This window comes from Grus americana, chromosome 1 (assembly GCF_028858705.1).
Source record: "Grus americana isolate bGruAme1 chromosome 1, bGruAme1.mat, whole genome shotgun sequence".
NCBI lineage: Eukaryota > Metazoa > Chordata > Aves > Gruiformes > Gruidae > Grus > Grus americana.
In genome coordinates, this window is record NC_072852.1 from 189,039,444 (window position 1) to 189,111,532 (window position 72,089).

At 38.7% G+C, this 72,089-nt stretch overlaps 2 long non-coding RNA genes across 2 annotated transcripts; one reads left to right on the forward strand and one right to left on the reverse strand.

The window, feature by feature from the left end:
- Positions 1-516: 516 nt before the first annotated feature.
- LOC129196762 (uncharacterized) lies at positions 517-17,738 on the reverse strand. The gene is made up of 3 exons (XR_008574224.1): positions 17,435-17,738; positions 10,516-10,609; positions 517-3,795 (listed from the first exon to the last, which is right to left on the reverse strand). It is a non-coding gene; the product is annotated as an uncharacterized LOC129196762 (long non-coding RNA).
- A 167-nt stretch (positions 17,739-17,905) lies between these two features.
- LOC129196751 (uncharacterized) lies at positions 17,906-34,883 on the forward strand. Its single transcript, XR_008574220.1, has 6 exons — positions 17,906-18,033; positions 19,346-19,467; positions 22,717-22,791; positions 25,413-25,484; positions 28,262-28,488; positions 28,603-34,883. It is a non-coding gene; the product is annotated as an uncharacterized LOC129196751 (long non-coding RNA).
- The last annotated feature ends 37,206 nt before the right edge of the window (positions 34,884-72,089 follow it).

Here is a 72,089-nt window from a genome sequence, read left to right on the forward strand (position 1 = left end):
AACTAGACTGCTATATGAAATACTTCACAGTGAACTTGTAAAGTATAACAAGCTCTGGGTTCTAACTGAGTTTGTTAAAAATCCATCTTCCCTGCACCTTTGGCATGGACACAGGAAGAAAATTGTGTGAACACTTTCAATCTGTACCAACATTCTTTCTGCTTGAAAGGACACATACAAAATAAAAAATAGCTTCTTCATTTTTTTTAAAGTTCTACGAAGTAGGTTTTATATTTCATTATAGTGGTCATTAAAATGTCCCTTTTCCCCCAATTTTATCATCAAAAATATTAATACTAGTAGATCTACCAAAAAGAAAGCCAGATCTGTCTTAAAATACAACATCAGTTTCTATATTAGTATTTAAAAAAAAAAAGATATAATCTTTTTTCAAGTTCTCCAATAAACATATCCTTAGATTATTACACTCTTACATTCAAAAAAAGATAATCCTATGATTACAGTTCAAGTTTATAAAACCTGAAGTATATAGAATCATTGCTGGTGAAAGAAAAAGGAAGAACCCTCTTCCAAATAACAATACTCATACAATACCAACCAGCTATATAATGGGAAGTTACTACGATAGGCAAACAGGTTCTCCTCTTAAATATATTATTTTTTTTTTTAATCTGAACATATCAGCTATTAGTTTTCTGTCGTTTTAATTATTTTCCTGCTTTCTTAAAGAATTTAGCTTTATTAAATTCTCAGAAGACTTGCTCATTTAGCCCAGGAAGAAGTCACAGGCCTAGTATAAAATTTTGTGCTCTCCTCAGCTGGCACTCAGTCTTTTATGAAAGCAAGCCATGCAGGTATTGCTGTTTAAATTTTCTAACTCTATAACGTACAGCAAAGCATTTCTTGTCCTCAGCAGAATACTTAATACTCAAGTAGCATTTTGCAAGAACCCTGGTGGTCTGTGCACAGGATCAGTTTCCAAAGTACTGCTGGGAAAGTAGAAAATACATTAGTCAGTGTGAACTAGACTGACTTCCTAGTTGCTATCTTATCTGAAATTGGTAAGTAATAATAAATCATAGGACATTAATATAGCAATATATATAAAAAACTGGCCTGATATGTAAATACTACTACTTGCACTACAAAACCCCACAAATCTTAAATTTTGATTTTGTTACATTTCGGCATTGTATGGAACTATAATGCCTAAAGACAAAAACCAGGCCCATAGTTCAGAATGCAACCCTACTTGTAAAGGGCTAAATTTGCTGTGTGTCTGCTTCAAAAGATTTAGGGTCAGAGTGACAATGCTATAAAATAAGGGTCAAAGCACAAAAAGACCAAGGCCACAGAACAAAGAGCTTTTCGTGTCCTGAAAGAAGTTGCTTTTTGTGAGCCTGCCTTCTGGCTCAGACAGTAAATTTGTCTTTTTCTTGACATCATCTCTACATGACTTCTATAAAATGCCAGACAATTATATGACTTATGAAAGGTGAGACTGAACTGTTAGAAGAAATCAACTCAACTGTTAAGGGAATTGACTAGTTAACAGCAGAGGAACACTGCCTAGAAATTGCTGTAACTTTTCCAATCCTCAGCTGTATTTCTACAACTTCATTATTTAATTAGTCACTTCAGCAGAAGTTTCAAGTGTCCTTAACACCTTTGGGGTGCAGATTCCTAGTCATATTATCTACTTAGATTATTGTTTATTTAATGGTAGCTGAGGAAATCTGCAGGAGCAGCAACTCAGAAGGCTGCTTCATTCTTCCCCCCCACCTCTCCGTGAAATATTCATAGAAGAGATACCATCTAACACACAGATGTGTATACTCCCTTTCAAAACCACTTATGGGTTGGCTCCCCACATCCCCGCTGGTGAGACTCACTACTCATAGAACTAAGCTAATGCAAAATAAAATGGTGCTTTCTAAGGTTGACACAAATTGCTAAGCAGTGAAATTTATTTTTCCAGCAAGAAGATGAACTTCATTTAGGATATGCTTTTTCAAGACAACAACAGTTTTGCCAAATGAAAGTAACTTTATCCATTGAAAAAAGAAAAAGAGATAAGGATGCTCATTGCCTTTTATGGCTTTATATTAAGCTAGATTTTCAATATTTCACTAACAAGCTTTAAGTAAAACCATGCTGAATTAACTAGAAGTTAATATATTAAGAAAAAGATTTATAATCCAATACCTAAAGCACACTAGCAGTCAAAATAAAAATCAAAATTGTACTCTCAGCCCTATCAAACCGTCTAGTAAATATCTACAAACCAAAAAACCGACATTAATCTCTGAACAATTAGGAATTGACTTTTGTTTAAATAAAAGGTTAGTTGACAGTATGTTCTTTGAACAAATATCAGTACTGCAAGAAGTCTCTCTCCATCATAACCCAAACCTATGTGAAAGAATCAGAATTATCACTATGTTGTACATTATCTTTTTTAGCAGGTCTAAAGCATGACATTTTGAAAATCAGATCTTCCTTACTTCAAGTCATTATTTTCCCCTTCAAAACAGATGGCTTCTGCCCTCTAAGTTACTATATTTAATTTTTTTTCAGTCCTACTAACTTACTTAAAAGCTGGAACTGGAGATTCAGATATGTGGAATGAGGTTAAAAAAAATAAGTAAAACCTTACCTTTTAACTGTGGAGATCTACAATGGTTTTTGAATTTCAGTGCCAGCAAAACAGAAGTTTTATATTTTCAAGAGGAAGCAGATTCCTTTGCTTTTACTCTGCATTAAGCTATAATATGCTTGATTCCTATTTTAAACATTAAAGGTAGCATTTAAGAACATTATTTGGTTTTTTTCTTCCTAAAAATTTAATACATTTGAAAAATATCTTATTATAGGATAAGCCTAGTGTAATATATGAAAGGCCTACTCCAATCATCCTACACTTTCTGAAGGAAATGATTACTCCTCATCTCTCAAGAAGCACTGGTGCGAGTATACTGATTTTCCTTGTGGTGAATAGCAGCCCACAAGTTAAGGAACTGATGCAAACTGGCAGATTTCCCCTTCTAATTCTGAGTCATATGCGTCATCTTTTTGTCAAAAGCTGGGAAGAAAAAGAGTCTCTCTTCCAGCCTGCCACATGAAACCACCTGCTTAAAGATAGAACAGACCAATATTGCAATATTGGTCTGCACATTGCTGGTACTTACACATTTGTTCTTGCTCTGTTCAAATAAACAAAATTCTGAATACAGCCTTAACAGTAACTTAACAACAGAACCTATCTCTTTGATTTAGGCCCAAAAATCAAGCTGGTAAAAGGAAGAAAAAAAAAAAAAGAGACGAGAGTCATGTTGGCATGAAAATGCTTATGCTTAAATTGGTAGTGTCTTACCTATAAAAGACTAAGAATTCAGTTCCTTAAAAGCTTACACGTATGCTTGGTTTGAGCACTTGAGTATTCAGCTATATTTGGTATAAATATTCATTCTGAAAATCAAGAGTTCATGTGTGTGATTAAGATCTCTTTATCACTGTACATGATTATTAACTAACTGTTCAACACACCCCCCCAACAAAATAAAAAACCTCCCTTACACCCCCGAGAATCTAACAACATCAGTGGGTTAAATTCCATGTTCCCCCGCCTCCTTTTTTCTTTTGTGCATTTTGCAAATTAAGAAGTGAGAAAACTATTTTCTTCTTTCACAGATTCATCAAGGTCAGTCATTGTTGGACTATATACTGTATGATGACACAATCTCTCTTCCAAAGGCTCCAGCACCGATTAAGGTTGGGCACATCACTGCCTGCAGATTACATATTTTCAAATTGCACTGGAGTTGCTGATCAGACCTGCAGAAGACAGGTGTAAATGTTTACTGTAACAATGCATTGTAGTATTTCTATGGATTTGTGACACTGACAGAATGATTGTAAGTAAGTATTCTTTATTAAAAAAACAACTTAAAGCAAGAGTAAGTTTTAGACATTTATAATAAGTTGTGCAAAAGAATGCAAAGATAATACTACTTGAAAAATTGTTACAGAGTGTAGGAATGATCATGCCATTTTAATCTTACATTAGCTTTTTTATATATAAGTATACATAAAATATAGACTATTATATGATAGATATGTATATAAAATTAGATAGAGAGATAGTTATAAACACATATACACTTATAAAATGCCCTTGTGTTGAAATTTGTACTGTGGCACAAGCATTTATATGGCTGGGTGCATACATTTCAATATAATGAGAGAATTTGCATTGCTAAAATAAGAATTCTTGAGTGCTTTTCAAGAACCATGACATCACCATTTGCATTACAGGTTATTATTTACAAGCATTCAGAATATTCTGTAAATCTATAACGAACACTGCAACCATGAAAACTGTAATTTATTACGTAATGCACTGTTATATAAATTGTTTAAATTGCGCACAATTATACAGATGATCTCTCCTTCTCAGTTAAATATTAAATATAGCACCTGATTGCTCATCTTTCTTCAATTTTTTTTTTTTTTACATTAGTTATATTATATTTTCCTTGATAGAGTTATGGACACAAAGTACCAGTCTGATGCCTTATCCTGTTTGTGGTACGGTTGGGTTTTTTTGTTACAACATGAATTATTTAAACTGTCTTATTAATTTGCATAATTTTGCAGTATTTTGCAAGAATATTTTTTTTACTCACCATATATTCCATATTCCTTGACACTTAACAAAAGGCATTTAAGTTTCAATGTAATGTTACCTTACCTCCCAACCCCCAGTATCTACCAGACAAAGAGTTCAATGTGGCACATGAGAGCAAATTAAAACCAACCAAACAGAACTCACCGCTGAGTTAAGTCATGCCTTTTTGACAAGACTGAGTGAGGTAAGACACGGTGGAAGATGTTCCTTAACTTTTATTTCAGCAAAATGTAAGAACTAGCTTAATTTCTTCCTCATTCAGTGGAGCACTGAAGGATACATTTACTGGATGTGAAAAATGAATTAAATAAATGATTTAGGAGGGTAATCACAAAGACCAGCTTTTGCCGGGGGAGACCCTGGGAAAGTCTCCATAGGCTCCCTCTTTTTTAACACAGGGCCACAGGCACCAGTAACTGTTAGTGGGGTAAGCTGCTGCTTTGAATTGCCCTCTAGTGTTAGCCTTTGTGAATTCCTGCCTCAATGACAAATTCTGTTCAGGTTTTTACATAATGGAAAGTGGGTCAGCAACATAAGTTATATTAATCTAAAAATAAAACAAACAAAAAAATTTGAACAGCATTTCAAATGATCATTTTCAGGTCAGAAGACTGAGGTTGACAAATTAAGTATTATACACCCAAAATGCAAGAAGAAATCTGTACATCTAAAATAGCAAAAAAAAAAGACAATCAAGTGCAATAAATCTGATAACTTATGAACATTCTTGTATTTTACGTTTCTATTAGTTTTTTTAAATGAAGTTTCACAAAAATATCAGTTTCTGAAACAAACACTCAGTATTCATAGCCAAATTCACTGTAATTACAGTAACATAGCTGGGATCAGAGCATTAATGAAAATTGAAGAGTTGCTGGTGTAAAAACAGAACACAGTCTAGCAGTACTAATACCCTGGAAGGAATTATTCTCTCACTGCTAATTCAAGAGTCTCCTAGTTACACTCTAAACCTGGATGCGAAACAGGCACCATGCAAATGAAGATCCAGATTTTAAACCTGGCAATTCCAGAAAGAAAAGTGCAAGCCTTTCCCTGTGAATTTATTTCAAACCATATTTTATCTACTCTTGAACTGATCGGAGAGGCCATGAATTTAGGACTTAAAGAAGTATGGAGAACATATTAGTAACACTTGTATATCATACAGGCTATGGATTTCCACATACATAGCATTAAAGATGAGCATATGTCCCCTTATTTTAAAAAAATACTGTGGTAATACAGAATGACAATCCCTAATATTCACTCTGCCTGAGAACTGAAACATATTATTAGAGTTCGGTGATAAAAGAGATTTAAGAAAAATACACATTTGACTGCTGCTTGTCTTAACTCCTGTGCTTGACATTAAAAGCATCATTCTCCTTTCTGAGAATGTGGAAAAAATCTTTTGGTTTTGGGGAGCATGGGGACAGGATAAGCAGTATATAACCACTCTTTTTGATAAGGAGGTTTTTCTCCCTGCAAGATACTGACATAAGTGTGACAGTATCAACAGAGAACTCTGTTTTGCAATAGACTTTTGAATATATATTTTGATTTAGAGATAGACTTTCTTATAAGAGCCATTACAATGTTTCACAACAGATGGAGCATCCTCCTTTTCTTGATCTTTACTAAAATATGGACTAGCTTGTAACAGGAAGAAGCAGTGTTTTCAGAATTACTGAAGTGATAACACAATTAAGACCACAGTATCTACCCATTCTACCAAGACAAAATTTTGCTCCAAAAGAATACAGAAATTCTAAAGCAAATGTTTTGATTTATCAGATCCACCAGAAGTCCTGTCTAAATCTAAAAGTGACTTATATTATGCTATATCTATTTTGAAATAGGAAATTATCAGTTAAAGTTGGAAAGATCATAATCATGTTCATAATTACAATACTATCAAAATGTTTATGTTAACTTTCACATTAATACTTAGATCCATTTCCTTCTGTGGTGAGAGGGAGAATTAAAAAAAAAATTTAAAAAAAATCACTCCTCATATCAACTAAGACGTGGATGGATAAAATAATGAAAATCTTTGGCTTGAAGGCTTAAAAAAACCTCAACAAAACCTACAAAAAAAACCAACCCAGAGGACACTCACGGGAAGTAAAAAGCAAGCTCTTAAAATTTATGGGTTAATGGAAAGGTGTAAATATTTTAGAGATACTTGCACATAACTAAGATTTTTAAGTACTGCACAAATTAAAAAAAATGTATTGCTGATTTCTTGCTTTGAACAGATTATCTTAGCAGTATATTTTGTTAAAAAGCACTAATTATCTCAAAATATTGCTGTAAAAATTGAGAATAGTGTAACAGAAAAACACTTCTCTGAAAAAAAAATCCTGCCCCCAATAAACTTAGAAAAATATTTTACCGTGACTATCCATGTATTTAAAATAAATTCAAAATTAACAAACCTATAAAAAGTGATTTATTCAAACACACTACTCAGCAGTTACATCTTCATACATGACCTTTTTCATGTTAGTGTACAAACAGCAGTCTAAACCAAGGTGGATTAACAAGCCATCAATACAGTAGATAAACATTTAAGAACTCCGATTGCATTTTTCATTCCCCCAACCACAACTTAACTGTATGGGTTTACATAAATTTCTACTTAGCTTTTTGTTGAAATAATTAAATAAATAAAATTAAAAATAATAAAAAGGGGGCAATACCTTACTTTCATATATTTGCATTTGAGTTAGAAGAATAAGCATTTAAATATCCCAATTAGCATGTTTTAACTATTTTTCGTAAAGAATTTGTATGTCATTTGTTTTGCTTTTCCTATTGCCTTGCAAGACCATTTTATCAACAGACAAGGAAAAATGAGGTGTAAGTAGTCCAGCCTTAAATCCTTCCTATATACATGTTTCATTAAATGCCTAATGTAATAATAAAAGTTAATGTCTATTTAAATCTAATAATATACAAGACTCCATTTAAAAATAATGTTAGGGCTGTGTCTAGTTTAAACTAGCAAAATCCAGAAAATTCAGTTGTTTCAGATTTCAAAACTTAAACCAGCCATGCCTAAGATCTCATAGGGTTTTCAAACAATGGCTAATTTTACATCTGTTGTAATAACTAGGCAGGGGTTGCATTTATAGCTACATATCTCTTTCAGGAAAATTATTTAAGTTGCCTTTAATAGCAAGGGAAGCCCTTAAAGAAAGCATAGATGAGCTGGCAAAGTAATCTGCAACAGTTCTTTTAGATGAGCAATAAGCATGCATTGTCAGCTTTCAAATTATGATTCAGTCAACAAGGTCTGCAGAGCCTCAAGTGTGTACCTATAGTACGAATAGTAAAAGTGGCCATGAAAAGTTACATGACAAGCACTTCAGCAAAGAAGTCTGTACGTTTTTAATCTTTTCAGCCTCATTACAATTAGATATTGCAAAACAGTTTACGAAGTCAAGCATACAATTTGCAATAGCCACACCAACAATTTAAGGGGCCAGCACTGCAGCCCTTATTTCAGGCTCAACTTCCGACAAAATAAATGGTAGTTTTGCTAAATAAGAACTGCAATAGCAGAGGCTAAGAGTACGAAAATAAAACAAACACACCCCACATCTCTCTTGAAAGTTTGACCTACTGTTTGGGTCATGAAACAGCCATGCTGACTACCAAATACAAAGCAGTTATTAAAAAAAAAAAAAGGGGCAAATTTCAGCATAAAAATGTTCTAGAGCCGATCAACACTTTGAAAATGGGTTCTAATGATAACTAACAACTGCAGCACTCTTGAAACCTATTTGATCTTGCAAATGAGTAAGACTCAATTACTGCAGTACTGCAAAACTGTTCTCTTTGCACTTTATAAAAATTATTTAGACTTGTCTCAAAGATCAAAATACTTTAATATATTTTACTCATTAAAGGAAATAAAGTTTGCATCTAATGAGAACACGATTCTACAAAACCTTATTCATGGTAGTGAGTCATTAGGACTACTTGTGTATTTAAAAGTTTGCAGGATTAGGCCCTAAATTTAAAGTCCCCTTGATTTACAGTTGTGAACCAGAAACCATATTTTTTTTGCTGAATAAGAATCTATGAGAAATACTCTGAACTTGTGTCAGACCAAGGAACACTCCATCAAACTTTCACCTTTTAAATATGTCACAAGGGAGCCTTAGATACCTTTGCCTTGCAATATAATCCTGATTTTCATTAACAAGAATGTAATTGCTTTTGTACAGGAAAAAAAAAAAAAGAAAAAGAATGAACAAATTCTTAGAAGTGTTCTGTGAAATCCTTATATTCCTAAGAGAACTAGAAGAAAAAAGAAAAAAAAAAATCCCCCAAAACACCAGAAATGCAGTATATTCAGAGCAGAGTTTCTGGACAGACTGTGAAATATTTATTTATTTGGGAACATTTTAGCCATGTTACCCAAACACTATAATAGCCTTAATAAAAATCCTTTCACTGTGATTTTTAATCACAGGAAGAAAGAAAAGATTAAAAATTGAAGAATTACCTACTCACTAATCATAAACTGCAAAGCTTATATAAAGTTATGTTTCACTTCCTTAACCTTCTGTATTCAAAGTTTTCTTAACTGATAACTTTCCGTAGGAGGTCTTAACTACCCTAAAATCATAACAGTATATGAAAAATACATTCAGAACATGTCTGCCTCAAATACTTCTACAACAGGAGGTATATTACTGGTAAAAGCCAGCAATTCTTCAGTTACACTAGCCACTAGTTACAATAATGGGGAAATATGAAATTTACACCTCACTGGATTTGCTTGGTATAAACTAGCAATTACTGGGATAATCTAAAGTTTTGGTTTATAAAACTTCTCTTATTTTATGGTACAATTACTTCCTACAAAAAAATGTGCTCTTGAAGACAGATAGATTTGATTAAGGATAAAAACTGGATTCCAGCTTTCAGCTGGAATTGCTAAAGTCATGACATGTTCATAAAATTTGTTGTACTGCAATATATTTTGCTGAAGATAAAGTCTTACGGTTTTTACTACTCCATTTAATATTTAAACAAATTTACTCAATCCAAGAGTGGTTACTATTTTAATTTCAATTGTTTATGTAAATGGTTAGTTAAGATTATTCATATACAAGTAGATAGGTTATGATTACTCGAATGGATTTCTCAGTTTCAGCCAAATTAGTACTTCTAGTGCAAAGCAAGACTTGCAATATGAGTGTAGCATAGTCCATATTAATTATTCTTAAATGTTCAGTGTTTTACTATATACTACATATTTACTGACAAATAGATAAAATAAGTAAAATTTCTGATTATTCTGGTACAGGTGGAGGGCTCTGAAGAACATTTTTTCCCCATTTTCTGCTTCTTTGCTTCGCAGGTAGCTAGTTTATTAATGCTTTTAAAAACAAATTTTGCACTGTACATAGAAATGCATTTAGCTAGCTCTCTATTCTATTCTTTAACACACCCTCCCAACAAAAAAATAAGTTATTTAAAAATAAACACTATATCATCCATACTTTGTTTTTGGATTAGCAACATTTCAGTTGGAGTAATTCCCAAGACAAGAACATGAGAACAATACTATGTGGAGAATTTATATAACTCCAATGATCAAGGCTGTTGCAAACTCAGCTTTTTATACATATTTTTGGCCTCTTCATTTCCTTCTGAGCACAGCTTGTGCAAATACTTTTACTTAGTCTTTTATAATTTTACAGAAGGAGTGTAAAGAAGAATTATTTTAACAAATAAAAAAATCCAGCAGAACTGGCCTATTTTGAATAATCTGAATAAGTTATACTACTGTATACATTTTTTTAAATAAAGAACATATGTAATAAGAGAAATGTTAATATAATATATACCATGCTCATGCTCTATTCACCTTCCAGAGAGAGTTTTTCAATCACAGGAGTTAAGCTGTTCTCCAAAATCAGCTCTCTATTGAAAGGTCGAAACCTGCAATAAAAATGTCATGTATTATAACATATTTCCAACACCCACAGTTTCATGGTTGATCCCCAAACATAGATGTAGGTCATCGGCTTGACCCTCGCATTGTCTATGTTACAGGAAATCCTAATTTTAAAAATACTTTTTTTTTTTTTAAACCAAACTGACTTGATTAGGAACACCTGTGATATGCCTCTTTATTATCAGAAGCCTCCTGAAACAAATCAGATTAGCATGTTTCTGCTTTCATTCTTCCCGCAGCATTTTAAGATGAAAGCAAGAGGAAGGAAAAAAAAAAAGGGGGGAGGGGGGGAGAAGGGTGTTATTCCCCCCCAACTCCCAATCTCTCCCTCCACCCTCAAACAAGCAAACAGGTAAGCATAAACTAAATGGATGTGTGATTACTACTGTCATATATCCTAAAATATGCTATTGACTGTTAAGTATTTAACTTCTGCTGTTTTTCTTTAAGCAACTTTAATTTTTTTTTTTGCTCTTCAAGACAGTACCATTATTGCCTTTATTAAATGTAGCCTACAAATATTAGCTACTTTAAAACATATAATGGAAATATTACAGTGATATAAAGCACTCAGAGATGAAATAAAAATTTAAAACAAAAAAAAAGAAAAAGCCATCAGTGTAATTGGCCATGATCAAGTAAGAACAAAGTATAACTTGATAGAGGTAGTAACTATAGTCAAATATCTACTGGAGGAAACACAGCCAAATTCTTAAATTTTTTTTTTACTTTATTTTGACTTTTTCACTGCAGATACCATGACAAGATACATCCTTTGTCTAATAAATGAGTAGCAGATGCCTAGATCAGGTCACCTGTTTACCAACATTTCCATAAATTTGTTCTTTATTCTTTAAGCATATTCCAGAAAATACTAAAACCCTCCTCACAGATATGGAACTATAATAAGCACCCTGCTTTAACAAGAAAAAGGAATTTGTCTTTATTTTCATGTATTCCACACATCTTCTATTTCACCTTTTTAAAAAAAAGTTTGTTCTTAAACCAGAAACAGAAAAGTTCTTCTGAAAATTCCCCCCCCCCAATGCTTATATTGAGACTTAACATACTTAAAGATAATATTAAAACTGGACTTACATAAAACCATGTAAAATGAAAATACAAGCTTATGCCCTATTTGATGTGTAATTATCTTTTTCTCAGATCAAATCTTCAAGTGGATTTTAGTTCATGCTAAATAAAATAATTAATTGTAACTAGATTCAATGTTGAAAAGTTTATTAATAATCTATTTACTGTGGATACACTCATTGCAGTGTCTGAAAACAAACTAAATAGTCACGGGGTGGGGGGGGTCCTATTTCTAACAGTGGTTTCCTTTAGACATTAATAACGATCATTGAAAGTCACTGCTATTTTTCAGTTTTCAGCAATGTAACAGTATCATCTTCAGTTTTAGAAGACATCTCGAGAAACTTTTAACAAAATAAAAGCTAAATGTACATAATTTACATTTTCTACTGTTGTGTGTATGTGGTAATAAATGCGTATGTGTGTGAGGTCATCCTTATACACTAGCAACTGTTCATTACCGAGATATGGAAAAGTGTTTAGAATCAGATAAAGTTATGAAACTTAGTATTCTCTGCAAACACGACTTTTTTTTCAAAATGATACACTAAAATATTATTAGATGCAAATATTATAAGTAAAAAATTGCCAAACTTTAAGTGTTATCTGCACTAGAGCTCAAGTTCTGCTACACCCCTCTAATATTCATGCAAGCCTGCTGGAGTTCTCACACAACATACGAAGCTACCATCAAAACTATTCCTCAATTGTGGTACTATCAACTGTCTAGTGAATAGATATAACCCAAAGTTTCTTTACTAGAAGTGGAGTGTTTTAAAAACTTACAGTAAAGGGTTAAAAAAATATAATTAGTACAGACATTGCCTTACACCCTATTAAACATGGGCAGAAATTTTTACACCTAGCTCATACTAACCATTTCTAAAATTGTCCAGTATCCAAAATTAAGATATTTTTCAATAAAGAGATTCCTTTTGAAACCTAACTTATCTAGCTTGTTATATATTAACACATCAGTTGCCTAAAAATTCTACGTAACTCCTGCCAATAATGCACAAAACAAAAATAAAATTGAAAAGCAACATTTTCACTGAGTGAAAAAAGAGTTACCGGAAATCTGTGGCTACACATCTCCACTCTGTCTGATGTACCCTTCGTATTTGTGGGGCCTATCATCTTTTTTTTTCCTATCTTTAAAATACATTACTAGTTCTATTAAAAAAAAATACATGGCTGTGAGAAGAGTCAGAGGACTATGTACAAGAGTAATTCAGACTGCCTCCTCAAACAAAATTTTCCAAGTATTACTGATAAAAGATCATAATTTTTGAGATGCAGTTCTAGTGTTAGATGTTAAATGTTTAGAACTTGTAATAATATACATGTAAAAAAAAAAAACCCAAAAAAACCCCTCCAAAACCTCAAACTGTAGAGAACACTTACTGGTGTACATGAAGTTATTTTTAGTTTTAAAAACTTTATCATAAAAATATTTTTCTGTTTGTGCACAAAAGCCTACAGTTTCATTCCCTATTTCTCTTTCACAGACAGTCAAAATTAGTCCAAGATGCTTTCTACCTTTGATAGTTTGTAATGAATGTAAATTACTGGAATGACTTGCAATGGGCCTTTGGGTGTGGGTGGATGACTGTATCTACAAAACAGAATACCTGCAGCATATTCGTAGAATGTAGTGATAATTTTCTCAGTCCTCCCTTATATATTCAGTAGTTAATTGCTTCCCAACGCAAATAACAAAAAACAGTAAGGTCCTATAAAAGAAATGCTAACTGTTACATGGCTACTTTTTATGTAAAGAAAGGTCGTGTGTTTGTACATATGTAAAAGTGTTACAGAAAAGTGTTGATACACCTCTTAGGATAGCTTTTGCCATTCAAGATGGATGAGATGTGCACCCTCCCTACAGAGTTTACAGGCAGGGTGTACACAGGTAGTGTGTATGCAGTTCCAGCTGTACTTCACTACAGAATCTGACTTATTAGTCATAAGGATAATTAAGGAAATAAAGACTACAATTTAGCAGCAAAATTCCTTCCATGATATTACATTTTGGATGGAATAGTTCAGAATTCCAGAAGCTAAGCAAAAAAAACCCCAACCAAACAGAAAAAGAACCCCATGACGCCTTGTTATTATGTATGTAGTCTGCCTTTAAAATGTTACTACAATAAGTTTTCTATGGAATACTACCCTAACATGTGCAAAAGTCGCATAGATATATAGTCATACTTTCAAATTACTATTATTTCTGAAAATTAAAAATCTCAGAGTTACTCCAAGCTTCAGTAGTTTTATATCTATAAAACAAAAGGGTACTTCTTGGGAAACTTTCAGCACAACTTAGTGGGCTTAAAAAAAAAAAAAAAGCTAAGCTTATTTTGATGTTTTTCCTAACAATCAAGATAAAGAATTAGACAGAAAAGAAACAAATTTTTTAAAAAAATAAATATACACACACTATGGTACATGGTATACCTAAGCAATATTTTATTAAGCATAGAACTTTAACTTTCACTTGTGATATAATGTAAATATATAGGTTTAGATCTTTAAGTTCATTTGATATTTCCTCCGAATGTAACTTTTCCAGGGCCAAGTAATCCCAGTTAATGTTTGACATTTTAACTAAGGCGAAAAATGCAAGCAGTACTACAAGGGTCCATTTAAGCTACATGATTTTTTCCCCCAAATATCTCAAAATAAGGAGTACATCAAATATAAGAAAGGAAAACCTACTTAACATACCCTATATATTGATATTAGATTGCTTACTGCTTTCATTTTAGCCACACCCACCTTTATGTAATTGTAAAATATGGGAATGGTGCAGCTGAGAAAAAAAACCTGAAAAGAACAGTTGTTTTATGTAGTCAAATATGTGCTAAGCACAGATTTTAATTAAAATGAAAAACAGGTATAAATTGCACGCTGTTGAACATGACTGTCGAATAGTGGGAAAAAATGCATACGCACCTGTGCAATACTGAATTATAGAATTTTTTTTTCTAAATTAGCTATGAGTCAGGACAGTTATTTCCTTGAAAGTGAAAGTCAGTGTCTGTGAGTGCACTTCTACTGTTGAATAGTGTAAATCTCTTCAAATCCTGATATTTCAAAGTATACACAGCTACAGTGAAACAGCTTTGTGCACATTCCCATACTAACTGTTAAAGACGTTTCTGAAAATACTCTGAAAGTAATGATGCAAATCTAAAGAAATAAGTGCTAAATTTTAATAGGATCTTACTAGTATCGCAATTTCAGAGACTAAACTGAATTTTCTAGCTATCAGGGCATAAAGGTATGAATTGCGGGGACAAACGAAGCAGCTATTCTCAGGAAAAAAGGAATGAAACTGTGTAATTTCTGTACTGGATTAAAAGAATCCAAGGAAACTAAGGATTCGAGGCAGAAAAACCTCCTTGAACTATTGTATTTCTGCATTACACAGAAAATACCTTGAATCACAATCCAGTTGCCATGCTGGAAACGCTAAGTTTTGCATTTCACTTTAAGACTACACGCTTTCAGCCATGTACACAGAAATCTTTTGTACAGCACTTCTGCACCCCAACTCTTCTCTATGTCCCTCCTACGTTCTTCGGTTAACTCGTTATTTTCGGTGGCGAGGGTGCTAAGCGCAAAGGCGGCCGGTTCTGGCTTTGAACGCCGCCGAGGGATGTGCGGGGGGGGGTGTGGGGGGTGGGGAGAGGAGCGGGGAAAGGCTGTGACCCGGTCCAACCTCCCAGCCCCAGCCCCGCAGGCAACCAGGAGGGGCAGCAGCCGGTCCAGTCTCTGCTGAACGGGCGCCTTAACGGGGGCCCGATGCTGCCTTCGCTGCGCATCCTGCGCGCCCGCCAGCTCGACGGCAGCCCCGAGCACCCACCGATCACAGGGCATCGGGGAAAATATCCATACGCCTTCCTGCCTCCGGAAAAAAAATAATAAAACCCCAACAACAACAAAAAAACCACCAAACAACGGCCGGGCAGCCGAAAGTGAAGAGGGAAGTAGGAAGAGGAATAAAAAGTAACGCTAGAAATTGTAGCTGGGAAGGAGCCCGCTGGCCTGCCAGCGCCTGAGCTTACCGCGCTGCTATCGAGCTCCCTACTCCGCTGCACCGTGTTATCCCTGCCTGCGCTCCCACCGAGGAACGGCCGCCACAAAAAGATGTCTTGTGTGTGTGCGCAACTATGAAACGCGAGCGCCCACGGCAAACCCAGCCCCGAGAGGGTTAAACGGCGTCGTGGAGGAAAAAGGCACCGTGTCACATATTATGTGTGTGCGGCGAGAGAATCGCTCAGCAGATAGACTGTGAAAGCGATTTCGGCGCCTATCACAATAAGCACGATCGCGCTTATACAGCTACGAGAGACCGAGAGCTGCTGGCCACCGAGAAATGACATAGAAACAGCCACCAAAAAATAGCTAAGCCAATGACAAATAGCGACCCGGGTGACAGAGACAGAGAATTTTGTAGGCGGAGAAGAGGAGGTGAATGGCCAGCTCTGATCACAGTATTAGGCTGGACTATCTATGGGGAGGGTATTTACTCGGTTTTGGGGTGTGTGGGAGGAGAGGAAAAACACCTACAAATAGCTGGCACGATTCAAATGGCCTCGGATTATGTTTCCCCCCTCTCGTTCAGGAAGGAAACTCGCGTTTTAACGCTAAGAGAGGGGAAAAAAATAGCCCTGTGCAATACGCGATGAACAGTACTTTGGTCCTTCGTTAATACCCAAAGGGACAGAGATGATAAATGTGATAGCATGTGGCAGCATAACCGTCACCCAGGTTTCTGCTAAAGGCGGCTCCGATATCGTGACACGGGAAATTAAGCGCTTAAGTGGGAGGTGGAGAAAGCGCTTAAACGGAGAAGTTAATCTGCTAACATGGAGAGGAAACAAGCGGAGAAAAAAAAGCGAAGGTTGTCCTCTTTTTTTTGGGGGGGGGGGGAGGAAGGGGGGGGAGAAGGGAGGGGGAAGAGAAAGAGCGAAGGGGCATTAATCCGGGTTACGAAAACACGGGGAGAGAGGAAGGAGGAGGCGGGGGGAAGGGGGGGGCGAGAAAGGGAGATGTGCATGTAAGTGGGGAAGTCATCCTGGCTGCTGCTGCAGAGCCGGGAAGCAGGAGCCGCCGTGTCCCGAGCGCTGCCCCGAAATTTCCACGGCGGAGAGGCGGGGGAGAAGGCGGGAGGGAGGGATCCGCGGGGGAGGGCGGTAAGGGTTGGGGGGGGAAGATCAGAGGAAAGCCTGTCATGTCATGTCAAGGGAGAGCGGGGCGCACACCGGGACCGCGGCGCGACCCTCCGCTCCGGCTGTCCCGCGCCTCCCGCCCGCTCCGAGCTCCCCCCGCCCGCCTTCACGCCGCTCTCCCCCGGGGCCAGCCGCCGGGGGTGGGAAGCGGAGCTCCCGGGATCCCCAGCCTGGGCGAGATGCTGCCCGCCGCCGCCCCGGGGAGCGGGGTTACCTGCCGGAGGAGGCAGCCGCTCCCGCCCGCTCCCACCCTCTGAGGCTGAGGGAAGCGAGTGACAGATCCGCCCAGGAGCCAGCGGCAAGACCTGCCGCCGCCTCCGGGAGCCTCCCACCCGCTGCCCGCCGGGCTCCTGAGGCGACTTTTCCCGGCAGCGGGCGGCGACGGAGTACAGGTTGCCCCCGTTTTCCGAAGACGGGCTTCCTCCGCCTGCCCGCCCGGTTCCCTCTACCCCAGCCGCGCCCGGTCCCTCCGGCTCTTACCGCCTATGCCGGTGGCGGCACCCGCTCCGAAGCACAGCGGTGGTAGCGGCGGCGAGGGGGAGAGGGGGGAGCAGAGGGGGAGGGAGGTGACTTTTGGCGGCAGCCAGCGCGGCGGCGGGCGGCCCCGCGAACCGCGGCTCCCCCGCGGCAGCGATGCGATCGGGCATCACTCGAAAATGGCGCCGAAAGAGCAGGGCTCTTCATTCAAATTCGTTAGAGCCAGCCCCGCTGCCCTGGGGCATGCCGGGAAGGGAGGGGGGGCGCGCGGGGGGAGAGCCGCCTGGGCTGAGGCAGCGCTACGGACACGGCGCTCGCTGTCAATGCCGCCCCTCCCCCCCACCCCCCCACCCCCCCGCTCGCAGCCAGCGCGCGCTCCACGCCCTCCCCGCTAGCGCGCGCTCCCGCGCTACCAACCCAACCGCCAGCAATGGGGGGGGGAGGAGGAGGGGGAGAGAGGGAGGGAGGGAAGGAGAGAGAGAGAGAGAGAGAAATGTCACCCGGAGTCCCGGCCCGTGTGGGAGAGGTGGCGTGTTAGAGATGTGTGTGGGAGAGAGAGAGGGGGGGAGCGAGACCTCCGCCGGCCCCGCGGACTTGTCAAGGTAAAGGCGCCGGGGGGGGGCAGCGCGTTTTGGGAAGGTAGGGAAAGCAAGCCGGCGGGGGGAGGGGGATGTACGCCAGAGGACCTGAGGAAAATATGAAGAGCGCCTCCCCCCCCCCACCCCCCCGCGCCTCCGAGGACCCCCGCGGCTCCCGCAGCGCTCAGGTTGCAGCCCCCACACCCCTCACCCCCCCCCCCCCCAGCCGCGCACCCCGCCGAAGCCGGAGGGGTTGAAGCGCTCGGCGCCTGCCCACATCGCGCGGAGGCAGCCCGCGGGCCCGATCCCGCCCTGGCAGCCGCCGCTCCCCCTCCCCCTCCTGCCGCCTCACGCGCTCCGCCGCACCGGCTCCGCGGCCGGCCCGGCTCCCGCCCGCCGCGGCGGCAGCGGCCCGGCGATCCCCCCCCACCCCCAGCTGCCCGAACCACCACCCCTCCCCGCCCCCGCCCGGGTTTGCGAACAGCCTCTGGTGAAAGCGAAGCTGAGCGGTGCTGTACGGGCGCATCTTGGGGCAGATTGGGCCCGGAGTGCCGTACGCTGGTCATTTGAAAAAAAATATCTCTCCGAGGAACTTGACGGAGCGAGGTTCAGCTCTGAGAGCGCTCCCGCCTCGGCTGTTCGCAGTGCTCGGGGGGAAAACGTGAACTTTCATTTTCACGCCGCACACCACCCCCCCTCGCCCCAAGTTGTGACTGACCGTAAGGTACCTGATAGTTGGGTTAGTGCTCCTGTCCCCATTTCACAGATGGGGAAACCGAGATGGAGGTTGCGAGCTGCTGAAAGCCACGGAGGGAAGGCAGGCTACAGTGCCGCCCGAACCACTAGTCTGCACTTGACTTTTGACTGCTGAAGGATTCTTTCCTGTGAGCTCTTCTCGTGCTGTGCGGACCCCAGCCTTTGTAGAGACACCCAACGCATCACTGCGAGCGGCTCCTCAGGATTTTTGTACTTCAGTGTTTAGGGTTTTTTTTAATCTGATATGCTTTTAAAAAGGGAAAGGAAAGCAGTCAAAAGCAGAGGCCTCATCAGACCTGCAAGCTGTTGTTCCCATGACTTTGGGGAAGATTTTCAAAAGTACATAACGAGAGTTTGGGAGCTCTGTTCCCACTGACTTTCAAAATCTTCCCTTCACGTCTGTGAGCTAGTCCTCTTAAACTCTGTTGGACTACTTGCAGGCGAATGTTAGCAGGCTCAGGGCCTAATGTTTCTCATGATTCCACTGCTCCCTTCTAGAGCTGCACTGACAAAAATATAAGCAGAACAAGTTTTGAAAGGAGAGGTAATCTCTATTTTTTTTTTTTTTTAACCGACACAGTTGAAAACAGCAAGCTTTTGGGCTGAAAAAGCTTAGACTATCATGGCTACGAAAACTGTACTGCTACTCAGAAAATACGTAATTCTGGAACTCCTTAGTGAAAAAGTAGTGCAAGGCAACATGTAAGTAATCACATAGCCAATATTATGCATTTGTTATTACATTTTCCTCAGATTTGAAGCTCGGTATTGCTAAAGAAACATTCCTAATTTTTTAAAGCAAGTTCTTAGTGAAGATTAGCCAGATGAAAAAACTTCGGTTCGTAAAACCTTTCTGTTAAAAAGGAGAAAATATAAATCATTTGCAGTGTATTTACATTTTTGCTCTTCTTTTATTAAAATTACTGTGAGAGAAATTTTCAAAAAGTGTGCCATTCACCTGAAAAGAATGATAGTAAATGTCTTCTAATTTTTTTTTTTTCTGAAGGTTATGTGCCTGTGAAAAGAGGACTTTGCAGTAGAAATAGCAATGAAAACTGTAAAGAAAAATATAAAATTATGATGTTGCTGATACCACTTCTCTGTACTTAGATTATATATAGTTTTACTCTAAATTAATTCTAGTTATTATTTTTCACCCATTTTTCCAAGTGTAATACAAGGATTAGATACAGAAGATAGTATGACATTCTGTTTAACAGGACATGGTATTCTCTTATATGAATCACACTATTGTCCTTTCAAATGTCATTCCTAAGGTTTCATTAAGATTTTTAATGAAAGTTAAATTTTTACATCCCCTAATATTTAATACTTACTATCAGATTCCATACTTAATGCGCATAGGCCCCGATCCTGTACAGACTGAAATGTATATTATTATGTGTAAGCACACTGAGTAGTTCTCTTCATTATTATGCTCTTGTATTTCGGATTTAAGAAGCTAATAATGATATTACATACTCATTATTCTCAGTATTACTTACGACTGCCCAAAACATAAACCTAACATAATAGTCTTGATTTACATCTTACATTCATATCTCTGGAACTGAAGTTAAATAACGCACAATTATAATAATTTAAGGATCAGGATGAGTAAATATTTAACTGAGTATCAGAAGAAGTGAGAAAGGCAATTGTTATAGTCTAAAAATCCATGTAATACGAGGTGGGTACTGCATTCTCTGGCTGTAGCATCTGGGAGAGGATCATCAGTTTGTTTCCTCAGTGACTAGTGAAGCCAAAAAGTCACAGCAGGAACACAGCTGAGGGCAGAAGGGAGAGGAAAGGGATTTTGAGCCTCACCAAAAGTGCTGTCAATTCTTTAGATCAAATTTCCATTCCAAACAACTTGGTCGATCAGAATGGTGGAAGTCTTATCTGCTGTGGTAGAAAAAACGAGGTTAAGCTGCAGTTTTTGTAATGGACTCCTTTCCTCATACAGTTCTCATTACAGCACTACCTGCACACCTTCTAGTAGTGCCTGTCCAATGTTATAGATTCTTCTCCTCAAAGAGTGTCATTATATTGTCAGAAAATCTCCTCATACTGTAATAAGTGACATGCCCAGCATTTCTTTTATTATCTGTTCTCTTGTTGCCAGGGGAAGGACCATGTGCAGTTGAATGTTTTCAGTTTATTTTATCTGTCTTTTCTTCTGTATACCTGTTATGTATTTATGTTAGTGAAGCCAGGTCAAAGTAATGTGTTTTGTTTTTCAAGCAAAATGCAGTTAGGTTTCTGATGGCCCTTAACTCCTGGGCACATTCATTCCATAGACTTGCACCAGCCCCGAGAAAGTTCTGTCTCTAGACATGATAGCTTTCCCCGCCTTGTTGCACAAGTTCTCTTATGTCAGAAGAGGGAAACTGTTGACAACTGGATTCAGTCTAGAGACCTAATAGGCAATTCTTCGTGAATTTAGGTTCTGGAAGATCTTGAGACCCTGAGTTGTAATTTGAAAACCTTGAGAAAATCAGTATAGAGTGGAAGTGAGTGACTTACAATAACCCACACTGCTGAGTTGACACTCCCCCCAGCTTCCTGGTCTTGGAGTTTCCTATATGCAGCAGACTTCGTACTTGGATATACGGAATTGCCTAGGTCCAGTTGAGAGGTGGCAAAACCAAAGCAAGGTACTTATCTGCCAAAATGGCACAGAAGCTTGTAGCCAGTCAGGGATGATTAGAAAGCTGGAGGCTGTCTTCTGACTCAGGCACACATTACTTTACAAATTACCTTGCTATTTGTTTTTAAGATTTATTTTACAACCGTGAGGATTAGAGGAATTTGTAATGAAAACTGGCATTGTGTCATTACCGTGTAACTTTTAAGTTAGATTCCTTGGCTTGCCTGGGTACTTGCATGTTACTCCATTACATTCATCTGGCCCAGTTCCTAAGTAAGTTAGACCAACTGGAGGGCACCAGGATACACCCACATGTAGTCATTATAACAATCTTTTTCAATAATCGCACACCTGCATATTATTTTGTTATTCTGTGTTTGTATGGCTATGGACATACAGCCAGTGGAAATTCCAAAATTTTTTGTACTTATTTTTCTAATTTGAGCCCTGCTTTGCCCCTGATGCTTGTCCAGCCTTCTAGATTCCTGTTACAGATTCATCTAAGCCTCCCTTCAGACCTCTTCTGTACATTTTATATCAGTTGAAGTTTAAAGTTTCAGTTTAATAACCTAGTAACTGTAGTTGAACGTCCTCTTTCATGTATGAGTTTTCCACTTCCTTCTGTAGCCATTCTGTCTCTGATTTACCCTGACAAATATAGGATTTGGAATTCATTACTTTTGCAATTTCAGTCTGCTAGTAATGATAGAGGTTGTAATCTAGAAAGGACTGAAGTGGACAGCATTTACTATTGTACAGTGAAAACAGAGTTCTGAATTTGCCAGTATAGACATGATCTATGGATGCTTCTGTAAGCAGTAAGGACTGCAAGAAGCATGTGCTGGCTTAGGACTTGCATCTGCTTTATTAGATTTCCTATAAACTTCCAGATGAAAAAAAGTAGGTTGGGTTTTTTTGGTTTTGTTTTTTTTTTACTGTAGACTACCTCCTGGTTTTTCAGTAGCCAACTTTCAATTTATTTTTTTTTCAACCTCTAAAATGCTTAACATAGCATAAAGACTAATGGTGTAGTCAAAAGGTTGAATTTACTATATTTCATTCAGATCTTATAATATTGACTCTAACATAGCTATAGGTCTGACTCATAATAATGAACATATCCCTAATGATTTAAGAAAGATTTGTTATTAAACTTAGGTTCCATGGTAAAGTTTTGTAAAAATGGCCTAACTGTAACTTGTAAATGTTTTAATATTTTTGTGGATTTAATGGTTGTGAAAAGTGCTGGCTTGATATCTGTGAAAACTAAAGTCCATTTTTTATTCGTGGATCAATTACAGCAGAGCAGTTGCCAACTGATCTTCTCTACAGCACCCATGAACTTCAGCCTTGAACTGAAGAGGACTTACCAAATGGTGAGAAAATAGTGTGGTTGTCATGACTATTAAGTTATTGAGGGGATGCTCTATTGTTGTTTGGTTTTTTTTCTTCCTAGCATTGATTCTGTTATTTAATAAGTATCGAAGTTAGATTTTTGTAGGGTAATTGCTGGAACCATAACCTAATTTCTCCCCCTCCCCCAGTATTTCAGCTGTTAACTTCTCAAGCTTTGCTATCTTCTTAGGTGTCCTTGACTTTTCAAAAATAATTGTTAGTGATACACTGAATTCATTTGCTAATTTCTTTATTACTTGCTTTAGCCTTAGTCCTGTGCATGTGCTTAACTCTGTTCACAAGTAGTTCTATCAATAGCACTACTTAAGAGGAGTGAAGTTCAGATATGTGGAATTGTTTGAAAGATTCAGGCTTAAACTTTGCAGATATGTATGCCTGCATTTAAATGAAATGCTACTGAAATGAATGCAGGAGTGAGGGATCTGGAAATGCTTTAGATAATATTAATTTGTTTGCTTTTATGCTGTTCAATTTATTTCTTTTAAGACAGCTTGATGTAAGTTGTTCATTTACTTCTCTAGTTTCCCAACTTCTGGGAAATTTTGAAATCTAAGCTTCAAAACATTTAAAAAATGCTCATAATTCTCCTGAGAAGAACAAAACATTATTTTATTTAACCATTTTATGAAAAGGTGACTGAATCTACAGGAACTAATTCTATCTCTAACTCACTTAACTCCTCTTAATCAGGTCTTTAATCTTACTCTAGTGCCCTACCTTCATTAAGTAATGATTCTTATATGTATGGATTTATTAAGCATACATCTTAAAAACAGCGACTTTCCTTTTTTACAGCTATAGATAAAGGACAGAATATTGGTAGCGGGGGGTGTGTGTGTGTGTAAGAATATAGTTGTTGAGTGTTGATATTGGCTTCCTTGTCATTTAGATAGGTGACAGCTGAAAGTAACAGTGCACAGAATGATCCATAGTTCAGGAGACAGACCACAATAATCAAAAGTTCACAGGATGCTGAGAGATGCCCCAGACATTTTTTTGGTTCACTTTTTGATCTCAAAAAAGTGGCTCAATTTCTGTTTTCCTTTAGTAACTGTATTTTAGAGTAAGAAATAAAAGGGACAGAAACCTACTAGCGGCTTATGATTTCCACATTTTCTCCTATCTCTATGGTTGTTACCATAGAGATTGGAATACGGGATATTAACCCTCTCCCAACTGTTTACCAAATTGGGTTTGGAAGTGCAAGTGTGTTTAAATAGGCAGGAGAGATGATGAGCCCTTTACACCAATAACTGAACTACACCCTGTGTTAAGAATTACTTTAGTACTGTTATCTACCACTGAACTAATTTAACCTTTGCTAGGGTTATTTACCATTTAGTGCATTAAAAATAATATTTAATACTTAAGCCAGAAAAAAGCAGTAGTTTTCAGGCAGATCTAACCCAGAGGCCATTTATTTTTAATACAGATTCAACAATCTATTTCTTTTTTTTCTTTCTCAGGCACTTTTTCTTTAGTTTTCTTTTTGAGACCTGATTCTTGAATAACTTTAAGCACTTAATTATTTACATTCTGCTTCATGAAACAATTAATCTTGTACTTAAGTCACAACACTTGCATGAGTATGGCTTTTGAGAGAAGAGTTTGAATCCACATTAGTCCCTTGCATCTTGTACTTGACTTTGCCTATCTGATAACCAATAGGCTGGATCCAGACTAGTGCCAAAGTGTGAGACTCCATGTTAGCAGGGTAAGGAGTTGGGGCTCAGATTTGAATGCACACTTGATACTACAGACACAGTGGATGATTCCAAGATGATTTAAATTTGTTTTCAAATTTAAGCACTTCATTAGTTGTATAGCTGAGCGGAATTTAGATATTCCACATGCTTAAAGTTAAATGGTTCAAGTTAAGTGGCTTAAAGGTTTTCCTAAAGCATTTTTATAATTGATGTAATTTTACTTCAATAGAAGAAGAGATAGGCCAATGTCAAACCATTTTGAAAAGCCCATTCTCATTGCTCTGCTAAGAAGATAATTGTGTTTCTTTTGTTCCATGCCCTTTTTGGTTAAATCACTTTCACTTCCCTGACTCTCCTTATACCCATTGTTTCCTACTAAACTTTCCTCTAATGTTCAGTTTTCTATTAACTTTTCCACACTGACTGTTCTTGGTCTCTCTTATTTTTACTGGAGTTTTGGAGAGGCCATTGTACTTTTTCAGTTTCTTTCCTTCTTTCATCAGTTCCTGGAATCCAACAACAAATAAACCCCTCTGATTTCAACTATGCCTTGTTGGTGAGAAACACACAAGTCAAAATTTAATGCTAGATCAATAGAAAGAATAAGCAGATCAGTGTGGCTGCCATTTATAAAAAAGGGAACTGGGACATGCATATTATTAAAAATTATTCCCTAAATTGGGATATCAGGATCTGGATCCAGGCAGTAGGGTCAGGATTTTAAGGGGATTCTTTAAAAATCACAATGCTAATTCTAAAAATAAACTTAAAAAAACCCCCGAAAACATGATGAAAGAAAAGTCCAGGTGTACTGAGTAGATTTGTTAGACTTAATGTCACTGTTATTGACTATGTATCACTGAATTTCTTTTAAGCCTTAGGAGAGGCAGCATGGAATTGGAAGAGAAAGCAGGGATCTCCATGAAGGGCAGTCAACTACAGTCTTGGTAAGTTCAAAAAACATATATAAAACTTTATTTCTGTTAAATTTTCACCTTTATGAAGTGACATATATTTAGGGCCCTGTTCACAGTGGCAAAACAAAGCCAGTTTTATTGAAACAGTCTCTACATTTTCTGGATTCACTTATGCTATCACCACATAAAAATCTGTGTTCTGTTATAGCTGAGTTTGTGGTGTAACTCCTGAATGAAAACAATAAGTGACATAAAATTCATTAGCTATTTTCACAGTGATTATGCTACAGTGTTTTCATGCCCAGTTTCTGAACAAAAAAACATATATAGGATTGTGTTGTCTCCTAATAATTTTTGAATCCACCGCTTAATTTCATCTGCATTTGATATAGAGATAGAGATCACAAAGTCAAGTTTCTACAATTTGAGTGAAACTTAGCAGCTAGGAGTACAGAAAGGACTCAAATTAGTGCCCCTGGGGTAGAAAAAGGTGCAGCATGGACTCAGAAATTTTCTGTTCCGTTCAACCTGTTGACTTGCCAGTCAGTGTGCTTGGTTGCTCTGCCAGTCAACACATGTAGCTCAGCCCTAGCCATGATGTGCGCTGCCTCTTGTTCTCCTGGAAGTCAGACACTGGTGTTTTCTGGGGAATTTAGGGCAATCTGTTTAGAAGGGAGTAGGAAACCAGCCAGGGTAGTGTCAGCCTGGGATTACCGCACAAGCGTGTTGGTGGCACATACAAGCATGTTCATAGGTAACTAGACTTCATTACTTCTGCTAGTCATGAAAAAAACCACCTTGGTTTTGCCAGGGCCTTCTACTCTCCCAAACCACTTGTGAATCATTCAGTTTTATGGTAGTTTCTATACCTGGATTAGATGCATGTTTTTCCTGTCCATGTCAGAGAAGGGGACTGTTGAGACAGCTTCAGTATTTTATTTCTTTGACTGTTTGGATGTCAGTTCTGAGCTATTCCTTAGGCTGTCAAAATTGTAAAACTGTGTTTTCTGCTCTCCCCAGAAACTGACTAATTTAGACTGCAGCTATGTGTCCCTGACCCATCCTACAACCTACACTCTTGGAGCAGTGCAGGAAACATGCATTGTATTCCAATTAACTTCCTTTGTGAAGAAAGATGTGGAGCTAGGCACAGGGACAGAAAACAATATTAGGATCTGGCTGCATCAAGTTACCACATTGCATTGCAACTTGGGAAATGCTAAATCTGTAGCCGCACGATCATGGGCACCACGATTGTCCTGAAAGGTGAAAAATCCTGAAAGATTGTCCTGTCCATTCTTCTCAGTTAATGAGAAATGGGCAGATTACACGTGGCAGAGGTACTTACTGATTCACTCACTTTGCAGGCTCAGGTGGGCAGCACTAACTTGGCAGCTGTCTGATATTTTTAAATTTTCTGCGTACTGTCAGACAGGGGTCAAGGTATCTTACAACACTTTTTAAACAAAACTTAGCACTGTAGCACTGTTCTTTAGAAACAGTTGAATTTTTCAGAATAACAGAAGCCTAAGTCATGCATATGAAGCATAAAATTTTAAAGCAGTAATATGAGAAGCACTTCCAATTCAATATTGTAAGAAACCTGACTTGATATGTGTATTGTAAATTTTTTTGTTTGTCCTCCTGCCCAGCTGAAAACCATCAACCTGGCAGTAAGGAACAAAAATCTGTGATATTCTTCTCCATTTTCTGCTTGTTTTCTTGTCTGTTGTTTCATAAAATCAAAGTCAGTAGGAGAACAACTGGTCATTAAAAAAAAAAAAAAGACTGAAAAGACTGCCTTCCATTTATATGGAACTTTTGGTTCTTCTGTTAGATTCTCAAATCCTTTCATTTGGTCCCAGCTTTTTTTTTTTTTAGAAAAATATAGTTGTTTCCCTAATGCTGTCTGTATCAAAGGAATGAAGAAATGTCTTCTGCATATTTCTAGGATCTAGTGGTTGTTCTTATAACCTTTATCACCAGTACTCTTGCACTGTGTCACCAGTTAAATATTATTTCATGGAACCTATGGCTAATGTGTTTTTAAATGGTTTATAATATATAAAAACATTGTAACTTATAATATTTTCCTTTTAAAGATCAACATAGATGTGTTTTTAATAAGAACAGTAAGGTCAAATAATGAATGTTAATTTTTGTGTGAACAGTGAAGTGGTGGTATATTCTTGTTTAACATTATGTTGCATGCTTCCTGTGTTTCTAATGGTGTTCACTAAGAGCTTAAACTTAGCAAATAATTAATTATAGTTGATTTTCATAAGGATTTTTTGTTTAAAAAAGCTGACCCTTTTTAGTGTAAAAGTGACTAATGCTAAACTACTTTCTATCATGTATTTTCAAAGATCTTGGTCTTACATGCTGCTATATGTGGTCAGATACTTTCATGATCATGAAGACTCCAGTAAATGCACAGGCCTATGCTGTGTCCCCAAAATGGGTGTTGTCGGACAGTTTTTAAAAAGACTTAAACACTAAAAAGCAACCTGCATCATAGACCAAAGAAACTAGGATGATTAATTTTTAGAAAATAATAATTAAAAATCTGTATTTCAAATACATATCAGTAAAAGCTCCCATAATGTGCTGTTGCTACATGTAAAATCCATAAGCAATTTTAAGCCAACATTCTTTAAAGAAGGCGCTAAAAATTCCTATAAATAATATGCAACTTAAAGATGTATGGAACTCCTTTATTATGTGTTAAATGCTGTAATAAAACAGGCTATCAGTAGGTTTTGCTGCATGTTACTAATTTTTTTTTTTTTATCCCGGTATTTTTGCAGGTGTGTGGAGGAACAGGTCCTGTTCTTGCTGTTGTTACTCCCACATAGGCGGACTCTGTAACTGATTATGTGTGGGTAGGGGCCTATTGAAATTAAGGAGATTCTGCAATAGCGCAGGGTTCTTTTTGTGAAAGTTCAGTTGCAAGATCAGGACCCTACTGTGACTCCTTACTGTGAATTCTGTCAGTGTGTCATTGATTGTGCTGGAACCTGCCTTTTGGGATAATGTAAGTCCTGCTTTTCCCCCAAATGTACTTTAGACATGAAATAATCATAAAACATTTCTAATTAGAAAATTAATATAATTTACATGCATTCTTTTAATTATGTTTTTTTGGCAGTACCAAATAATATATTCCTCAAAACTTCTTAATGGCACTGAGGCTTTGTGGATAGTTGGTCACATGATGAGAAAATTCAGCTGTAAGTACATTAAAATGATTGAATTTTTCAATAGTTAGTCTTTACTGATGTTGACAAACTAATAATGATAAAAAGGTGAATCAAGAGGTTTGACTTCTGTCAATTGACTTCAGTTCTTTTTAGAAAATACATACAATATATCCATTAAGGATTTAATTATTCTTGGGTAATTCACCATGTGAACCTGGAGTCCTTCTGTACTGCTATTAGGCAGGAAGTTTTAATTGGTTTATTTTCTTTATTTTCAGAATAGCGTGTCTCTGACTTGCTCTGTATTTTCACCCATAAACTTTCTGAAATTTATAGATCTATAAAAAACTGTTTATACCACCAGTATTTGTGTAGATATTGCAAACTGATTTACTAACATAATTGTCTTGCTGAGTTGAACATTGAAATGTTAATAAATACACACTTATACTTGTGTCGATGTAACTTGGTTAAATTAAACTAAACTGAGCTGGCATTATGAGTGAGTTTGATCATGCATGCCGATTAGCTATAGTCTTAGGCAGGAACTGCATATTTTATTGTACCCAAGTGCTCTTTGTGCTTAATCAATAATAATTACCCATATCATATGTCAGTGGATTCACCCAAAATAACTATAAATATCGGTGCTTGGATTAAGGAGGAAGTTCTTTTCCTGTAGCTATGGGTACAGTCATTGCTATGACTCCTATTTTTATATACAAATGAGCAAAAACTACATGTAGGTGTTTTCCCTGCATAACAAAAGGGGTGTTATAAACTCCATGCCCTTTTTTATGATGCCATATTTTCTTTCTGGTATTCAAATACAAAAACATTTTCAATGGGGTCTTAGTATCTGAAAAATGGAAGAACTGGAAATGTTACTAATTTTGTGAATATTTATTAAGGGGCTGTAAAGGTCTAGACAAGATGTATATAAGGACAATTAGAGGTTCTTTCCCATGGAGCAAGGACACAGATAATAATTGGTGAGTAAAGATTAAGGAGGACAGGATTATTTTTTTTGCTTGGGACAAGAGCAGCATGAAATGAAAGTAATTTGAAGAAAGAGCAAGACCAAAGAAGAAATCATAAACGCGGATCAAAAGCAGACTAGAGAGTCCAATTTAAAACAAACAAACAAAACCAAAAACCAGAAAATGGACGGCAAAAATATGCCTGAAAGGAGAACTAAATGCATAGCTACTGGTATTTTTCATTGCACTGAATATATGATAGACTTAAGTTTAAAATTTTCAGTGTTTTTCTTTTTTTTTTTTTTTTCTGTTGGAGGGGAGTATATTGGCTTTGAAGAAGTCATCAGTGACTAGTTGTGAATTACCTGTATAAATTGGGGATTCAGGATGACAGGTACAACTAAGAACAGAGGACAATGGGTTATGAATGCTAAACTAGAGTTAGTGCTAAGCAGAAGCCATCATTTCTTGTTCAAATACAGAACTTACTGATTTTGAAATGTATCATCTTCAACAGAGCTCAAAACACAATTTGATTGTGTTTGTTACAGGAGGGGAATTTTCAAAGTTCTAGGTTAAAAACTTAGCAGTGATTCTTTTGAGATTTTGCAATATAAAATGAAATTGAGATTTTTCACTATGAAATGAAATCAAGATTTGAGAACATTGTATGTTTCATTTTGCATTAAAAAATCTTGATCAGCATATTTTGGTTTTAAAATATTTAGACCTAATGGTTTACTGTTTTCACCTTTTAATCCTATTGGCTGTATTTATTCTTACTTGCATTAAGTTGAGTAAAAGAAAGAAAAGGAGAGGGAGATTAGGTGATTGCAAAAAAAACCCCAAACACAGCCCTCTAGCCCTGCCCGTCCCAAAGCAGATCAAAAGAAGTGCCTCAGAATAGGTCTAGTTTCAGAGGAGAAAAGAAGGAAGGTGACATGCTAGTGAGTGGGGTATGAGGAGCCCCCTGGATGTTTCAGATGTATCCAATTTTTTCACTCATCACTGCTGAGAGGCAGATCACCTAGGCGTGACTGCTTCTTCCTGTCATGGCAACTTACCCATATTTTGAGGGAGCTAATGTTGGGGCACAACTCTGTTCTGCCAGCGGTAGTGCTGCTGCAAATATTATTTGGAAGAAAAGGAACTCTGAATTGTCTCCTGTAACCAGCTCTGCGCTACTCACTGCTGCTAACCTCCATTGTTGAGCACCTGATCTCATTGTTTCTTTGGTTTAATCCATGCCATGATGCTGTAAATGATTGAAACTAGGAAAACAGCAAGAAAGCGGATATCAAGAGAAGGAGTTGATGTTGTGGAATGTAGTTAGTGGGCATTTGCTACACAGCTACACGTTGTGTGAGCTTGGGAATACTTCAAGAGCTGGAATAGCAAACTACAGCAATGGGGAGTAAGTTGCCTTTAGTGGCAAACCAAGGTGATATCCCTGGTTGTGTGCGCTAAGAAGGAAGAGCAAAGGAATGTCCTGAATATTCAGTATGTTAGGTGGTGTAAGTTTAAATTGTGAGATCTTTTTCTTTGCTGCTGTTTGTGCTTGGCTTGTATCATGACTGTCCTGTCTTCAAGCAGGAGGTAGCATGGTTTTGTTTATGTCAAATGATGCACCCATCATATTATCATGTCATGAACATTGTTTTTCTTCAACCCCTGAAAGTCAAAGCATGGTAGTATAGATAGTTGTAATAAGTTAGTAATAAAGGTGACATGAAAGAATTTTCTCATTTCACAGTATTTATAGGAAAAACAATGTGGTTTTATGTGTTTCATGTATCTCCTCCCATCTCCTTTTCCACTCCTAAGCAGACGTAATGCATGAAAATTTTCTTTAGTAGTGCCCTTGGTTCTTTATTTCCAGTTACAAGTATTGGTCTTTTGTTGGTAAGTTTTTTCATATTTAGGTTGAGTCCCTAAAAACCTCTGCATCCTCTGTGAATGACACCATCATGCTGTCATTTGTTTTAATTCATCAAATCTAGGCTAAGTCTGAGTTTGGGGAATCTTTTTCCAACTCTTTAAGGATGGTCTTTCCTCTCTGTCAGACAATTATATTTTTCATCCAGGTTTTCCACAGATCATGGCTTTATTAGAAAATCTTTTGCCTTGGACAAATTCAGTCTTTCCATGCTCGTTATCTAGTCAAAGTGCTAGTCTACTGTAAATAACAGCTTCCAAACTTACTCCTTTGGTATTTTCAATTTCCTTCTTCAGTTTAAAGCAATAAAGATAAGCTATCTATCCTAATTTTCAAGGCCCATCAAGACTACTTCTACCCGGTACCTCTCCTTCAGTATCGAGAGGTTGACTCTGGTTTTGATCAACATATGGTGCCAGCTTTCATCATTCGGTCATTGAATTTTCAGACCACACTGGATATTTTCTCCTCAGCTGCCTCTTGGTTATTGGTTGACTTCTTCATAAACAGAACTGTTCGCTATCTTCCTTTAAATATCTTCTTAAAAGTTTTATGTACTGTGAAGCTTAAAACAATTCAACTAAACAACAGTTACAATGCAGGTATATTAATGCCAATATTTATCACAGTAGTACCCTGTCATTGCATTTGTACTCTGCCATAATTCCTCTGTTGTCTCTTTATGTAGAATTCGAGCACATTTACTTTTTGTTGTGTGTTTATTTATGGCCCAACATAATGAGAAGTGGTCCAGGGTGAGGCCTCCCAAGATTTATGGTAATACAAATAAATAATAACAAATACCCAGTAGATGCTGCACTGTAGCTGTTGGATTCTGCTGTGCTTAATGTCACATCATATTTAATGCAGAAAAAGGTGCTCCAACTAGAGGCCTCACAAAAGGGAAAGAAGAAGTGAATTGCAGCCAACAGATAAAATGCTGGCCCCAAAAGCCTTCTCAACTCTCAAACCCAAGTCAATAGCTCCTGGCATTGTGTCCTGAAAGCATCCCTCTCTTCTCTTCTCCACAGCAGTGAGAACAGACTTTCCATCCTCATAGAAGGAAGTGAATGCAGATATTACAAAGTTCTGCAGTGTGTGCAAAAGGTTAAAGGATTTTTTTATACTTCCATAGGGTCCTTCTCCTCCTTAGTGCACTCCCTTCCTGACACAGCATCTCTTGGTACAGAAATCTTGAATAACCACAAGCACTTGTTCCAGCCATACTGTTGGTCAGTCCTTTTTCAACTGCCATCTGATCTCTGTTGAGAAGGAACCTACACTAGTTTTGATTTGGTATCTTGGTACATTGCTATCTCATAGTGCACCGTTTCCGTTGTGCCTTGAAAGTCATAATTCTTCAGAAGAGTGGTAAGCACGAATTCCATCAGGAATTCCCAGGTATGTCACCCTCTTTCTGGAAGTGGATCTGCATGTATCCCTTTTCTTTCTTCAGTGTCTAGATTATACAGAGATGATCGAATCTCTAGAGCCTAGCTGATACAGAGATGGTAGATTGAACTATACGGGGAAATGATACTGTATATACTAAAGAAAATATAGTCAAATAAGTTAATTTTATCAGAATAAACCACAAAACATAATTACAAATGGTTCTATATCTGAATAGGAGAAGTCTAGTAAGAGCTCTGGACTATTTGATGGGATGGAGACAGTGACTGTGGAGACTGGAGAGGACATACAACCCGAAAGCTTGATCATAACAAGAGTTCTCGGTTATCTAAATATAGACTGGATAAACTTAACATTAGGCCACATTAGGCCATCATGCAGAGGCTGTATTTTTAGGTATCATCAAGTACTACTTTTTTAGCAAACCAGCTAGAAAATCCAGAAAAGGGGGGACAGCCCTTCATTTAGTCTAGATTAGCACACAAGAAGTGACTATATAAGAGCCATTCAATAGCGGTATCTCATATCATACACAAGTTTCTCATACTTGTAGGAGAGAAAAAGATTAAAATATAAGTAAGTCCAGTATTGTTTAAAAAAGAAGAATTGCATACAAATGAAGACACATTTTAAATAAATACTAAAAGAGATACGGGGAATTTGCTTTCTGATTCTAAGCCAATTGAATAAGAATTGTCCAACACAACTGAATAGTAAAGGAAGTTACTAGAAATAGAGGTTTTTCAAAAAGTGAAATCCAAGCAAGCAAAGCAGAAAAGAACACAATTCTGGCAAGTTGAATGTAGCCCTATTGTAAGACAGAGCAAAAAGATTTTGAAATGCAACAGGCTAAAATCCTAAAAGCCAAAAAGCATTTTTTCAAGTGTAAATTTTGTTAGTAGGGAGGTGAGTTCAGTAGATAATTGCAGATAAAAGAGACTATTTAAGGACAAAGCAATCACAGAAAGAAACAAATGAACTCTTTGCATTGGCAAGGTTTGTTGCAGGGAGATTAGGGGCATCCCCACATAAAAGTTGTTCTTTATAGAGAATATTTCAGATTTGGGATATCAATAAAAGATTTTTTAACAAATTGATTGAATAAACATTATCAGATTGCCAGATAGCATGTTGTTCATTCAGTAGTCCTAGAGAAAATCAGAAATTGAATTGGTGAGCCATGAACTGTATTGTGTGATCTATCGCTTAAATTAGCCTTGATAACAGAGGAATGGAAAGTGACAAATGTGACACTAGTTTTAAAAAGGACTCTAGGGATGACCGTGGATTAATGGACTAATAAGTCTACTACCATGATAGACAAAATGCAGTAAATGTGCTAAAGAATACAATTAATAGGAACATGGATAGGTGTAATAGGCGACCATCATCTTGGCTTTTCTACAAGGTAGTTTTGTCTTAGAGCTTTGCTAGTTGTTTGAAGGACTCAACTGATACACAGGAAAGGGTGACCCAAAAGTTTTTAAAAAGCTCCATAACCAAAGACTGTTAAAAAAATGAAGTATTGAGTTACTTAAAATTCTTTGTGGATTAGTAAAAGTTACAAGATAAGGAACAGTATAGCAACTAATGGGCAGCTTTAACAATGCCACCTCACAAAGATTTGTACTGGCACCTTTGCTGGTCCACTTATTCCTAAATGGTCTGAAAAAGTGCAGTGATAAAGATTGCAGATGATAAAAGGAAAATATTGAGTTGGAGTTAGGCCTGATGTTGACCCTGAAGAATCATAAAATCATAGAATCATAGAATGGTTTGGGTTGGAAGGGACCTCAGAGATCATCTAGTTCCAACCCCCCTGCCATGGGCAGGGACACCCTCCACTAGACCACATTGCCCAAAGCCTCATCCAATCTGGTCTTAAACACTTCCAGGGAGGGGGCATCCACAACCTCTCTGGGCAACCTGTTCCAGTGCCTCACCATCCTCACAGTAAAGAATTTCTTTCTAATACCTAATATAAATCTACCCTCCTTCAGCTTAAACCCATTACCCCTTGTCCTGCCACTACACTCCCTCATAAACAGGCCCTCTCCAGCTTTCCTGTAGGCCCCTTCAGGTACTGGTAAGCTGCAATTAGATCTCCCCAAAGCCTTCTTTTCTCCAGGCTGAACAACCCCAACTCTCTCAGCCTGTCCTCATAGGAGAGGTGCTCCAGCCCCCTGATCAGTTTTGTGGCCCTCCTCTGGACTCGCTCCAATAGCTCCATGTCTCTCCTGTACTGGGGCCCCCAGAGCTGGATGCAGTACTCCAGGTGGGGTCTCACAAGAGCGGAGTAGAGGGACAGAATCCCCTCCCTCGACCTGCTGGTCATGCTGCTTTTGATGGAGCCCAGGACACGGTTGGCTTTCTGGGCTGCAAGCGCACACTGCCGGCTCATGTTGAGCTTCTCATCAATCAATACCCCCAAGTCCTTCTCCTCAGGGCTGCTTTCAATCCATTCCTTGCCCAGCCTGTAGTTGTGCTTGGGATTGCACCGACCCACGTGCAGGACCTTGCACTTGGCCTTGTTGAACTTCATGCGGTTCGCACGGGCCCACCTCTCCAGCCTCTGGAGGCATCCCTTCCCTCCAGGTCCCTCTGGATGGCATCCCTTCCCTCCAGCGTGTCGACCACACCACACAGCTTGGTGTCGTCGGTAAACTTGCTGAGGGTGCACCTGATCCTGTTGTTCATGTCACTGACAAAAATGTTGAACAGTGCCGGTCCCAGTACTGACCCCTGAGGAAAGCCACTCATCACCGTTCTCCACTTGGACATTGAGCTGTTGACCACAACTCTTTGAGTGTGACCATCCAGCCAATTCCTTATCCACCAAGCGGTCCATCCATCGAATCCAGGTCTCTCCAATTTAGAGACAAGGATGTCATGCAGGACAGTGTCAAATGCCTTGCACAAGTCCAGGTAGATGACGTCAGCTGCCCTTCCCTTATCCACCAATGCTGTAACCCCATCGTAGAAGGCCACCAGATTTGTCTGGCACAATTTGCCCTTAGTGGAGCCGTGTTGGCTGCCACCAATCACCTCCTTATTTTCCATGTGCCTGAGCATAGTCTCCAGGAGGGTCTGCTCCATGATCTTGCCAGGCACGGAGGTGAGACTGACCAGCCTGTAGTTCCCTGGGTCTTCCTTTATTTCCTTCTTAAAAATGGGGGTTATGTTCCCCCTCTTCCAGTTGGTGGGAACTTTGCTGGACTGCCAGGACTTCTCAAATATGATGGAGAGTGGCCTGGCCACTTCATCCGCCAGTTCCCTCAAGACCTGTGGATGCAACTCATCAGGTCCCATGGACTTGTGCACCTTCAGGTTCCTTAGATGGTGTTGAACCTGTTCTTCTCCTCCAGTGAGTGGTTCTGCATTCTCCCAGTCCCTGCCTTCTGCGACCTGGGCAGTGTGGCTCAAGCATTTGCCATTGAAGACTGAGGCAAAAAAGTCATTGAGTACCTCAGCCTTCTCCATATCCTGGGTAACCAGGTCGCCCGTTTCATTCTGGAGGGGACCCACATTTTCCCTCGTCCTCCTTTTATCACTAACATACCTATAGAAACTTTTCTTGTTGTCCTTGACATCCCTGGCCAGACTAATTTCTATCAGGGCTTTGGCTTTCCTAATCTGCTCCCTGGCTGCTCGGACAGTTTCTCTGTATTCTTCCCAGGCTACCTGTCCTTGCTTCCACCCTCTGTAGGCTTCCTTTTTTTGTTTGACTTTGCCCAGGAGCTCCTTGTTCATCCATGGGGGCTTGTTCATCTTGGTGGTTTTGCTTGACTTCCTCTTTGTTGGGATGCATCGCTCCTGAGCTTGGAGGAGGTGACCCTTGAATATTAGCCAGCTGTCTTGGGCCCCTCTTCCTTCCAGGGCTTTGTCCCATGGTATTCTACTGAGCAGATCCCTGAAGAGGCCAAAGTCTGCTCTGCTGAAGTCCAGGGTAGTGAGCTTGCTGCGCGCCCTCCTCGCTACCCTGAGGATCCTGAATTCCACCATTTCGTGGTCAGTGCAGCCAAGGCTGCCCTTGAGCTTGACGTCCCCTACCAGGTCCTCCTTATTGGTGAGAATAAGGTCCAGTATGGCACCTCTCCTCGTGGGCTCCTCTATGACTTGGAGGAGAACGTTGTCATTGACACATTCCAGGAACTTCCTGGATTGCTTGTGCTCTGCTGTGTTGTCCCTCCAGCAGATATCAGGGTGGTTGAAGTCCCCCATAAGGACCAGGGCTTGTGAGCGTGAGGCTGCTCCTATCTGCCTATAGAGGTCTCCCTGGTCAGATGGCCTGTAGCAGACCCCCGCTATGACGTCCCATGCCCCAGCCCTCCCTTTAATCCTGACCCATAGGCTCTCGGTCAGCTCCTCATCCATCCCCAGGTGGAGCTGGTCATTGACATAGAGGGCGATGCCCCCTCCTCATCTGCCCTGCCTGTCCTTCCTAAAGAGCCTGTGTGTTGCAGAAGGATCTCACAGTGGGACCTGTGCTGATACAGGAGCCATGGCTGTCAACAGAGGCCAGATATCATTGACCCCACTGTTCAGTCATAGCTATCAGCAGAGAGAGGCAGTGGCTGTTGGATTACAGCAGCCATCGCCCCATAAGCTGTGAGCTCAGCAGGCTGTGACCAGTCCTGCCGCTCAGGAAGGCAGGGACTTGTAGCTATTCTTTCTAACCACAGCAGGGGCTGGGAGTTGAAGAGGAGATTCTTCCTCCCTATTTCTCAGGGTTTTGCAGCTCCAGCGAGCCTAAAGTGCAAGTTTTGATCCTGGAGTTCCTGCCTGTCACAGGGATGGAATATCACTGATATGTAGTATCTTGCTGCTGTGAGAAGCCAGGGCTCTCAAGCTGTCTTACTGGTGTTTGCATGGATTTTTAGCAGCTCCTGCTAATTTTCTAAAATCATTCTGGATGGAGTTGATGCTAGCAAAAAGTGACAAAATGGTATTTGAAACAGAAAAGTGGTACTGCTATGCTGGTTAATTTTGAGCATTGATGAGAACTGTGTATGATATAGAAAAGGATAACTAAGAGGTATGGCATAGCTCTTCTGCAGGGACAGTGAATGGATCAGGATTCCTCAATTTGGAAGAATGTTGACTGAAGACTAGGTAATGTGAGAAAGGTCTCTAAAACCATGAATACATGGAAAAGGTTAATAGGGGACTATAACTCCTTGTTTCTCATAATAGAAAAATGAGGGGCCTTTGGTGACTGTTTTGTTTAATTTAGGTGATTGTTAGGATGGCAAAAGGCTGCTTAGCACTAGTTTTATCTGCCATAGTTTTGTGGATACATCTTTTCAAGTGCACAAAACCCAACTGTTTACTGATCTTGAAAACTCCACTTGTCCTGAACCAGCTGTGGCCAAAATCCAACCTGTGCAGAATTATAGCTTTTCTGTAAATAAAAGTTCGTAGTCCTCATTGACTGATGATAAATTTTCAAATGTGAATCAAATGTAAACTGGTCCCATTTTCCTAAATCTGCACATACTTTTTTATCCTCTGCTTTTGTTTGTTCCATTATCTGGCAGAAGCAATATTATGGGTGGGCAGATCAGTTTTACTTCTGTTATTTACAAACCTGTGAGCAATGGAGAATGCCAGTTTGCTACTACTTCAGAAAGCTAAAAGCAGTAGCAGGCCCTAAAATTAATCCCAGGAGAAATCAAATAAAGCAGCAGAAATGTTTCACACAGCAACCAGAAGGTCTGGAGGGAGGGATGGAGTAGAAGACATCATTGTACCTTTGAAACAGCTGGAATGGTTTCCAAGCTGTGGTCCACAAACCCCTGGTGGACTACAAGGCTATGGTAAGTTGAACAACTGTTTCCCTAAGCCATAGTTAACAGTGTTTTAAATAGTGTTTCCAATTAAAAGTTTGATCAGATGGGTGTGTCGTGGGTTTTGAAAAATGTTAAGGGCTGATAATGATCTGTTGTTCCAAAAATATGGGAACCACTGTTCTGGAGTGTATGAAAAAGTAGAGAGCACTTGCCACTTTCTCAGCTTTAGGTAGGTTGCATGCCTCTCCATCAGAAGCACCATTGAGAGGTTCCCAGAAAGGAGCCAGGAACAGCAGTTTGGTAGCATTGACCCTTCTGTCCCCACCACGTCCTCCCCAGTAACAGAACTGTGGGGTTCTTAATCGTTGTGTTGTCCTTGAGTATCACTAGACGTTTTCACTACCCCTGCTTTTCATATATACTCATGACTAGTAGTAGATTTAGTTTTCTGAGAAGTGAGTATAATTTTTCAAGTTTTGGGTCCTCATCAGACAAAGATTAAACTTGCCAATTCCACTAGATTAAAATATATATCCATCTTTGAATTAATAATTGGTTTCTCATTGCCAGAAAAAAAGATTTTAAAATTTTCTATTCTGTCATTATTAACAGATGTAAACTTTCCTTGCAAGTATTAGCATGCCTTATTACAATATCTATTTATTACTTTTAAAAAAACCCCCAATTCTATTTGACCAACTTCTTTTAATTTATGTCAGCTCCCTGAATGGTAATTTTACATTGTAACAATCTTCTTTGTCCTCATATTTGGTCTCTCATTATTTTTTTTTCCTACTGAAAATTTTCCAGAATCATAAAAATATTTGTATTATCAGTGCTTTTAGTTGCCCTTGACATAGGTTACTTCCCATTGTTCTGAGTACGATGCAAGCACATCCACAAGTAATTTGTAAGATGTTGTCTTTTCCAACATACTGCACATCTTTATATTAGGCATTATGGTGGTGTCGAATTTGAGAAATTCCGAATTACAAGCTTTATTCAAATGGTATAAATATGTTTATCCTGAAGAAATCAATTGTCTAATGTGAGATTATTGTAGTGTATTTTGTGAAATTTAAACAAAAAAAAAATGGAAACAAACGTTATTGACAATAATGTTTTAAGAGGAACTAATGAAAGTTGGCAGGCAAGCATGCTCTCTGTAACCCTTTTTGTTCCATATTTCTTAGTCATGTGTTTTGATACATATATGGAAAATGAGGGGGTTTGTGCATGTTTTCATATTATCTTGCTAAATACCTGTTGCTAACTTAAATGATTCTGAAGTTGTCTTTGCTCAGGCTTAAGCTACTAGCTAAATATGAGATTGAGGGGAATCTTTGCCTTGTATCAGAAAGGAACATATAAGAGAGGAGAGAGTGACTTCTGATGTAGTGTGGTGTCATCTGTGAGTGACAGGAGAGATAGATTCAGGAGTCTAGGCAAGGCATATGGGTACAGAAGCAGTGGTGGGGTGTATGGGTAGGACTGGGGATGACTGTATGTGAACAAAGAATTTGGAATAGGGATCAGAACAGGGTTTCTGTAAGAGGTGGAGAAATCACAAGCTGGATAAACACTTTGGGGGCAGTTGGAAGTCACTTTACCACAGATCATGGCTACAGCTCTGTGTCTGAACCTAGTTCACCCCACACTTGCCCTACCTATGCCCTTCCCTGTGTCTTCTGGAACCCCATCTTCTTCTCCAGTTCCTGCACATGACCCTTTTAAGTGGAAAACCCACTTTCCTGCTTACTCCAGGAACAGTTACACACAAAGGTACAAATGGTCCCACAAATCCCTCCCATCTAAAGCTTCTCTTCTGTCCCACTATACTTTCTTCTGCCTCCTGCTATAGGGTTCTGCACTGCAAGTGCAGACAGATAAATGAGTCATAGAATAGAATAACAGAATCATTTAGGTTGGAAAAGACCCTTCAGATCATCGAGTTCAACTGTAAACCTTACATTACCAAGTCCAACACTAAGCCTAAGTGCCACATCTACATGTCTTTTAAATACCCTGGGCAGCCTGTTCCAGTGCTTGACAACTCTTTCGGTGAAAAAATTTTTCCCAATATCCCATCTAAACCTCCCCTGGTGCAGCCTGAGGCCATTTCCTCTTGTCCTATTGCTTGTTACTTGGGAGAAGAAACTGACACCCACCTTGCTACAACCTCCTTTCAGGTAGTTGTACAGAGCGATAAGGTCTCCCCTCAGCCTCCTTTTCTCCAGGCTAAACAACCCCAGTTCCCTCAGCAGCTCCTCATAAGACTTGTGCTCTAGACCCTTCACCAGCTTCCTTGCCCTTCTCTGGACACGCTCCAGCACCTCAATGTCCTTCTTGTAGTGAGGGGCCCAAAACTGAATGCAGTATTCCAGGTGTGGTCTCACTGGTGCTGAGTACAAAGGGACTCGAATGAGATGCTGTGGAAGTGGTGGGTGTGAAATAATAGTGCCTCTCCTTTCCAACATACAGTTTGCATCTTCTTCAAGTGGGACATGTCCAATCATTTGAAATCTGCTGGTCGTAGATGAATTCTTTGTTCTTTTTCCCCTTTTCATGCAGTACTTATTAGAATGTGATGATTTTTTTCCACATGATGAATTATGATTTTTTTAGATAATGTTTGTCTTACTAATCAGCAGAAAAGATCTTGGATTTTTAAAGCCTGGTGCCTTTGATTTGCATTTTTCTATGTCCTTCCTAAAAATAAATAAATTAATTAATCCAGTGGATGAATGCACCTACTGGTGATAAGTTGAAACTTACTGAAAGAATGGTTGCTTTTCTTAATTATTGTTTTGCAGATCCCTTAAAAGTTGTTCATGAAGACTAAAGAGTCTGCAGAAAGATTGAAAGCTGATGTCTTAGGGCATCCCCCTAAATGCGAGGGTTTTTTTAAATGCAGGGGTTTTATTTTGGCACAGATGTTTTCATAAATATTAAGCTTTTATTTAACAGTTTTCCTTCTTAATATATGATTGCATACTTATGTCTATGACTAAACTTAGCTAGCCAGAAGAGCAAGATTTCTGTAAAAGTTTCCGATCAGCACCTGACAATACAAACAGGTTAGGTAGCAAGATCACTGTAACAATAATAAAATAAAGGATACTTTTTCTTTTATTTGGTTAGAGGGTACATTTTAATGGAAAACTATTTTGGTATTTCTTTCTTGGGTAGATTTTTATAGTGGATATAGAGATCACTCTTCTAGTTAGTCAATGTTGGGCCCTAAGAATTGGCTCTACTCTTGTTGCTTGTCATGTTGTTTTATCTTTAAAGACGGCAGGAGTTCATGACTACTGAGAGGTAACACCTTGAAGTTTTGGCACTCTCCTCTACAAAGTAACTTATACTGAGCTGACTTTCTGTTATCATGTCAGTGAAACATCAAATGTTGATACTATGTGTGAAACAATGTTTGATATAATTGCTATTAAGTAAATTGAAAAAATCTTGTAAAGATGGATTTTGTGTTTAGAAGAGCTGGCGTCTAGAAATGTATGTCATGGATATAGGTAATAAACATTTATGAATTGCTACAGGAGAAAAATCTTTGCATTTGTGTACAGTATGCTAGTCTTAACTCTAGCTATTTTTATCTCCTTCTAAATATCCTAAGTTGGTTATAAAGTATTTAAAGAGATTAATCATTACATTTGTTGAAGGATTCAGTGCATCATTTAAAATGGCTACTAAAGGAAAGAAGTGGACGTGCGCTTCTCATAACAGCTAAGCATAAAAATAAGGTATCAGAGATAATAATATAGTTCCAAGTCAGTAAAAAACATTATGTTTTGCTCTATGAGCAGAGCTCTTTACAGAACAGTGATCTCATTCTAAGATTACAGTTATCTAAATAGATCTTCATTGCTAAACTTTATTCTGGTGATTTTATATCTTTGTTAGAAATGAGAGAACACGAACACATTTTAAGCCATGCTAAAAGCTTTGAGGACTTAGTATTTCACACCAGGATTGGATCCATAGCCCTTTTAAATTTTGGAATTTCAGAAATTGTGCGGTGAGTAGGAAAAAGCAAATGTGAAAGGAAGAAACTGAAATGGAGAGGAGGAAATTATTTTCCTTTACAGAAGGAAGGGAAAGATGAAAAACAGTGTAATGAGCATAGGAGAAATAATAGGGCGAAGAGGGAGGAGTCAGGTAAGTACACTAATATTTTGTATTTAGCGCTCAGATATGTTATGCTTTATGCTTGCATGGAAAAGGGATTGAGGCTTCAGCTTTCTGACTAACTGCTGCGCTGAGCTGTACTCTGTGCATTTTTGTTTTAGCATGGTCACTTCTAAGGAAGGCTTTAAATTGACTTTCAGAGCCAACCTGAATCACGAAATGCATCATTCTGCTAGAAAATGACGACTGCCCCAATGTTCTGTCTTCCTAAGTTAGCTCTTAAAAAAAACACTATTAGACATTAAAAATCAAAGCCAGTTTTTTGTATGTATATTTCTGTTGTTAAATCTAGTCACTAGCATTTGGGGCAGGGCACAGGCAGGCAGACAATAACACTTAAGAGTGGCAAAATTTGTGTGCAAAATCTAATTGTAGTAATACTGAAAATGAAAATTGAAATTGCTTATTAATCATTATTCAACAGAACTAGGCAAAGTCAATTAATTCATAACCAAATATAGCTGTACGGATTACTTACATTGGCTTTCATTACAGATTAGACATCAGTGTGTGAATTTCATCCATAATCTGTAATAAAATAAAATAAATTAGGAAATTGGCAAAAAAAGTTTAATTCAGCAATTTGTTCATTTATGTGCTTAGTTACTGCATGATTCCCATGAGTATACATGGTGTTATAGCAGAGTAAATGTTTAGGGAAATGATGTACTTTTTAAACTGAGCAATTAACTAATATTTATGTAATGACTACAACTGGTCTTCGTGAATTACCATGCTAAAAACTTGTTTATTTTAAAATAAGATAGACACCTCCCGATTTCTTATATTCACTTAGTGGTATGCATAAAATGCCTTAATGGTCCACCTGAGCAACACTTTAGTGTAACTGAGCCCTTGGCTGATGTAGAGCAGAGTAGCATCCCCACTAAAACTGCCCCATTGCTGAGAAAGTGTGAAAATGGGTGGAGCAAGGAGAGGCCTTACGGTGCCAATTCACACATAGTTTTGTAATGGTAATATCTACTTTTTGGAAGTTAGTGTATTAATTTCTGTTGATAGAGACGTCTGCATAAGAATTACGCTATAAATTGCTGTGTGATAGGGTTCCCTTTCCTGTACAGTGTCTGCATTGCTGGGCTGCAGTTTTTAAGGGCGCCCAGTGAAGATACGAATACTGAAAAACTGACATAGCTGTACTCTTTATGTTTATTCTAAAAGGAAAATGAAATTAAATGCAGATACAACTTTTAGAAGTTCTAAGTAAGAGACTTCATGCTGTATTTTATAATTAGCCCTTACTGTTATGTTGTTTTGCATTAATGTTACACTGTTTTATGTTACATGACCCTAGAATTATTTAGATCATATAAATTCTTCAGTGCAAAATCGCACTTCAAGAGGACCAATATTTAGATTTTAAAGATGTCTTTTTAATTGCATTGTAATTGACAACTCTGTGTTGTCCTCATGTAATGGGCAGTATAGGACAACTGTATTCTGAAACAGTCAGTAATGGAAAACCATTGTATGTAGGCACAGGTCTCCAATGAGGTATGAATTGCACAGTCCCAGGATTATGTATCTCAGATTTTCTGTACTAACAAGAAAGCACAGACCATGAACTGTCCCTTTGGTGTCTATTCCAGCCCCCAGATCAATGCTCGGGAGGAAAGCTCCCTTTCCTGTCCTCTTCTCTGGCTATTTATGCTTTCGTACTGCAGTTCTGTAATAGTAGTCTTGTTTTTGCGTCTGGGCTGGCAAGCTGGCGAAGGTGATGTGAAGAGGTTGTCCCCACAGACCTGTCTCCACACTTAAGCTTCCTGCAGAAACTGGGCTATATACCAACTTTAAAACCAGCCATTCACCCATAACTTGTATTTAATTATAGTTCATTTAAAATAACCATTATGATGTAAGTATCCATGACCATGACATAGGATTTCATCATTTTTTTCACAACAGTATTTACTGTATTTAGTAACAAATTACTGAAATATCAGAAGTGCCATTTTAAGTATCAGTAAATGTGATATTTCCTGCCTCAGGTCTTAATGTTGGGAATATAGAATCCCAGTGATGTCCAGCTTTGATTTTTACTTAGAGCAGATAAACTTAAAGCCCCAGTAGTACATAATTAGTCCTAATAGAAAAGCAAAAACTTTCTTTTATTTAGGTCAGACTTCATTTTTTGTGCTCAGTATAGTGAATATGAGTAGTTTTCAGTAATAAAAAAATATTACACAGCACAAACCTATTACATGTTCTGCGCAGATGAAAGTCATTAACAAATTCTCTTTGTTCAGACTAAAGGAAGTTGAAAATACGCTGTTTCTCATATTATTTTAATCCAACTGTTGTTATCCATAAGTATTCAGCTTAAAGATATGCTGCTAAGTTCACAAATACCTAGTGAACTTCACAAAATTAGTTACTTTTCAAATAAGTGATTCAGAGTCTAAGATTAAGACCTTAGGATGGGATGAATCGCCCTCTGGAGGTGCCCGTTTCAGTCTACTGACTTCACCGGAATCCTGCTTTGAACTGACTAGCTCAAACTAAAAGTTAAGTGAGTGGCCTGTCACCTTAAGAGAAGAATAACTGAGCATTTCAGACCATACTAGATCTTTTCTATAGATCTCTCTCTTTTTAAGAATGGCTGCTTTATTCCTCACCTTTTCTGTCAGTGTTCTTCTTGTACTGTTTCTAAAATGAATAAGCACAATTGTTACTGTTGCTATTTCCTGTATGTTTTGGGTTTTTCCTGTCCTTTTTGATCTTGTTATCTCATCTTTCCCTGGTTTGTTTTGTTTGGTTTTTTTTTTCTTTTCTTTTTCCTGACTCTTTTTAGCTACCATCTCTTCTGAAGCTTTTCACTTGCTACGTCTCTAACCACCCTACGTTCCATGTAAAGAGTATTGTCCTAACTTCTGATGTGGAAGATTGCTGACCCTTTCCTTTGATGCTGATACCAGTATTTTCTGTAAGAGATAGTACTGTAGTGAAGATGTAGAAAAAGAAGAATATGGCACTTGTGAATTCTTTATGGTTTTGAATAGCCAAGAAGTATTGTTCTTCTGCCTTCATATAAAATGTGCTGGTTTCCTAATGTGCTTGTAATTTAAAGATGTTTGTAGAAATGTGAAATCAAATGTGAAGAATATAAAATCCATATTAAAGACATTTAAATTTATCAAAACATAGCATTAGTCTTTATTTTAAACATTGAGTCCTACATGGCTCACTTGCAAAAAGTGGGATAGATTTTAAAAGTTGTGTACTGGTAAAGTCTGACTTACTAAAAGGTGAAATTATTTTCTTCCTCCCTGTGGTAATATTTTCTTGATTTATACCTAATAAAGATCTCTCCTTCTCTTGAGTTCTCTGTCTTCTCCCTTTTTTTGTTTCTTTTGTTAACCTACGTTTCCTGTTCCTTTCTGCACTGGACTCACCTAACTCTTTTGGTTCAATACCAATCCATTTTTCTCTCATGTATGCATCCATATGCCTAAAATATTGCCTTAAACATGATCATATATATTCAAGAATATATTTACTTCTAAAGACTGGGTGAATCTGCTATTTTAGGACTTCCACTAAACCCGATATGAAACTTAACAATTCAGTGACAGCATTTTAAGTTTTTTATGACACATGTGCCTTCATAGGATCAAAGTACCTTGCCTCCTACATCAATGGAATAATAATTATGGACAGAGATAAACATTCCTGTAAAAATACAGACTTATGGTACTTGTTCAGTATAGGAATGCTAACTTAAAAAGAGCATCTGAATGAAAGCAAACATGCTGCATTCATAAATGGTATGGCAGAAGTTGTCGGATTTTATTTGCAGATAAAGAGAAATGCTAATGGTCAGAGTGCTTTGTATTGATAATAATATAAGCAGTTAAAGTTCAAAAAAAAACAACTAAAAGATGTATGTCCATAAAATCAAGAGAATTTTAGGAAATCATGCTTTGTTATAGCAGAAATATTAAATAAAAGTTAATGTTTTCTGAGGGCTAGATACCTACATATTTTATTATCTATACTAAATGCCTTTAGATAATCTGAATGCTTTGGATTGCAATGAAAGGAATGCCAAGTACGTAATAAAACATAAATAGTGAAGATCAGAACTTTTTAGTTTAGATGTGTAAAATATGATATCGAAGCCTCTTCTGATACTTAACAGTACTTTGCAGTAACAGTAATAATAGCAACTTACTAGAAAATGATTGGAGGTGTGGCTGAGAATGCCATTTATGGTGCCTAAAAGTTTTAAACTTGTGTAGTTATAAGCAGGACTTTGCATAATTTCAAGCCTATTAAAAAAGCACCTTCTTTGCCAGATTAATTTACTGAGTATGACAATGATGTTACAGACAAGGATTAGAAAGAAGAGGAAATTTGGGATCTCTGGTACAGTTACACTGATGATGAGGTTTTGTGTTCTACAGGAGTAGCAGTAAGTTTTTTGTTAGAATGAATCAACTGCAACTAATTTTGTAGAAATGAACCATATGGAAATTATCCATAGAAAAAGACAGAAAGGATATTAAAAACTGTAAAACCTGTTAGGATTTTCTGGGGTATATCCTCAGATGGTATAAATTGGCATGCATAAAGTTAAGTCACCGCTGCTTACTGAAGATTTGTCCTCTCTATTAACTATATAATACAATACAGATCCTGAAATAGTCTCTTACTTAATACTTGTATTCATTTTACAGTAGAGTAGTTATGGAATAAGGTCTTACTCATCATGAGAAATAATACAATTCTAACAATGGCATATTATTGTTAGAAGGAAGTACATCAAACTGACTTGAATTAGCATAGTTTTAGAAAATGACTGATTTTGAGAGTACTGTATTGATATCACTTGTTAAGTTACAAAACCATTCCTTGTTTAATAGTAGAACTAAACTAAAATTTAGAGTTGTAGTTTGAAGGTAAAATTATTTTTATGCTCAACTTCATGTATTTTTGATTTGCATTTTTGAGGGGATAATGTCTCAGCTAAAACAACCAGTTAAAATGTCTATCCTTTTAATATATGAAGAACAGTGAGGAAAGCATAGCTGGAAATAAAGAACAGGAAAGATTTTTCAGCAAATGAGTAATTGTAACCACAGGGAAACACTTGCGAGAGGAGAATAAAGTTGAGTGAATATTCCTATATTGGGATATGAAAACATACTTGATTTATAAAGTCCTGCAGGAAGTAAGCATGAAAAATTAGGTCTTTCTGTTCATAAGCACAGCTTAGGTACATGTGATCTTGAGAGGTGCAGCACCACTACAAATTCCATGAAATGTTTTTTTGATCACATTACAAGCAAGTCTGGCTACATCATAAATAGAATATAACTATCTGTTGCTATATAAGGAGAATAAGGTGAGGAAAGCGTAATTTAGAAAACTACCACCCTGCTTGCAGATCCTGCAATTCAATTCACATGGCTGGCAGACACAGAAATAATTTCATAAATGAAAATGGAAGATGCAAAATCTACGATGGTTGTGTTGAAGGTTTGTCTTGTTTCACTTTCTCTAGGATTATGAGGATCTCTACGATTACGATATATATATACACACACATATGTATATTATACATACATGTATTGCTATGTATATGAAAATAAATGTGTGAAAAGCTGTAAAAGAAGAATTTGAGTTACACGCTAGAAATGTTTCAAAACAGGCTCCAGGAGGATACTTCTGTATAGTACTTAAAACAACTGGACGAAGTAATGAGAGTTCATTCAGTCTGGATCTGATAGTGATCAGAAAAAAAGAAAGGTACTAGATCTAAAATGAAGACCTTATGAATGTACAATATTTCTGGCTTAATAAAGAGACCAGAAAAAGGGTGAACATATTGTGAAAATCACTGACAGAAATGTAAAGAGTTTGAAGAATAATTGCAGAAAGCTGGTTCAGCAATAACATTGCAATAGAATAAGAGCAAGATTCTGATGTAAAGAAATGTTTAGTGAAGTATAAAGTAGGAGAAAAGAAAATGACACTGGAAATGGGAACTTTAAGCTTGCCTTCAAGCAAAGATTAAAAAAAATGGAAAGAAAGCTCAGACCATGGGATGCTATCTGAGAAAGCCTAATTACCTGCTTTGTTAGTATAGTTTTGCTAATATAATCTGAAAATACCTGGAACTTTTAAAGAAACACTAGGAAGATTTTTTTTTTTTTCAAACTACAACTTTTCTCTTTGTTTCCAATAGAGTAATACTGAATAAAAGGAAATCTGACACTGCTGTCTACAAATTAGATCATTTATTTGAAAAGATAGTTGAAGAGACAGCAAACAAAAATGGTAATTGAAAATGTAGAAAAGCATCTGAAAATATGAAGGGGCCCAGATTGTATATGCCCGTTTCTGCCCACTGGAGGTAGCACAAAGTACCCAAGATCCATTCCACTCCCAGGCTGAGAATTTGCCTGCCGTGGGGGTCACCGTCAGCCTAACGCTGGTCTGTCCCTCTCCCACACCAACAGCTCTCATCCTTTGCACAGGTTTGGTAATGGGAGCATAAGAAGGTACACCTACTCTCTACCAATTTCCAGCTGCATTTAATTTCTTAGATGACACCTGTACTAGAAAACAAAATTGAGCCACAGCCCAGGCACGAGTTGGTAGCAAATACCAGCTCGCATTGGTGTGGCTAACCCATCCGCTCTCCTGAAGCAGGGTGGCCTCGTTCACGCTGCCTACTAAGAACAGACCCTAACCCGTGTTATCCCCCAAATCTTGCTGTGCCTTACCTCAGCGCTTACTGGCCTGGGCCAAATGCATACCAAAGAGCATGCTAACAATTAAATGGCACGGATTAGCACGTGGTAGAGCTCAAGCGCGTGCCTGGGCCCTGTTTAGCTCAGAAACATAGATGTAACCTTAAGAACTACATCCAGTTGGCAATAATGGCAACTGTACTAGCCTGTTCTAAATTAAAATCGCAATGGCATGAAAATCAATAATCTAGGTATCTTTCAGGGTACTGTTTCTTGAACAGAAATGTCAATGAATGTATAAATGTGGATGTAATGTGTGACTTAATTAAATAAGGAAAGTAAGTATAGAAAATCTGAAAAATCATTAAATTAAGAAAATCAGAGGAGGACCATGGAAGGCAAAACAGTACTTACTTGATGTGGAAGTATTTTTAAATGGACACTGGAAAGCCAGTTAGATGAGTGAATAGGCTTTTCAAAATAAGCAAGGTTACAATAAAGAAGTCAGTATATGACCGTTTGGGTAAATAGGTTTAGTTCATTATTAAAATGCAGTTTGGGTCCCACCTATGTGGACCTCCTTGTAGGATAAAAGCCTGAAATACAACACATTTGGTTATCGTGTTTTATTCTGAGACTTGAGAAGGACCTGATGCTGAAGTGGGCACACTTCAATATAAAATAGTGACCTCATCGTGCACGTGATGGGATAAGTGCTTTACTGAATATTTATACAGATTTCAAAAAGGGATATGCAATAATATCTTGGGATTAACATAATCTCTGTATTACTTGGACAGTTTTCCAGTACATGATGTAATTACCATTAGGTTCCAGGTCATATTTTGGCCTAGTGAGGTCACCAGTTATTTTCATAATCATTTCTAACTTTACAGGTTGTAGAAAACTATGTGCAAGATGCACAAAAAGTGGCAATAAAATTACATTCATAGACTACTTTGTGACCTGGGATTAACTGCTTAAGTCTGAAGACAGAAAAGAAAAAGGCAGGGGAAAATGTGGCAAGTTAGACAATACTGGAACATAATGCATTCAGTTGAATATTGTCTTTTAAGTTATTCAGAGGTAAAGAGAGGAAATAAACTGCCCAAATAAAATCAATACACAAGTTCTGAAAGGGGTTCAGCTCCTCTGGTGAGTGCTGAGGACATAAAGGACATAAATGAAATAAATAAACTGGGCAAAATTTTAGGATGCTATAAATCAAAGGAAAGTGGGCAGAAGTTGAGAAGGCAGGTTGGGAGTAGGTGTTTGGAAACAATTCTTAATAGGAAATGATTTTTAATGGAACACTGGGAAGCAAATAGACAATCATTAACAACTATTCAGCAATAAATTTGCCTATAGATTAAATATTTGGAGAAGCAGTCCTGCAGAAATGCAGGCAGCTTTTCTGGAGGAACTAACTGGCTATTCTGGCTTTACCGTATTGCCATCAACCATATGTGCAACACAGCGGGGAACTATGTTGGGAAAAATCACTTCTGTAGTATTAATGTACGATTCTGTACCTGTGGTTTGTTTTGGCTTCAGTAGAATTATGTTCTTGCAAATAATAGAATTAAAAAAGCAAGAGAGTATCAATGAAAAATATATAAGAAAGTAGATATAGTATATACACATAGATGGAGAAAAACATAAAGCAAATCTGTCGCATATATTACATACCTAGCTGAAAAAAAAATGTTCTTTCTTATAATGACCTTGTAATTTTGAAGTGCAAATGCATTATATGAAATTATAATCCCCTAATGATAATATGATCCCCTCGAGCATAGTTTTAGAAAATGACGTGAAACAACCAAACGCAATATTTGAAGTTGTCCACTTCTCTCTGAATACATTACATATTCTGAACCTAATGTCTGAACTGCCGAAACTGGTAGTTCCTGTTTTGAGGAAAAAAGTCATTTTAAGACTTCCATGAAAAGAGATTCTGAAAAATGTTATGGCAGATAGTGCAGGTACAACTGTCTGCTAGAAAAGTGTTCATAAACTGCTGCTCTCTTCATTACAAATACATTCTGTGCCCATCGCTCCTGCTTAAATAATCATGTGTTGGGGGTTTGCCTCTCTCTGTTTCCCGAGGAAGCGGGGGGACATCATAGTTTTTAGGAGCTGCTGGAAGCTAAGTTGGAGTATGGTAAGAAGGAGATGACTACATCAGAATTTTGGCTGAAGGGTAGAGGAATTGTAAAAAGGCTTTTCTGGAGATGGGGAATGGGTGGCAGGAGTGTAATGCTGCTGGGAGCCCTTAAGCCTATTTACTCATTTAGTATATTGAGAGCACACCTAGGTATCATGGGATTTGGATGTTTTGCAGATGGATAGATTAACTAGATTACAAAGAACAACTACTAAATTTCAGGAATTCATTATGAAAGTACTCTATGAATAAACTGTATGAATATTAAAAAGCAAAACCAAACCGTAGAAACCACTTCTTAGAAGAACTTTCATATGTGACTGTGGTATAGTTGCATAGTCTCTGCAAGTGAAGTAGAGCAAAGAAGCAGAAAATCTGGGCTAGATGTCATAAACCACTGCCCAGTTTTTCACTTTTTTCCTCTCCCCCCTTCTTTTCAAGGAAGTAAATTGGACATTCCTGGGATAAACTATCTCTGCTTAAAAAATGTAAAGAGACTAGATTCTCTAAAGGCAGGCATCTGGAAATAAATGTGAAGACAGCCAGCCACTGCAGCATTTAGAGCACTTCTTTCATCTGTTACTATTTTACATCCTTTGTTTTACTTTTCTCGGTCCAGAATAGTTCTGCTTTGTTCAGAGAAAACTCATTGAAAACAACGCAGAAAGTGACATGCTTCTACCATGAACTAATAATTGTGTAATCATCAAAAAGAGACCCCATAGTATACTTCAACTAGCAACACCCTTCTACCACTGTTTCAGCAGACGTTATCTATTTTGAGACAATAGAGATACAGGCTTTGAGTCAAATCTTCCTTCTATTATGCTTGATTCTCAAAGCAAACTAGATTTATGCCTGCCTGTCCATCCGTCTCGCTGTCTGGTTATTTATTAAGAATACTATAATTCTTGTTTTAGGTGTTAAATGTGAAAATAAAACTTATAGTATTACTAAGTGGAAGGTATACAAAATTGCTGGTTTATCCAGTTCTTTGAAGAAAAAAAAAAAAGTAAGCAGAACAAGTGAATTATTCTACATTCAAAGAAAATTGTCATTACTGATTTCCAAAAAAGTTACTGAAGAGATGGACAGATGTATTTTGTTTCAAGGGTCTGTGGGGCCTATTGCTCTAGAGTACCACGAAATTCCAAACAACATTGATACTACCTAGTTTTATGGATGAAGCAAAATCAAAGAATGCTCATGCAAAATGGCCAGAATAAAAAGTCAGTGAATAAAATTGTTGTATCTCTGTGTTAAAATAAAGTCTGGGAAAGGGAAATTATTTTGATTTCCAGGTAAAGGTGAATCCATAGGAGAGCACATGAGTGAAAAGGTTTTTGGAAAGCAAGATTTATAAGGCACTTTTGAAAAGAGTTGTATTTGTTTAGTCTAGAGAAGACAAGACTGGGGAAAATAATCTGATATCTGAAGATTATTGTGAAGAAGATGGTCATCAGTTGTCTTTTGTACCCAGTTGTGGAAGGACAAGAAAAAATTATCTTAATTTACAGTGAAGAAGAACAGGCTACATATTTGGAAAATCCTTCTAAGTACAAGGACGGTTAAAGACTGGAACCAGGCTATCTGGCGATGCTGGAGCATCTTCCTCAATGGCAATTTAGAACAGATTAGATGAAAAGTTTCTGTCATCAGAATGCTCTTTACATCTATCTTCTTTCATAATTGTTGGCTCCACTCAATAATCTGGAATATTAAGAAGTAATCTGAAAAATAAATTTGGAATGTGGAGGTGAAATTGGATAGTCTGAACACATGATAAATCATCAAAAATGCAGGTATCAATTTTTTGTCAATAGATGTATTCTTGTATTTTGTATGCCTTTCTATATTTTAATTTTCACTTATTTTAATTTTAAAGTTCATATAATTTCTATTTACAGATCGTCAATAAGGATAAAGCATTTAACCTGTTCACTCAAGCAGTACTATTACTCTGCTTACGCTACTTGATCCTCCAGGCAGGAAGCTGGTTTCAGCACTGTCAATACCCTTTTTCTGTGGCTTCTGATTCTATCTAGCACATGCTCTTCAGGTATGTATAGCCTTGTAGCTATTACGGAGAAATACTCTGCATTCAAAACACATGTAGTTTCTTTTAAGTCACATATAGATAAGGAGTTTATTACTTGACAGAATATCTGAAAAAGTCTGATTCCTAAACAAAACCAGAACTTTGATGATGAATTTTACTTTCTGTGGTTAACAGCCTCTTTTTACTATGATAAATAAAGCCTGTTAGTAATAAAAATGAAACCTAGTATCTATGCTGTGATAATGGAACCCTAAAGTGAAATTAGTTAGTGATATTAAAAAGTATCACTTGTATTTTTGCTCCAAACCTCAAGATATTTTATTTTCCTGTACTCAAAAACAACATTAAAGAATATGTATGGTTCATGTTACCAACATTCATGGCCTTGATTATAATGTGAGTCATTTGTGTATATGCTTTTGTTAGAGCATAAAATATGTAACATAAGAGAGCAAGAATATTGACGGAATGAAGATCATTTGCCTCTTTGGAATACTAACAGAATTCAGTCTGTTCAGAATACTGGCTAGCATGTCTGTTCTTTCTAAGAAATTTAATTTGAAGGATGATGAGAAAACCATTTATTACTGTGATAATCTGTTAGCTGCTTAAGGACTTAGGTGTTCATATCAAACAATAATTAAAGTCTTCAGATTAAAGTGTTTATCTTCCAGTGGTTTTTCTTGTATTAAGTCTGCAACAGGAAAGGCTGTGAACATTTGCAAATGGACATTTTATTGCACCTTCTTCCTTCAGATTGTGTTAGAAACGTTTCAATTATTAGAAGCAGCTGTATTAAAAATGTGAATAGTGTACAGAGAATCAAGTGGCTTTCACTCAGTTAACCTCCCAGAGAGGAAGATCTAAGAAAGAAAAGTAGCACCCCTGCACTTTTGTAGCTTGCTCTGTCTTGTTATCTTGATATGGAACCAAGAGTTTCCAGTATAACTTTTCTGTTTAATACTGCACTTGAATCATCTAGATTTACCTGGCTTTGGTTTATGTGTTGTTTTTTTAAAGCAGGAGACATCTACTTATGCTATTTGAGAATTAACTTCGAAAGAGACCATCAAAGTCTTAAAACCTTTATAATACAAGCCACTCTCAAGAAAGATTGTTGTCAACTTGAATGGAATTATTCAAGAATATGAATCACATACCACTGCACCTTTATATTAATACGGTTTATATAGAAGAAGAACAGTATAGGTCACAGAAGCTTTTGGAGGGACATGTCTAGCAAACATCTTTAGTGTGTTTAACTCACACTTTTTTACAAGGATAGGAAAATATAATTCCTGGATAGAAGTGAAATACTGCTGTAAAAAGGCCTCTGAAACTTGAGTGAGTTGACTTCTCATGAAAGTCAAAGAAGTAGCTTATGATCCACATGTTTCATGAAGAGAGAATAATGGTTCTAAATTGCGAGATGCCTTAATGATTTGAACAAATTGAAAAACATGAAAAAACTACTCAGGCTCCTTTTACTTACAATTGCAATCTAAGGTTGTCTGGTTTTACTTGTCAGAACTTGCTTTTCCACATGTATATTAATTTAATAATTTTTGTAATTGAACATTCACATTTATAATTATAGTTTGAAGTTATAAAATGCAAACTATATTTTCAGCTTTCCCATTTAATATTTTATTGAACAGTTTAAAAATAATTTTTGCTGACTAAAGAAAATATTTACTTAACCAGATGGGATTTATTATGATGAGAAACTTAGTTTTCCTGCGTATCTTCAGAGGCCCAATGCAGCTACCACAGAAATCAATGCCCAACAAGGTGCCTGTGTCTCTTTTGGATAGTATGATACTCAGAAGAATATAGACCTAATAATAAAGAAGGATCTAATCCCCATTTTCAAAGGTGCCAAGGAATTTATCATTTAATAATTTTGAAAATTTTACTTACAGATTAAATAAGGACATTCAGAAACAGGAAGAATAATTAAAGGATGGTTAGGAAGGAAAAAAAATACATGCAGTTTGATTAAGTGAGGTAGACAACCATATACAAGGAAACTGGAATGATACAATATTTATTTAAGTTGGCAGGAGAATGTATAATTGGAGGTAGAACTGGGAAAACATGGTGTGCAGTTATTCGGAGTTATTCTCTTTTAGCAGGTTTAACAATGTTTTAAAGTGGTGGTAATCCCCTTATTTAACGTAACCTCAATTAGACTGGACAAAGTAGTAGAAACTGTACTTCCGAAAGACCATCCTATGGTTGGATATAGGTTGGAAAGTATAAGTGTTAGCATTTGAGAGTGTGGAAGTTTTTTGGCCAATTTTGTGAAATAAATAAGAAAATGTCAGAATTAAGAAAATATTTTCTCTGGAGTACTAGAGAGCGTATTTGTATGTAGTTTTGGGCTCTCCAGACTAATATCGTGATGTACGATAACAGTATAAAGAGATGGTTGCTTTCTTAATGGAGTTTGTGTCTGTGTTAATTTGTACAGCCCGGTTTTCCATGTAAGTTGGCCAAAGCAGAGAGAGTTATTTTAATTGCCCAATTTTTATGAAGAGCATGAATAACTCATCTGGGATGCTTTTGGCTGCTTCTTTGAGTGGTTGTGTAGATGGATTTCATTGCTGATGTGTATGTGCCCCATGAGTGCAAGGACAAATTATTTGGACAAGCAGAGTCCATTAGATGGTATCAAGCAGACTACTACTTGAAGCACCCTCGTGTCCACTATCCTCAGGGCATTAAATAGCGACATGAGTACAAACATTCATGATTTCATTATTTCCATCATACCACAAAGATGGAAATAATGTAGTATATGTACTGTGTGATTCATGTAACTTTATATGCAGTCGTGTAATTAATTTCATGCAGTAAATTATGTGTCCTTATGCCCATTAGCAAAATACAGTTTGAGTTAACATACTAGATATATCTCTTTATATATGGATAATGGAGCCACAAGTTCCTGGGGTTTAAGATTTTCCCTAGCATGATTCTTTAGAGAGCAAGATGTTCCATAGTAACATTTCCTTTTTCCAAGAGGAAACATACAGCAGAGGAGGGAGAAGACTTTCCTTGAACAGAATTCAGTTTATTTCTTAATTCCACAAGTAAAGCTATAGTTGTGATTTATGACAGTGTCTCTTACTCGGTGTCCTAAAAGCTGTGATTCTGAGCTTCTGGGATGTATTCATCACCAGGGTCCACTTGTATTGGCAGGGAAGTCTGATGCAGGCAAGACGAGTGTGATTCCCAGCACAAGTTGCTGCCCGTACACGTAGCAAGGGATAAAAGATTCATCAGTGATATGGCATGTCTTTGATTCATGTATTTTAAAGTCTGGGGCCTGAAAAGACCTATTTTATTACTTGCGTGCTCCCTGCAGGGACCTTGATAGTGACTGGCTTTGTGTTGAGTGCCTTATGTATTTATAGCCCCGATAGTAGCGATTGTTTTCGTATTTTCAGTACTGTGTTGTACATAGTGCTGAGTGGCTTGCTGGTCTCGTGGCTTTTCTCTCTCTCATTCTCTACCAAGCGATCTGGCTTATTGGAAACAGTAAACACCAGAAATAGATTCCCTTCTACGACTGATTGCAGAAGCAAATGTACCATTACAAATCAGTGGCAGAGCCTTCTGCATCTACTTTACGGAAAGGGTGAGGAGGCTAGCAGTTCAGTGTGAACTATCAGTGCCTCAGCACTTTCATTTGCTGTTTCAAATGCAGACTGGAGTAGTATCCATAATCTCCTAACCAATCACTAATCCTCAGGGATTTTGAACTGCCAGCCTGCAAGATGTCTATTTTTACATAGGGGTCCATGCGGCAGAGAAAAGACATTAGATGCCTCATAGGAGCGCTGGACTGCATCGCAGAGTGCTGCCCTTCAGTCTTGCTCGTAAACCAAGCAGGAATTTTCTGTTGGGTTTGTGTTCCCCCCGCCTCCTTCCAGAAAAAGTAGCCATCACCACAGCCTGTCTTAGAAGGTAAAGGACTGAAGTGTAGTACCATAACAGATGATTGATTCAGTTCACACAGGTCTAAAACTATATGATCAATGGTTCCCAGACTTACAAAACCAGCAACATTGATTTGAAACACTCGGTTATGGTTTTGCTGGTTATACATCATATTATCAAGAGTTTTTTACTTTCCAGAGGAGAGATCCTAGACAGTAACAGGTCAATTAAATCAGCTTCTAAGTCATCTTTTAAGATCAGTGAAAACATCTCAGCATTTATATTCTCTCACAAAACATTCTGTACTTTATGTACATTGTGCATAAAGTTGACTGAAACCACAGCGTTGCAACTACCTGGTACATGCCGCATCAGATGTCTATGGTACACAAAGAAATCCTCTCCTCATTAAACTCTGAACAAACAATGCAGTCTCGTCTTCATACCTTAATGGACCAACAGTCTTGGTGACAGACAGGTCTATTCAGAGATAGGGATTTGCTCACATTCAAAATCTCTGTGATGTTCAGGGGATGCTTTGTCTCCATATAAATATTCACAGATTCACAGAATGGTAGGGTTTGGAAGGAACCTCAGGACATCATCTAGACCAGCCCCCCTGCTAAAGCAGGATCACCTAGAACGTGTTGCACAGGATGGTGTCCAGGCAGGTTTTGAATATCTCCAGAGGAGACTCCACAACCTTTTTGGGCAGCCTGTTCAGGGCTTTGTTACCCCCAGAGTGAAGAAGTTTTCCCTCATGTTCAGATGGAACTTCCTGTGTTCCAGTTTGTGTCCGTTGCCCCTTGTCCTGTCACTGGGCACCACTGAAAAGAGTGTGGCCCCATCATCTTGACACTCGCCCTTTAGATATTTATAAGTGTTGATGAGATCCCCTCTCAGTCTTCTCTTCTCCAGACTAAACAGCCCCAGCTCTCTCAGCCTTTCCTCATACAAGAGATGCTCCAGTCCCCTCATCATCTTTGTAGCCCTCCGCTGGACTCTCTCCAGTAGTTCCCTGTCTTTCTTGGACTGGGGAGCCCAGAACTGGACACAGTGCTCCAGATGTCAGGACCCTCTGCCTGGAACAAAAAGTGTATTTGGTTTTGTTGTTCAGGAGACTTCCCAAACAAGTGCCGATAGTCAATGTGATAATTAATTATATGTTTTGTCAACAAGCCCATGAGGGGCAAGACCATCTTCAGGAGCTTTTATGTGACATATGGCTCTGAATTAAGGCAGCCAGAACCAGGCAACATTTGGGGTTAGGAGCAGTAATGTTAGAGGCTCTGAGCCTTTCTAACCTTCAGCATATCTAACCATCATGGCAAGGAGTCAACAGCAACGCCCTGTCTTCCAGAGTTACTTTTTTCAAGTGGGGACTCCTAAACATGCACTGGTTCATAACAGACACAAATAGGTGTCCCCTTCTAACTGGAGGGATGCCAAGAGCCCCTGAAAAAAATGTTTAATAACATGGGGTTTATATGCCTTTTTTTTTTTTTAACCTTTCTTTGTGTCTTGTGAAACTTTCAGTACAGTCTCTTTACCTGCTTAACCAAACGTACTCTTCCGAAATAATAATCACAACCTGCAGCCAAACCCAGTATGATTGTAGCTGATAGACTGGGCGTTGCCTAGGTGAAATCTGCTGACAGAAACTATTTTGCAACAGTACAGGTCATTTTGTGTCAAATGGAGTCACTTTAACTAGAATTACTCACAAACCTAAATGAAAAGACTTTCTGTTTGAGTATCCTAGCATCATCAGTCTCCTTTAACCTCTCTACTTCAGCAGTACGGGACTGTTTAATAGCTTTGACACTAACTGGAGTTTACAGAATTTCCCTAAGAGTACATTTTTCTGCAATAGCTGTTTATCTTCTTCCGTGCGGGTATACAATGTACCTTACCTTGCAATAAGATTTCTGAAAGGCCTTTGTTTATATTTTTACTTAAGAATGGAGACCTGTCTTACCTATCCGCGAAAGTTTTTACTAATAGAAACTGGGCTTTCCTGCCTTCTTAAGAAATATTCCTGTGCCTTGTAAAACACATAGCAGGGAAAATGGGAGTATACTGCATGGGTTATGAATCTCCCACTGAAATAATAGGAAATTCCCACAAGCTTCTGCTGTTTTAATTATTATGTTAACTGCGCCTGCTAAAGGTCTACTGCCAAACTCTAGAAACAATGCCCTCCTCCTTTAGAGGAAGCTTGAACGACTTTATCTTCAGTTTTCTACTTCAGTTTTCAGATAAAGTTTACATTGATTCCTTGAGCTTTAGTTCTTAGCAAGTAATTTTCTTGGAATGGGGCTGATTTCTGTGGATTGGCAAATTTTCTTCTCTTCATTTCCACTCCCTACTATTCTTTTAGATTCTGCTTGCAGAAAGACCAGCAGGGTTTTAAGAGCACAATATGCATGACTGCATCTTTTCCTCTAATGCATCTTCCCTAACAGTGGGAAAGAATGGCTCTCTCAGAATGTGCTCATCTAAGCTTCCAGTTCCCCAGGATCTTGGAAGGACTTCTGTGCAATAGCAGCTTCAGCATCTGCCACAGATAGCAGGCAAACTGGTGGTTGATTGGCAGAGGTAAGAAGAAATAGATTTCCAGCACAGGGGCAATGGACTCTTCTTCAGAGACTTTAATTACAGCACCCCTCTAACGCTTCTTTGAAACAGCAATAAATGTTTTAAAATCACACATGAAAAGGATGGATAGGGATCAACTTTTCACCCTCTCTATCAATAAAATAATGAGGGTGCATCAGATGAAGCTAGCAGTAGGCAGGTTCAAAGCAAGTAATACAATAAATGATATTGGTTTATATGTCCATGGGTAATATACTCATGACATTCTTTGCCTAGACAGCATGGATGAAAGAAGTTCACATGGATCTAAGAAGAGACTGCACAAGACCTTGGAAGAGAGATCTAGTAAAAGTCACTGACTAGACAAACCACATCAGGCTCAGGAAACATCCCCCCAGCTAAAACCAAGTTGGACGCTGGAAGCCATGGGCAATAGCAGTTGTGCTTGTTCTCATCCTGCTGTTCTCTCAGAGTACTTGGGTGAGAATAGGCTTATGTCTGCAGTTGGAGATAGGTAAATGGGCCAAGTGTACGCCTGGCCTGAACCAGTCTGACCTCTCTTGTATTCTTAAAATACGGTTTATTTATGAGTCTTGGCCTACTCACAGTCTTTGCAAAAATGAAACAAATACTTTCAGAACTTTCCCCTCTTTAAATTCAACCAACTAGAACCAACCTTAGTCAGTCCTTCTCTTCCCTATTACTGCACTGTCAGCTTTGCTAACTACGTAGTCTGTGGTATTTCAAAGATTTTATGGTATATGTAAATGAAATACCTCTACCTCATCTTTTTCCTCACTTAATCATGCCCTTACCTAAACCAAGCTTTCTTCAGCTTTATCTGTTTAGAAACTTGTTGCTACCATTGTAATTTTGAGTAGTGACTTTTCTTGTTCCTTATGCTGGCCTTCAGATTCTCTCTACCGCAGAGAGGAAATCTTTGAGCCTGCCGAAGAAAAGAACAAGAAAAAATAACAGCAAATCTGTGGGACATTGTTGTTTCCATCACAGTAATTTGGGAGGAGCAATTTTATTCTAATCCTTGTTTAGTGAATAAATCGAATCCACAGATCTGTAATGCCAAATCTGTAAGTCATGTTCCAAAATTCAGCAAGCCAGGATCACAGTCTTTGGCATTCTCAGAAATAACTTTCCTTCTCTTCCTTGCAACTTGGTGAGCTGTCCTGATAGTAGGTTTATCCTCCTAAGTCACTTAGTAAAGACAAGGAAATTCAATGGGAAGTCTCTATATTTAGCAGAGATTAAGGTGGTCGATGCTTATGTTCAGTTCTCTGGTTAGCCTAAAGTCTTTCCAACGTTCAGGAGATAGGCAGAGGTGAACACAGCTAGAGCTCAAGGAGGAGGGGAATAGGAAGGGGTGGAAGAACGAGAGAGGATCTAGAGCCCTTCATAGCATCCTTTCACCCTCTGCCTCCTGCTGCTGGTAAATCTGCATCCAAACAGCCAGTGCTTTACAAAAAAAAAAAAAAAGCCTCTCCTGTTTGGCTTTTTACTTTTAACACCTCAGGTGTTGAGCAAATGAAGGCAAACCTCTGTGCCAGGGCTCTGTCTCTTTAACTTTGTATGTACACCAGCAGGCACAGTAGGAACCCATTCTGTTTTGATATAGCGTAAATGGCTGATAAATCAGAAAGGAAGGAATTCACATTTTCTATTACTTGTGTGGCCTCCTGGAATGATTAATATATGTTTAATGAGTTCTATATGTATGCTTTATTTAAATTAAATGTTTCTTTTTTAACAAGACCACTTAAAATTAAGTATGGAAGTAGGGCAGCCCATATTAAGGTTAAGTTTACTATAGTATTTTAAAATAACACAATAAAAATACTATGCAACACATTTTTTCATGCCAAAATTTTAGAGAATGTCAAACCACTGAAGGGTGGAAATCACTGGTGGAGCACATGGAACTATAACCTACAGAATGCTGAACCTGCTTCTGATAGCTTTTTTCCTTTCTTTTAATGTACTCATCTACTTTTTATTAATGACTAACATGTTCAAAATTGAAAAATCCACGGGGAGATGAAAAAGCAGGCAATTTCTTTTTTTTCTCATCAGGTCCACATATGAAAACTGTAAGAGGATGAGATGTACTAGTTCTAAGTCTTGAAGGTCACGCTGACCAGAAGCAATCACTTAAGTTCACCAACTAACAGTGATTAGTCCTTATTAAATAAATCAGTTTTCAGTGCAATATGTTCTGATATTTTTTCCTTGCATATTATGTACATCTATTGTTATTTAATTTAACTGATTAAAAATGAAGTGCTCTTTTGCTACATTTTAATTGAATTCCATCTACACACAGTTTACAAATTATAATTGGAAGATTGAATCATGTGGTAAAGAAAAGCCATTCAATTTTCTATCATAAAATGTAAAAATTAAGAATCAGAGGTTAGCTACATAGATGATTAAATAAAAATTGTACAGGCATGGAATAACAATCTGGATAGCAAAAAGAATCATATTTGTAAAGATGGTATATTTAGTTGAATAAGGGCCTTTAAAGTTTTTTTAAAAAAATAAAGCACATGTAAAATTGTACCAAAACAGACTGCGTAAGACAAGGTCTTTCTCTTTTCTGTTTTAAAAGGTAGCTAGAATTGCTAATTTAACTGAGAGACACAAACCAATCCACCCAGTCTGCTGATAACATGCACTTGTAGTTCTGGGTCCTAAACAAACACAATATGGGCCTTGCAAGCGCTTTAGAAAGCCCTGGTTAATAATCAGTTGTCCAGGAGTCCCCTCTGACCCGCGCGGGCCCTCCTTCGTCTTGGAACAAAACCCCGGCAGCTGTTGCTTATAGAAGGCATCGTGGTGCAGTCACTGCACCCCTTGCCGCTGCCTCTGCCCCCCTCCGCTTTCTCGCTGCGTGTAGCGAGAGAAACCTGCATCTGCAACTTACCTTCCGAGGAAATTAAAGCAAGCTGGGCAGCTGACTTACTGAGACCTGCCTCAGAATAAGGTAGAAGGAGATGACCTAGGGTTAGATGACCCCGACTATCAAGTGTGTTGCCTTGACAAATAGTAATTGCTTGACAATTGCTCTAGGCTTGGAAAACATATGTTATCATGTTCATGCTGTATCCACTGATAGAGATTGTTTTCATTACACATACTGGATATTTCTAACTCCACTGAACCTACTGATGTGTGGAAACATAGATAAGTTCAAACTAGAGGTCTCAAACTTTAAAGTCTCTCCTTTGAGTTATTCCTTTGGCTAGTGGATGTCTGTCTTTAACTCAAGAATCAGTCTATGTGCAGCATCTACAGTGGTCTTTGAAATGCTTTTTTTTTTTTTGAATAGTGTCTTTGTTAGAGCTGGAGAAGTTTCAATGAAACAATATCTCAGTTTTGTTCTTGGTGAATGCTATTGTATTAATTATCTCCGTGTATAGATTTCAGCATTAAGGCTGTTGGACACATTAAAGAGTAGTCCACACTCACGGCTTGGTATTTAAGGCAAATGCAGAAGTTCAGCATTGATTACATATTTTATACACTGTAAGAACTAAATTTTTTTGGGCTGTACTGTAACAGAACTTCCTTTTCAACAGTCTACAGTTATATTTCTTCCCCTTTCAGCAAAAGTTTTAGTGATAATATAAACATGAGCCTCTCTCAGTTGAAGAAGATTTTATTTTCTTTGAAATAAAGTATTCCTTTTTCTGAAAAGCTGCTGAATCACTCCCTGAAATAATCTTATCTTTTAATGTTTTTCTTTATACCTTAATACGTGTCTGCTTAAGTATCGAGAAACTTCTCAGTGCAAGAAAGGCTGTAGAGAGACATAAAAGATGGTAGGACTGGTTTGGGTTTTTTTTTTTAGGGGGGTATAGATTGCTACAATAAAAAAAGGAAGGGAAGGCAGCACTGATATGGGCTCGAGTGGTTAGAGAGGTATATGTTTGCTGTATTAAAAAAAGGTGGCAGGAGTCCATCCGGGGTCAGTCACTTATGACCTCAGGGGCATAGAGGGGTAGAATCCTTGTGATTTGCAAGAAAATGTGTGGGCTTTGATTCATTCATTTACACAGCATCAGAAAGTAAATAGGAGACTGCTTTCTTATTTGATGAAGACTTCAGTCATCCAACTCAGCATCTGCCATTAAACTTCTTTTCTTATCTTTCCCTCCATTTCCATGTGCATGTTGCATATTTCAAGCAGGCAGTCCCTTTAGAATGATGAATCATACGCATGAGAAAAGGACAGTTTTGCTACTACTTGTAAATTTGTTGTCATATGACACAACCTGACAGCATTTTAATTCTTGCTTTAAAATGAAATGTCTACCGGTCTGTATGTCGAAATAGCCTATTATTAAAAAACATAATAGTAATACCTAGATCTAATATACAGCTTTTAATCTATAGATCTCAACCTTTTTTTAAGCCTGGAATGAGATTTTGTTCCTTTTAAAACTCACAGAGCTCAGGTAGAAGTGGCTGAGGCAAGATGAAACGGCATTTATACCTTCTCACTGTCAGGCCGCTTGACAGACATACCATAACGATACAGCTCCTCTAGCCTCCGAGTGCCACTGACCCACAGCCCAGCACCTACGCGGTGCTTTGTGCAGGCTCTCCCGCTGCACCCAAAACTTCCCCAGTTCCAACAGGAAGAGGCTTATGGCTTTCCTTCCACAATACCTACGGAAGGATCCTTCCCTGGGTGAGATAGGAGGGTTTTAGTGCCCTTTCCCAGTCGGGTCTTCATATCTAATATGAAGACTGGTGAGTATATCAAGCACTATAGGTTTTGATTCTTTTATGTGGAGATAGGATACAGCATGAGAACTCCTTTAAGGGAGATCTTCCTAGCTGGATTAGCCTTGTGACATTCAGTAGGCGCTGCTAACTAGCCACCTTGCCTCTGGAACTATGACTTTTATATTTTGAAAAGACAAATACACAGGTAAACAAAATATTGTCAAACACTTATTTCAGATCTTAGATTATTTTTTACTTTTTATAACCTTAGTATATGTAGCCTTGGGACATCAGTGAGAGGTAGGACAGTTTTAATTATCCCTGTCTCAGAATCAAGAAGCCATTGGTGAAATTCTGAGTCGGGGACAGGTTTATGGCCCTCGTTTGAATTCCCATTCCAAATCTTGGCCGAAACACAATCCATCTTCCAGCTTCATATAGATTTAACATCGGCTGTATGATTTAACTTGAAACTTCTGTAGGAACAGTAACTAGTAATCTGCGCTCAGATGGTGGGATGAAGGAGATAGCGATTAAATTCTTTTATGTGTTAATCAATCCAGTTTATGTAAGCGTGTTTAGGAAACCATGCTAAGTCGCTTAATTTCTTTTTTCATTTATTTACAGGTCTGCTTCACCTGTAGTGCTGAGCTATTGTGATGGTTTGTTTTTTATGACTTGCATCAAGCGTGAAGCTTTCAAAACCGTGTGTCAAAGGTAAGTTAGTTCAATAATATTCTTATTTGTATACGTCTCTAAAAATATCGTACGTTTACAGTTTTCATCACTTAATTGAAAGCTCAGCTCTGTTGATAAGGCACAGTCCTGAGTAAAGGATGTTGTGAAGCAGTATGTGTTCCTGCAGGGAACTCTGAGAGAGATTTTCTCCCAATATTCCGAGGAAGCGTGCGTACTGCACCAGCTTTTAAAATAGTGCAACCTGATCCTTTCTTTACAGCTCAAAGGGTGGGGGTAGGGATAGAAGGTGAAAGAATAGTAGCCCAGATCCTCCTTCCCATTTTGGGTCTGGTTTTCTCTGTTGAGTGAAGAGAGCGTTAATTGTGCCCGACCATTATGAGAACAGACCCTTTGCTCTCACACTTCATAGTTCTTGTAACATAGGCCAGGTTTAATCTAGTCCGTGTTAGGAGAAACTAAGTACGCTTACAGGGTTATAATGAGCTTCCCCCTCATTTTCATTTTCTCTCACTGGTATGTAAATCATTGCTTGTAAGAGATAAAAATCTGTAGGAGTTACGAAACTGAAGTGATTGCACTAATGTGGATCTCCTTCTAGTTAGTCTGTAGTGTTTATCACACTGTTTAGTGTTGTAAAACTAACATTACATAAACTCCAAATCAAAAGAGACTATGTAATATTTCTCTAACCAACTAATAAAAGTAAAATTGATGAACTGAAATAAATTACTAAACAAATCTTTACAAACAAGGTTAGACAATGTACAAGGCAGGAAGTCGGTTTGTTGGAGTTTCACTTGCGGGTAGGGATTTAGAAGTTATCCAGACATAGTAGTTCATAGATTTAACTTGGAAAGACTACCAAAATTAATATTTAGTCAGTAGTTGTGACAGCCAATCAGTACACTGTCACACAGTGGAATCTTTGTGAAATTTATTCTTTTATAAGAAAGGATGTTCATGCACATACCACATTTAGCCAGAAACAAGGATACTAAGAGTTCCAATATTCTGTTTTGCCCGTTGGTGTTGCCTAGTTTTTGGCATTTTTTATTTCTTTGTGCAGTCTAAAGGGTGTATTTCTCATCCGATGAGCTACTACTGATTTCCTAATTTCCATTCATCTTTTACAAAAGATTTATTTGTAGCTGTAATCCATGCTGCAAGCACTTGTTTAGTCTAGGTGCACACATTATATACACATTATATCTTGCGCACACATTATGTACACATTTTAAAGTAATGCCCTGATGAGCTAATATCATCTATACATATATAGTATTGAGAATGTTAACTGTACATGTAGAAAATATTCTTGAAAATTACTTCAGTACTTTAAAAGATTCTGAAAAATATGTTACATTTTATGAAGCATTAATGCCAAACTTGAAAACTGTTCTGTTAGACATCCATCAATATAGCTAGAGGATAAGACTCAGAATCCGGAAGTGGGTTCAAGAGAAGGAGCTGGGGAAAACAATACTTCTCCTTTGCAGATACTGCAAATGAAACCCGCATAAAGATTTCTCCAAGAGTGCTATCAGTCTTCAGTTAGAAGGGTCATACCATCACTGTCTAGCTGCTGGAAGGAAAAGAGAGTTTTCTTTTCTTTCCCACTTTCCGTAAAACACCAGTTACTATAAAAGGATAGCCAGAGCTGTGCTGCTTTCTTCCTGTGCCTCAGGCTTCAGTTTTCAAAACTTTTTTTCTCTCCCCTGTCGCTTACCCATCGTGAATACCTACTGCACTTTCCTGCTGTTAATAGTTTTGTCATATGACTGCAACAATATAAAATGGACATTTCAGATAACTTAAGAGCTGGGTGCAGGCTTCTAAAAAGCCGTCACTGGACTTGCAGTCTTGTTAGTTATGCATGGCTGCTGCTTGTTAAAGTGCTACTGTGCAAAAGCTGAAACACTGGAACTGCCTGCTTGCAGAACCAGGAAGACTATGCTGGCTATATCAGTCAAATTTCCAAACGTAACTTAGTAACACCCTTTACAACTGAAAAGATAGAAATGTTTTAAGTTTTAAACAGAAGTTGTAGAAATTCATAGCATAAGGCTTTTATGGCCACCAGAGGAAACTGCTTGTTATCGTTAGGAATTATGAGACTGCATTTTTTTAAAAGAACCCGGGGGGGGGGGAGGGGGAAGTACAAAATTATATTTAAAAAATAAAAAATATCAGACACCAAATGGTACAGTCAGAATGGTCACAGATACAATGCTGCAGCAGAAGTTGACTGATAATCTTTTTCAAGAGTGAAAAGGGAAAGGAATGGTCATTCAGATAATCATATGCTAAATTACTCATTTATGTAATTCAGGTAATCAAAAGAAAAGCAGGCCTAGATAAATTAATAGTGAACATGCTGCATTTTTATAAAACCAAAAAAATTATCTTGACCTCACAAACCTAAAAAGCCTTTGTATTGTAACATAAAAGGAAGTAAAAACTACACACTGTATATATTAAAATACAGGTTTCAACCTCCCAGTGAGTTAATACAGTTTCCCTTTTATTTGTGCTCTAGTTGCCCAACTCTCGTCTCCAACTCTGCTTTTTGATAGTTAAACCAGAAGGGGCTATTAACATGAGGAGATATGTATGTGTGTGTGCATATATATATACGTGTACCTCCTTCCTTAAGGGATTAATTTAAGGCATACAGAGTAATACAGAGAAAGTGTTCTATTTTATTTGCTGAACACTAATACCTTTGCACATGGGATATTGAATTAACATTTGTTTATCACCTCTGGGAGTGTGACAGGTCTGCGGAACGACTAATACTAATCCCAAGGCCAGAAATTGAGAGCAAAGCGGGTTTGAGGTACACAGAAACTTAGCTCACGGTGATGGGAGTTGGCTCCAGTTTCTGTGCCTCAGTCTATAAACCACATCCCTGCCCAAGCCACTTTTCCAATCCACCTAATACATCTACCCACCTTTTGTTTTCAGAAAACGGACAGTGTTGGGGTTTGCTTTATTTGCTTTATACTGTTGCCACTTTGATTTCTTTCTGTGACAAGCTCCAGATCCGCAGAAGCAGCCTGGCAGCAGCACTCGAGCTCCAAGTGCAGCAGAATTAGGGAGCCCTCCAGGAGCCAGTTACAGCTCTCGGTCACTGGCCAACCCGTTGCTTGTAGACATTAGCATGCTTAAGTTGACATTGATCCCTCAAGGGACTAGCTACCAGCTAAACAAAACTGGAGCACAGGGCTAGCCAAGCATAGATTCTCTGTGACCCTGTGTCAGGACCTGTGATCCTGTTGTAAAAGCCAGCTATGTTACCTCCTTGCCCTCTGAGACTCCCAGGGAATCCCCGAGTAAACGAAGGGGGGGAGTTATTTACATCTCCTTCGTGTCTCCATCCCAATCTTCTTCTTCTTTTTTTTTTTTGGTGAAAACAAGAGATGATAGAAAACTTTAAAAAGGCATATTTGTTCCCTTATGAAGGCTTACTACAACAAAGCAAGAATAATTTGCCCCATTAATTATAGATAGTGGAAAATGTGTAAGTATCTACATGGTTAAAGTGAGCGTACTGTCATTGACAGTATCACCACTGTTGTGTACAGCCTGGAAAGGCAGATGCATTTGAATTTTACTGCTGGGTCAGAATATTTAGAAGCCATGAGACCTATAAAGTCTATTAAATATACTGAGGGTAGAAATGCTCATTTGCTTGTGCAGAGGAAATAGAGCAAAGATACACCACAGCAGAGAAAGCTAGCAGGACAAAGGAGATACTATTGACTCATTCCAGACTGCCGACTTAGCAGCTCAACTTTGTTTCCTTTTAACTTTTGTAACAGTAGGAGCTCAAAGCTTCTCAGTCTATTTTCTGCACAAACAGAAACACCCAGACTTCAAAAAGTAATACACTTTGAAGAAACCCAAACCATTAACACATTAAAAACTGCGTGTACTACTAAACAGGGCTTCACGGTTATTTGAATTTTGCAGTGAGTAAATCCTGATGTTTTCGTAATAATTTTACACTGCTGCATTCTGGCAAACAATTCTTGACAAGTATCAGTTTGTAAAACACTTTTTGTTGTTTTTAGTGTGATACGGATTTATTGACTTTGCAGTGGGTAAGTACTACTTCAATATTTTCACAGACTGAGTAAAAACTCCCCACTTCCCCCCCCCCCAAAGTAGCATATTGCAACAAGTTTCTAACCCTATAACATTACACTTCTAACACTAGGAAAAACATACCATGTGTGAAATTTAGACTTTGTCCTCGGTGCTTAAATCTATTTCCCGTTAAAAAAGGCAACCAACCAACCAAATAATAAATAAAACCAGCTTTTTATTGTCCACTCTGGACAAGGCCACTGCTATGACAGCTTCTACGCTCCTGTCTTCCCTGTGCCAAACCCCGGCAGGAGATCGGCCCCTCGCGTCCCACCTTGCTCCCAAGGGGATGCGCAAGACTTGAGACAGCGGTTTAACTTCACAGACGCCCCACGCTTACAAATACACCTCGCCTCTCTCACAAGAAATCGCTTCTCCAACGTATAGTATGCGCTTAAAACGTCATAAAACGTAATAAATTCAAATTAATCTGCATCATGAATACCACCCCAATACCAGAGCGTATAAGTTTAACTTTTGAAGTATTTAATGTTGGGCTCGCACCCCCCACAACCCGCGGAACCCGCGCGGCGTGGGGGGGGGTGAAAGGCGGGCGGGGCGCCCGTGTTCTGCTTTGGCGTCGGGGGCCGCGGCCCCCCCGTTGGCGCGGCGGGCTGTCACTCAGGCGACGTCACAATACGCCTGTGTGAGCGCTGTAAACACTCGGGCGGGCGTATGTGTGTGTGAGTGACGCGGGGGCGCGCCTCCCCCCCCCCGGCTCGGGCTTGCGCCCGAGCCGGGGGGGGGGGGGCGAAGCGAGGCGCGCCCCCGCTTATTTCCCTGCGCGCATGGTAGCGGCACGAAAGGTAGCATCACTGGAACAGGGGATGATGTAATTCTCCCTCCGGCCAGTAACTGCCTGCGCTTGCACCGATCCGACTGGCAAAGGCGGCGGTGGGGGGGGGGGAGGTTTTGGTGTTTTACGCGTGATCATATCAGCATCTCCTGACCGCGCATCCCCCCCCCCCTTTAAACCCCGCTCCGTTCATTCCCTTCCCCCCCCTCCCCGGTGCGCGGAGGAGGGAAGGGGTTGGGGAGGGGGGAGCGGCGGCGGGGGGAGCCCCGCGTCGTGTGTGCAGGGTAAACACGCCGGTGAGCGCCGCGCCGAGCGGTAAACAAGTCTAAGGTGCCCTCCGCTGCACGGCAACTTGCTGCGGGCGGGGTGTCCCCCCCCTCCGCGCACACACACACGCACACACACACTTCCCCCTAACAAAAGCCCGTTTAATATCAGCGTCAGCTTTTGTTCGGCGGGCAGCGGCAACCGTCCCCTCTCCCGATCACCTTATTTCACCGGTTCCCCACCCCAAATCCGTCCCCCGTGCGCTCATCCCCACTCGCTCCGTGGCGCTGCCCCCCCCCCCCCCCACGCACACACTCCACTAAGCGCCTCCAAACCCCCCCGTCCCCGGAGCGCCTGGTCCCTCCTGCCCGCTCTCTGGGGCAGCAGGCAGGTAGGCGAGCAGGCGCCCCCCCCCTCCTCCTTCCCCGTAGAAAAGGCAGTAGCTAAATGGCACTTACTGTCAGAAGAGGAGGGGGGGGAAGCCCTTCTCTCGGTGCAAAAGCAAAATAGCCACTCGCAGGACGTTGCCAGCATGGGAAAAAAAAATATCAATAATCTTCCAGTAGCGGGGGGGGGGGGGGAGGAGGGAGGATTCGCCTTTTAACCGGAGAAAAATAAAATAAAAAAATAACCAGCCCCCCCCGGTTGCCTTTTTTGTGCAGTTTCAGCAAAGCTGCGAGGAAGTTGGTCCTTTTGTTCCACTATTTATAGATTGCGTCAACATTGCGAAAAGGAGAAGGCGGAGCGGTGGCACTTACTCCTCGCCGGGGGGGGGGGGAAATATCGGGGTGGAGGAGCGGGGGGGACGGCACACACAAGCCCGGCGCATACAAGCGACCTCAGCGCTCTCCCCACCCGCCGCCGCAGCCGCCCCGAGCACGGGGGGAACCGGGCGGTGCGGCGGCGGGGAGAACCGCGCTGCTTCCCCGCCCGGCCGCCGCCGCACAGCACCGCCCCGCGGGCGGCGAGGCGAGG